Source organism: Columba livia, chromosome 1 (assembly GCF_036013475.1).
Source record: "Columba livia isolate bColLiv1 breed racing homer chromosome 1, bColLiv1.pat.W.v2, whole genome shotgun sequence".
NCBI classification, from domain to species: domain Eukaryota; kingdom Metazoa; phylum Chordata; class Aves; order Columbiformes; family Columbidae; genus Columba; species Columba livia.
Genome location: NC_088602.1, coordinates 100347907 through 100407342, shown reverse-complemented (window position 1 = coordinate 100407342; position 59436 = coordinate 100347907). Strand labels below are relative to the sequence as shown.

The window sequence follows — 59436 nt, the reverse complement described above, 5'->3', positions numbered from 1 at the left end:
TTAGCAAAAACCATGAAATGTCTGTATTCAACTCTTCACATAAAAAAATATATTTTGTTTTACAACACTAACAGTTAAGGCCACAGAACTCCAGCAAGATGCTGATATGCGTATCAATTGAAACTATTAAAATTACCAATAAATATCAAGAAAATGGCCTGCATGTTTAAAATCACAGCAGTTGAATCAACAAAAAAGCAACCATCAACATCTCTAGTGAGTTGTAACTGTTTTCAAGTAAAGATTGCACTATGTGCTTTAAGACTGTCACATTCTTACAAACCATAACAGTGTTACAGTAATATACAAGTAGAAGATTTCACCCTTCTGTCCTGTTTAGTCACAGTTTCCCTGGGATTTTCCAATGTCTGATTCTGGTTTTCGTCTTTGCTGTCTTCACCAGATAAGTCTTCCTGTTCTTTTTCTTGTTCATGCTGTAATGGCTTTCCAGATATATCTTCCTTTCCACTACATACATTCTTTTGGCCTGTCAGTGACTTTCGCTTAAACAGGGAAAACTGAAGTAAAAAAACAGGTAGATAATAGGCACAAAACAGTTAGCTGTGAAATTCACTTTAAAAAAAAAAAAAAAGAAGCAAACCTCAAAGCCTTTTGTATATAACAAGGTCAATTTAGGTCACAAATTTCTTCTTAGTAACATAAATAATTTTTCAAAGCAAAATGGCTATTTAAAAAATGTTAATGAAAAACATTCTGCTGCAATATTGGTGTCAAAATAGCACAAATGAATCAGAGAAGTTAAAATGATTGCATTTTGTCAAATTACAGACTGTACAGTTTATACAAAATACTGCAAATGGTGAAAAATTATCTGCATTTCTTTCAAACAAGAGCCTGAGGCAAGATCCAAAAATAGAGGCTCAGATCTGCAAAGCCCCAGAGCAGTAAGCACTTAATACACTCCATTATAAACATGCGTGTAGTCCCATTAAAGTTAATGACAATGTGGTTCTATGTCAATGAGACTATACACATGCTTGAAGTTAACTGGTGCTTAAGGTCTTCATTCAACAGCAGCCATGCTCTGTAGAAGCCTTTGGATCCTAAACCTGCAAGAAATTCCATATACAGCACTCCTCAACATGCATACATATATATGTGTATATATACATGTATACGTATACATATATATATACATATAAACACACTCTTTAAATCAGTGCAGGCTGGAAACAGATACAAGGTCAACTAGCTCAACTGCTGCTTTCAGAAAGAAACGTAGTGGAAAATATTTTTAGATAATGTCCCATAGGAACCAGGTCCTAAGTTTTCACCTCACCAAAATCTGATGCCATTAACAACCTGTCTTTTAAGAGCACGCTGTAAATGAACAAATGATGACAGGCTTTACCTCATTTCTACTGACGGAAGTATGTAGAAACATACTTCCTGATGTATGCAGAAACATGTATACCTTATTTATACTATGATTTATTTTAATAGAACAATTATTTGGACAATTTTAAGTTATTTTACCACAAAATAAAATCAGACCTTCAAGAGAAGGGACAGATTATTCAACAGTCGAATTTTTTATGCAGCTCAGGTAAATTGGGGTATTTGCTTCAGCTTGGTAACTGCCCACTGCCTTCTTGGTCACTGGTAAAACTAGAAGGAAAAATCAAGCCACGCACCTTTTTCTTCCTGACGATTCCTCCAATTATTTGGTCCTCAGTGTTCTCTGAAGAATTGTTCACAGTGTGATTGTCAGTGCTTTCTTTCTCTATAATAATACACCTTTATGTTAACTTCCTTCTGATTCTTTCTTGTAAATTAAGAGCAGAAAAAACTGTTCTTCAAATTATTTTTAAGTAAAAGTCACTAAATAAAATGTGGATCTTAAAAAAAAGCAATCAGAATATTCAGTTCAACTTCATGCCCAGCCTGACAAGAAAGTTTCTATTTTTAAATCTTTCTATATAATGCCCTTGTATTATCCTCCAGATGCTTGATTTTCAAGAACAGAGCACTCATGACAGTGACATTACAGAAAATGTTTTAACTTGACATTCATAGTTTCCTCTTGCTGACAGAAGATAATGTCTTGATTTTGAAAGTATATTCTATTTTGGAAAAGCTGACTTTTAGGGCAGGAGTTACGGTTCAACATGAATTTTATTCCATAGAAACAATTCTGGGAAAGGAAGAACTTTCCATCTGAGTTGATGTTCCTGTGTTTAAATTTTCCTATACTCCCTGCAGGAATGATATAAATTTAGAACTTAATATCAAAACTTCCAGATCACTGGATGATGGAAAAGTATTTAAGCATCTATTCTGGACAAGCTAATTTCATTACAATTTGCAAATAAATGGCAAAGCTTCTTCAAGTATTAAGGCAGTGGTCTTTTTAATACCACATTTGTTCTTTTCTTTCAAAAGAACAATTATAGATTATTCCAGAATTCCTAAAATAAAATAAGTCATTTTGACTTGTCCTGCATATAGGGCACCCAAATTCACACCCCCCAGCTTTCCTAAAGGAATATACAGTTCACTTAAACTGTCATCAAAACTACAAGCAACATCTGGACTTGCATCTTCAGCATCTCTGAACAGTGTTCAGCAAGTACCACATTTCACCTAAAATAATCTGTTTGTGAATGTAATGAGGAAATGGCAGTTGACAGAGATGAGAAAGACTTTCGACAAGAAACAGGGCACCTAAAGAAGTTGCTTGAGAGATAATACAATTGCCATTACTTTGTTACTGCACAACTAGAACTGCTTTTAGCAAGTAAGATATAGTCCTGCTGAGGGAAAATCGTGGACTTCCTTCAGTATATAACTGGGAAAAGTATTTTTTTCTTTCAAATCTTTAGCAATTAGTAATGGTATTTTGCCTTTCGAATTTCATCACCTCTCAAGAACTGCTTTATCAACTACTGACAATAACTGCATTGTTCAGTATTTTTATAATAGAGATTGTTCAGAAAAGTTTTATCTTTTGAAATGTTTTATTTTTTTTTAGAATGTTTGTAATGGTCCAGTTCTTAGGAATTGCATCCTTACCCTGCTGAATGATGGTCTCTTTCTGAGTAGTCTCTTCTGTCTATCGAAACAAAACAATGAAATCTCTGTGTTCAAACTTGTTAAAAAATACAATTTTTAACTATTAACACCTACTTATTTGTTCTTCCCTCTACCAAAACCACCCCAAACAACAACTTTGCATTTCCGAGATAGCTACACATACATTCAGACTAATATGTTATAGAACCAAATTATTTCAGAGAGCAATAGCTTAATAGGAGTAAATGCTTTTACCTCTACAGTTTCCACTGTGCTATTACTGTTTTTCTCTCCTTCAGGTGTTTTACTATGTTTCTCTTTTTCATATTTTTCCTCTATTTCCTCTTCTTTCTCTGTTTCTTCTTCTCCTTCTGCTGCTTCTTCTCCTTTTGCTTCTTCTTTTTGTTCTGCCTCTTCTGTTTCTTCTTCATCATAATTTGTCTCTTCATCTCCATCATCATCATCATCTGTCTCTTCCTCTCCACCATCATCATAATCTGTCTCTTCCTCTCCACCATCACCATCATCATCATCATCATCTGTCTCTTCATCTCCAAACAAGTTTTGTTCCTTTGACAAAATGGCCAAAACATAATTTTGAAACTCATGCTGCACAATATCAAGGTCCTCATCCTACACCAGTTCATCATAAATCATAACTAGATTTTAAAACACAGTGAACATTAGGAGTGCAGATGGCTTGTATGTCTTGCTAACACGTGTCTCCTTAATGGAAAAGCAATGAAAACAAATGTGAGGTTTTTAACAAAATGCTTATTTTAAAAGTTTGAAATATGCATAAGTAACGACAGCAATAGAAATTCAAAAATGAAAAAAACATGAAAATCTATTTCCCAAGAAAATCAATAAAACAATACCAGATACAATGTTCTGATTAATCTGATTCAATATATACACTACAATTTGAATTCAAGTTGGTTTTGGCCTAGGACAAGACTTCAATATAGTAAAACAAAAGAGCCAGGAGTATTATAAAATAAATTTTAAAACATGCAAATGCTATCTTGCTAAAAATGTGTAGAAAAAAGAACTAATTATAAAATTAATACTCCATTCAATCAGATTGCCATCACCGTGCCATTTATGCATTTATAACAGCATGAAATACAGTATTTTAAACAGAAACATTCTCCCTCCCATTGCAGAAATGTAAGGGCCTAAACCAAGTCCAAAATAAACTTCTGATGTCAAACCAAGTGAACCTTTATCATTGCATCAGAGTGCCCAGATGTACTATTATATGTTTGCATTCTGATGCTTTTCTTCTATGATTGACCAAAATATAAACATTGAAACAGTATTTTATGTTAAAGAAACCTGAACAACAATATACTTCAGTTCCACTGCAGCCTATGTCATGATGGGAATAGATGTGAACAATTTGTGCGCTTCTGAAAGTTAGAGGAATAGGCCTTATTCTGAACACCTTTGTATACTCAGGTACAAATGCTGTCTCCTATCTTTTGTCAATGTTTTCCTTAGTCCCTCTTACTTTTTTGAACTTTTGCTTGTTGTCTTCACAATGGCTGTTTTCATGCTCACGAGAAGGTCACTTGCCAGTCAGGAGGAGACTATTAGTTAATGTTTCTAGAGATTGGAACACAGAGCTGCTTAGCCAAGAACGTTAGAGGTACGCAAAATCTTACTAGGTTAGTTATTTCTTCTGGTTGAATTAACTGTGTATTTTTGCACCTTACTTAGACGCTTTCCCTGACTTTAAGCACAACTGCACACCTGTAATTCATAGCATCATAGAATAGTTTGGGCTGGAAGGGACCTTCAAAGCTCATCTAGTCCAACCCCCTGCCATGAGCAGGGACATCTTCAACCAGATCCGGTTGCCCAGAGTCCCGTCCAGCCTGGCCTGGAATGTCTCCAGGGATGGGGCATCTACCACCTCTCTGGGCAACCTGGGCCAGTGTTTCACCACTCTCAGTGTAAAAAATGTCTTCCTCATGCCTAGTCTGAATCCCCTCCTTTAGTTTAACACCATTACCCCTTGTCCTATCACAACAGGCCCTGCTAAAATGTCTGTCCCCATCCTGACCCTTCTAAGTACTGAAAGTCCACAAGAAGGTCTCCCGGAGCCTTCCTCTTCTCCAAGCTGAGAATTAAGAATTAATTAAGAATCACAATGATAGCACAGACATTCAGCTTGTACCACGTTCATTGTTCTCTTTTGCTCCTTTGTCCACAGGCTTGTCTGGTGCCCTTCCCCGTGTCAAGGACCAAATTTATAAACTCAGGATGAAAAGCCTCACTGTGCATACCAGCGTGTGCAGCAGAGTTAGTTGGCGTTCTCCACAGTGTCCAGTATCTGTGCAGCACACACCACGTTCTAAGAACTGCTGTGAAATGGGCTGGCAGCAAAGATCGAGCCAGCCTGGAGTACAGGCTACACATTCATCACACTGATGCTATCGAGAGCACCTGGGAAACTGTGGGTACCCTGGTAGTGTGTTATATTGACAGCTACATATTTCAGCTCTAGAAACTTTATTAATTAAGTAAAAGCAGAAATCACCATGTGCCATTGGCAGAAAGTCCCTTTTGTAGCATAGCACAATGTTGATCCAAACAACTGGCATATTGCAACAGGTGAACACTTTAGCTCTCACAACTGGGGAAAAGACCTTCTCCTAGCAGTTATCTTCCAGTGTTTCCCTAACTGAGGCTCCTTCTCAGTCTGGCTCTGTAACTGTGAATTTCACTGCAAACAGCAAAAAAAGAAACTCACTTTCAACTCTAACAAAAGAAAACTCAAGTGCAAAATGCTTCGGTGAGGTCATTCCTTCTCACGCAGCAAGCAGACTGAGCAGCAGTGTCAACACGCACAATACAGTTTCGGTTTTGGGTAGAGCAAGCACCCCGGTCCATATTGCCGCTTGGCTGTGTGCCCTGGCCACCGCTGTGCAGGCTCCGGGAAGCAGCGCTCCGAGATTCCCAATGGAGATCCCACTGTCACATCCTGGGGGCTCCACGCAGTGGAAAGTAATTTTGAGAACAAGCAGAACCACTGTCATAATCCCGTCTCCTGTTATTTCCAACAGGTAAACAGGTAGGAGGAAAACAACAGCAAGTTTCAGAAGGGTGTGATCTTTTTTCTGAAATGTTCTTGATTTTATTTATTTATTTATTTATTTATTTATTTATTTATTTATTAGTGAGAAGATTGATTATGAAGCTAAACATGACAACCTCTTTACAAACTTGACTCTTCTATAATACACTCCAGCACCTACTATGATGGAAAGCAAAAGGTAATAATTCTTCGAACTTTACAGAAGCCGAGAAAAAGGTTGTTTCTTACATGTCAGTACATCTGAGGAACAAGGAACAATAAAAACTGAAAATGTTTTCATCTAAACTCCTTTGGAAGTGGTGTTATTTATAATTGGTATAGTTTACCTGTGGACTTGAATGGTGCCACGGTGGAACGCTGCAATATTTAATAGAGAAGTGTTTAGAGATAACACATGCACAGGATATTGTCTTCGTAAAAAATGTAAAAAACCCCTCTCTTCTGGATAAAATACTGACATTCAGTCTTCCAGAGGAGTATCAGATTGACGTGGAATTACTGAGACATCTGAGAAAGCCAGAATTTTCTAATTTTGGTCCCTTCAAAATTAAAACAGTCTTTGCAGATGTTTAGCATAGTTATGGCCTATGGAAGGGATTTAACCCAGCCATTTCACACTGGAAGAAGTTTAAGATTAGGATGGCATGTATGCACTATGCAACGTGCATCTACAAAACACAGCAAAATGTGAAGACAGCTAAATGTAAAAGAAGAGTTTAGTCCAGCTTTGAACTACAGAAAATGTTTATCCCATTATAAGCACATGTAAGTATCTCTGGCTCTGCTGATATGGAGATGCTGGTCAAGCAGTTAACAGCAAAAATACTGATGTTCTGTATATAGTATGGGCAATCAATGTAGTTAGGATCTGAGTTCTGAGGGAGGAACTTCTCCTAATTACATAGCAGAGAGCCATGACATATTCAGATGAAAATCAGTCCCAAAGTCAAACTGATATAAAAAAAGCTCTTCTGCCAATCCTCACCTTTTCAGAAACATAATCCAATCTCAGAAATGACCTATACACTGACAACTGTTTTCCCATTTTCTAAATACACAAAACATAATTTAAGAAATGCAAAGCTCATTGTCTTTCAAAACCATTTCTCCTGCACAGATAATAAGGTGTCTAATGAGGAACGGCACTCTTTAATTCTCATTAAACTGGCAGCAGAATCTACTAAAAGTAACCAATAAAACCAGAACTTGCTGTTTACATACAGCTCCTAGAAGCAGAGTCTAGAGCTAAATTAAAGAGAGACAGAAGAACACTTTTTTATTTTTGTAAATTTGGTGAAAATCTCATTAGAACTAAATGCTCCAAATGGCTAGGAAAGTTGTCATAGAATAACATTAAAAAAGACATTTTTTCTGCTTCTTTATAGAGCCAGTATTGATCAGTGGGACTTAGAACAGCATTATTCTAATAATAAACAAACATTTTAACAAAGTACAAAATTACTGCCACCATTCTAGAATTTGTCTATCATATGGTTAGCAGAATCAAGTAGACACATATTTAGCATATTTGAGTGGAAAAGCAGAGCACAATTGGTGTAATTTATCCATATCTATATATTAATAGTTATAGCATTTCAGAAACTGTAAATCAAGATCCTACAGTAGCCTTATAGAACTTACAAGACTTATCTACAACCCCTATGCCTACAAAAATCACTGCTCTTTTACATGTGCATAATGGATGAACTTCTGCCGGACTGCTCCGCAGGTTCTGCTTAGTGAACTTTAGTATCAGGTTTGGATTCTATCATAAAGGCAATGTTTCCTATTAGCCTAAGCAAAAATCACTAAATGCAGGAGACTACAAAGGAGATAGATCTAAGTTATGATTTTAGTTAACTGAGATCTTTGATGGAACTCCTTTGATAAGCACCACTCGGACCTCCTAAGAATGACACTACATGCTCCTTGCCAAAAAAAAACAGTGGAGCTGAGAGACACTCATTTCACCCCAAGGAAGACACTTACTGTTGTTAAACTGAAAAGCTTCTCAGACTGATCACATTTCCATTTACATTTGCAGCTTGCTACAGGTGTTTCTGGCTGTCACGTTATCAGTTCAACTTTTAAAATAACCTGTTTTGAATAATACCTCTGATAGCACAGTTTTATTGCTGTCACTTCCACTTGCCCATTTGTAGGCATATTTTGGAGTTTTCACCAATGGCAGTGAAGGAGAAATGAGAATGTCATAATACAGGTTCTTTTTTACTGTAAAAGATGAATCATCTGGCCATTAAAAATAATCTCTGAAGAATTTCATGCTACTAATTAAAGCAATAGATATAGATGTATTATACGTATATTACATGTATATGTTATATGCATATATTATACATTATATATGTGTATAATCTCTGCATTATTCTCTTTCATTATCTTTTAGGAGGTTTATTTTCTTATTCCACTTTAAATCCCCTTTTTGTAGAAAGATAATGTTGTAAGAATAACTTCAATAGTTTCACCTCTAAAGTTGAGACAGAGAAGCTGACTTGGCCAAGGTCACACAGAGAAAGTCAGAAGTAGTAAAGAACATACAACTAAAATATTTGAAACAGTTTTAATTTAAACCTGTGCTTACAGTTTCTTCAAGGACAAAAAAGTGGCTGGTACTATGAAACAACCTTAAACATTTTGTACCTCTAGTGTAATAAAGCAGTACAGCAGAATATCAGTCTTGAAAAGACGACCTTGCAGACTCAACGGACTATACAGATTTTGTGTAACTCGTTTTGTTTTCTTCATTTTTTGCATGCATTTACACTGGTTTTCCTGTAAACCTAGACCTTCATAACAAGCCATTCTGAAGGCTAAATCTGCTGTATCCAAGCTTTAGGGGATGACTTTACTCACGGTTTTGGCAAAAGAACTGCCTCAGTGGGTATAACCATCTTCTGCTAAAATGGCTGCAGCTGGCTTTTCTGTGCCCACATTAATACAGAATAAAGAGACTTCTTTTCTGAATGCTCTATAAAAATGTGGTCTCATGTCTACAGGAGAGAGGGGGGAAAAATTCTCTCTGTCCCATACCATTGTCTCACCTGATGTCATGCTCTGGCTGAAAGAGTGTCTCACTGAAGACTGGAGACATGTCTCATAGCAGACCTTGCTCCAAGGACACCTGCAAATTTCGTTTCTCTATATTGCCTCAGCTATTTCATTGAGGATCCCTCCTGCGTACTTTATGGAAACTGAGTTCTGGCACACAGGCTGTTCACAATTAGCGTTTCAGAGGGGAAGGCTTATGGCATCTTTCCAAGCCTTCTCAAGAAGTCAAAAGATTTTATGTTTGCTACCATTGTTTCATGTTTCTAGGGAAGGAAATCTCAAAACCACTGATGACACAAATTTAGTTGCAGATCTTTTAAGAATCTGGTGAAAACTCAGAGATTAAGAGAAATCTGTAATTACTATGTGTACCACTCAGAAATGGAGAGTTCTGGGAAGCCCTGGTTTACAGAAAAGTTATTTCTGTTTCCAGTTGCCCTGGAAACTGTTAAAAATCCATAGAGAAGATTATTAAAGAGAGCTGAGAATGAGGTAGTTAGCTACATGCTTCTTTCTTGGCGTTGCTGTGCCAAGCAGCCATAAAACAGTAATTGCTTAGCAGAGTTTTTAGTCATTTAAAGAACAGATTTCTCCCATTACCCATCAATCCCATTACCTTCAGATGCTTCAAAGCATCCCATGACTCTATCTCACACCTATACAATGATTTAACAGAATACACACCTAGTTGGAGTTTCACTATGAAGATTCTTAGTAGCTCTAAAGAGGTTGGTCAATGGGCATAATGCTGTCATACAGAACTGAGCAATTCTCCCTTTGTAGAATATTGGTAAAGACAACTACAAAATGTATTTCTACAGACCATCCTTCTTTCCTTCTTTTTTAATGCAGGACTGAAGAGTAGTAGGTAGAAGAATCAGATCCTTCACTAGCTATCATTTTGCTCTCCAAAATAATAGTGCACATCAATCTCACTCCTGACTTGTCCATGCTGAGAAAATGCACTGTATTAACATTTTTCTAAAATAGCATTTGAAGTAACAATATTAACCATGATTTTACATGCAGATGAGAGAAAACAAATAAAAATAGCTTGGTTTACCCTTTGTGGGTTAGAGATATATGGATAGGTAGGCATATAATATTTTGTTGATACTGATTTTGTCATGATGTCAAGTTATTTGATGTGAAGCAACTGGAACTACTGCCTGACAAAACTCTTAGTAAAGCTAAGATACATACCTTGTGGTTTCTTACTTAACAGTGAAAGCTTAACATCTTAATATCCACATAGTGCTAGCCATTTGCCATCGGGAATTTGAACTGGGCTTTCATTTTGTAGCTACTAATACAGAAAAGTTATTAGCTCAGCTACTCTAAACCATAGAGAATTATCTTTCACTTTAATGATTACTAAAGAAAGCTGTCCAGTTTGATGACTGACAAAATTCAGACATAAGTACTCATTTGAGAGTACTCAAATGAGAGATTTTAAAGCTTATTGTTTCAATTACAAAGCAGGTAAGAAGCCAAACTGGGCTCTTCCTATATATTATCATGGAGACAAACAGAAGAGTCCAGCTGAATACACTTAAAAGAATTTTCAATAAAAAGCTGAGCCTGTCACCATACCTTGTCTAAAAGTTAACACCTAGACTTCCACTAGGTTATCTTGGTTTCCTAACTGTACAATTTTATGTCAAGAGCACCTGACATGGATCACCTGATACTTAGAACAGTCCCTTAATGTTTCTGTCATGTAAGTATCCTGGAATATAATAAATAACTAATGCAACGCTGAACTCATAATTTTAGGCACACTGTGCAGACAGTGAAACAACTGAAAGTCATTTTTATGCCAGGCATGAGTTTCCACTGCTACATGTCAAACAAAAATTGAACTATAAAGATATTTATGCCTTATTGTAAATATTATGGGAGAAAATGTCTCAAAGTAGTAGATGGCCACATGGTGATTCACTGATTATCCTGAATATGTGAGGACTAATCACCACAATAGTACTTGTGATACTACAGTTGCGTCCTCCAACAGCATGGTGTCACTCTGAGGAAAGTGGAATAGTGAATACACAGCTGTAAATAATGTCATTAGAAACTGATTGTGCAGACTCATCTTTCATTATTGTGCTTCGAAGTCTTTTTTTTACCAGTACTTTACTACGCAGTATATGCTGTTTACTAAAAGCCAGACACAAAGACCTACAAGTTTAGATCTGTGCACTTTTCTCAAAGCTTGGCAGTGCACATGATTTGCATTAAGAGAATTAATCTGATTAAATTTATTAATCAAGACTTCAGGTGTCATTGAGATTTATTACACTGACATTTATTACACAGTAGTAGGCAGTTGCTTTTTGATTAAGGATTTTTTGTTTTGATTTTCAAAGATTATTTCAATTGGTTTTGGTGTAAGCAATCTGTGCCTTGTCAGTTTGCTGCTGGAGGTGTACATGGGGAAATATGTATTTCTGCATTCTTGTTTGCGTATAAATAACTACTTAACAATGTACAAAATTTTAATTAAAAACTACATTCTAAAAATGACAGTATTTGTACTTTCAGATTTTTCAGATTTTGAGTGTTCACTACAAAAACAATTTAAATAGAGTTATCTGAAAGATTCTCTTTCTTCAGCAATCCAGGACATTTTATTTTTTAATTTATTCCCCAAGATAAATCAGCACCTGAAGTAGCTGAGATATACTACATCTTTCACATACAAAACTTTTACTTCCTCAAAGATTTTGCTTTGGAGAACAAATAATTAATATCAATTTCCAAGGTGAAAAGGGGAATAAAACCTCTACAGAACTACAAAGAATTTTTTAAGGTGTTTTGTGAAGAATCACAAAACAAGTTGGAGGCTATTTACATCAAGTATAATCTCTCATGAGCTATTTTACAGAGTAACATAAATATCCTTTAATATTCAGTCACTTGGAAATAGCATAACAAAATAACTCCTGGGCACTTAAGCAAAAGAGATGAAATATAATGAGCGACTCCAAATCAAAATATGTTGATGTTCTCTCAAAAACTCAGTGTGCCTCTGGAAGATATTATGCTGCATACAAAATGAATTCTTAATGCTAACAGATTCAGAGAAAAACTAACTTGGGAATATTAGCCCACACTTGGATGCGGTATGTGCATTTTTTCCCAATTCTTATAGCAAAAAGTTTGAGCATCTGGAGTTTGTCATGCAGCTCCCACGTATTTGCAAGTGAACGAGGACAGTCACTACTTTCTGCTTTTATTATGCCACATAGCTTAGAGTATTGCATGTCTCTCCAAAGTCCTGTGCTTTTGTTGAAATCCTGCCTTCATCAAGCTGGCTGTTACTCAGTGCTTAGATATAAAGATAGATAAAAGCAAATTTTCACCAATTACACCACCACATGCAGGAAAGTTCTTCAAGATCCTCTGTTCTCCGTACATTCCTGAAAAGGAAGCCCCATGGGTCACTGCTAAAATCTCCCCAGCCTGCAAGAGTGGGTCTCTCAGGGGAGACCCACCATCTGATGTAAAAGCAGCGGTTTCTGTACAACCATCCATAAACATTAAACCCATTATCATCTTGTATGGGTGGATTTTTCAAGGCACACTCAACTTAGTAACACAAGTCTCACCAGCTTCCCCGTGCAATTGTTCTCCACATCATGCTGGTACTTGCGAAAGTTCTAACCCAGCTACTCTTGATGCAGGACACATGCAGGTTTGCTTTGTTGCTTTACTCCTCAGAGGTGAAAATGAAGCGCATAGTAAAACAGATAAAATATTGCAGCTCTTCTGCTGCTGTGTTTTTAATAATGAGAGTTTTGTGCCTTGGTGAGATGCTGGACAGAATGACAGTAAGTATTTTACACTCCTGTAAGCAGGCCAGCCTCTGCCAGGGCAGCTCGCAATCCCCAAATCACAGTTGATTGGTGATTATTGTTGAGTTTCCAGTTGAACAGCACAGCACAGTCTCTTGCATTATCATAGGTACACAGGGAATGGGAAATATTATGCTTCAATGCTACTGTGATCTATATCCTTAAAAGTATAGGTGCAGATAAAGGCTTTGTTTAATATAAAATTCTGCTTAGAGCTACTTTTCTTTAGCTCTCTCTCACATTCTCAAGATGAAACCACAAATACTTTACATTTCACACAAACCAGAAATGCAACTCGATGTGAAAGGTGACGTACACATGAGAGATTACAAAGCTCTAAACCCACAACACCGAACCTGGGACATTCCAGCAGCTTGCCCTGCAGTCTATGTCAGACAGAAAGCAAAGAGTCATGTCTGATTTTTCAATGCTGGGACATTTATGAAAGACAGAATGGTAAATATCCTTACACTTGACATTTCAGGGCCCTGATAATAAATATTTTCATAACTATCACAGAATCACAGAACGTGAGGGATTGGAAGGGACCTCAAAAGATCACCCAGTCCAATCCCCCTGCCGGAGCAGGAACACCTAGATGAGGTCACACAGGAATGTGTCCAGGTGGGTTTTGAATGTCTCCAGAGAAGGAGACTCCACAACCCCCCTGGGCAGCCTGTTCCAGTGCTCTGTCACCCTCAATGAGAAGAAGTTTCTTCTCAAATTTAAGTGGAACCTCTTGTGTTCCAATTTGAACCCATTACCCCTTGTCCTATCATTGGTTGTCACCAAGAAGAACCTGGCTCCATCCTCATGACACTCACCCTTTATATATCTGTAAACATGAATGAGGTCACCCCTCAATCTCCTTCAAGCTAAAGAGACCCAACTCCCTCAGCCTTTCTTCATAAGGGAGATTCTCCACTCCCTTCATCATCTTCGTTGCCCTGCGCTGGACCCTCTCCAGCAGTTCCCTGTCCTTCTGGAACTGAGGGGCCCAGAACTGGACACAATATTCCAGATGTGGTCTCACCAGGGCAGAGTGGAGGGGAAGGAGAACGTTTCTGGACCTACTAACCAACCCCTTCTAATACACCCCAGGATGCCATTGGCCTTCCTGGCCACAAGGGCACCGTGCTGGCTCATGGTCATCCTGTTGTCCACCAGGACCCCCAGGTCCCTTTCCCCTACACTGCTCTCTAACAGGTCACTCCCCAAGTTATACTGGAACCAAGATAACAGTATTAATACTTGTTTAAATTATTATAGCATGACATTGCCAAGCAAAGAAGCAATGGGAACTATCACAAATCATTAAAAAAGACAGCAATTAAGTGTACTTGGTTTTGGTTTTGTTTTTAATAGAAAAATAAAGCTTCTGTAGCTCTCAGCAATGCATTTTTCTGACACCAAAGCCTCCTCTTAAAAATCCTTTCACTATGCAAAAGCAAACCTCTCTTCTCTCCATTAAAATATGAATAAGTGTACAAAAATGTTACAACTCAGTGAGTGACTTCAGATCACGAACATACTCAGAACTTAACTGAGGACAAAACTATAGGTTTGCCATTTGTGCAAGCAAAATATTTGCTCAGTTGCTCATTAAATGCCACAGTACTAAACACTGTCCATTACTGGAATTTAATGTTTAGAAATGAGTTGAGAATTATTTGCCCTTTTACATTTATGTTGCCCTTTTTTACAGATCTGACAACATTCTTTTGTCTGAAGATGCTGTTATTGCTAAGCATGATTCTGCTTTCCATAATATTCATTATAAAATTAAAGACAATACACAGAAGTTCAGATGAGTACACAGTTCATAAATCCAGCCTATATGCACTAAGAAACAATTCAGTTTGCATTAACAAAGATGCTCTTCCTCTTATCACTATGATATGTTTTAGAGTATTTAACAACACTGTATTTAACAACGCTGTATCGCAGTTTTTGATCTTGAATGTGTAGTTGGTTGATTGCTAGTTAACTGTTACTAATAAATCAGCAAAGCAGCTCGATCTTTATTTGATTTAAACCACATAGCTGAACAGCTTTTTGGTGTGACAATCATGAGGGAATAAATAATGAAGAGGGAATAAATGCCCTTTTTTCTAATACAAGAACGTTCAGATGTGAAATGAAGGTACCAAAAGACAGATTCAAGACAAAAAAAAGGAGTTACTTCTTCAAATAACTTGTAATCTAAGAATTGTTTGCCAAAAAACATACTGAATCATAAAACGGGTTAAAAACTGACTGAAAGCAATTCATGGAAAAAAAGTGGCCATTAAATACAATAAATACATCTTCTGAACCACGGGTTGTTGAATATACTGAATATCACAGTATCACAGTATCACAGTATGTTTGGGATTGGAAGGGACCTCAAAAGATCATCTAGTCCAATCCCCCTGCTGGAGCAGGAACACCTAGGTGAGGTCGCACAGGAACATGTCCAGGCAGGTTTTGAATGTCTCCAGAGTAGGAGACTCCACAACCCCCCTGGGCAGCCTGTTCTAGTGTTCTGGCACCCTCACTGAGAAGAAGTTTTTTCTCAAATTTAAGTGGAATCTCTTGTGTTCCAGCTTGATCCCATTACCCCTTGTCCTATCATTGTTTGCCACCGAGAAGAGCCTGACTCCGTCCTCATGGCACTCACCCTTTATATATTTATAAACATTAATGAGGTCCCCCCTTAGTCTCCTCTTCTCCAAACTAAAGAGACCCAGCTCCCTCAGCCTTTCTTCACAAGGGAGGTGCTCCACTCCCTTAATCATCTTCGTTGCCCTACGTTGGACCCTCTCCTGTTCCCTGTCCTTCTGGAACTGAGGGGCCCAGAACTGGACACAATATTCCAGATGTGATCTCACCAGGGCGGAGTAGAGGGGAAGGAGGACCTCTCTCGATCTACTAGCCAACCCCCTTCTAATACACCCCAGGATGCCATTGGCCTTCCTGGCCACAAGGGCACAGTGCTGGCTCATGGTCATCCTGTTGTCCACCAGGACCCCCAGGTCCCTTTCCCCTACACTGCTCTCTAATATGTAATTTCCCAACCTCTACTGGAACCTGGGGTTGTTCCTGCCCAGATGCAGGACTCTACACTTTCCCTTGTTAAATTTCATCAGGTTATTCCCCACCCAACTCTCCAGCCTGTCCGGGTCCCGCTGGATGGCAGCACAGCCTTCTGGCGTGTCAGCCACTCCTCCCAGCTTAGTGTCATCAGCAAACTTGCTGATAGTACACTCTATTCCCTTGTCTAAATCGTTAATGAATATATTGAATAATATTGAATATATTGAATAATATATTGGTATACTGAATATTTACACAGGAGAAGTAATGCTACATGTTTGCTCTACTCTTGGGTGTTTTGTTTGCTGGTTGTTTTGTTTGTTAGTGTTTTTATTTGTTTGGTTGGTTTTGGTTTTTTGCCACACGTTCATCAGTAGCCACAGGTAGAAAAAAAATACTGAACTAGACAGACCTTTGGTATGAGCAGTTGCCTGTTGTTTCTCCCTGTATTGAAGGATTTTTTTTCTCTACTAAAAACTAGTCCAGTACTTCTGCCATATTGCACATAAATCTTTTTGTATCCCAGAATAAATACTGAGGACATACTGAATTTCCACAAAACCACAAGTACCAAACTTTATAAACCAGTATGAGTCAAGCTAAATAAAATTCCACTCGTTACACTAAGGGAGTTCCAAAAGTCCCCCCAAAGCCCAGAAACATTGGCACAGTGTACAATTTATGTAACGATTCTGTGGAAAACCCTAGAAGCGCTGGAGTAATGCTCTGCCTCTCCCCTACCACAGGAATGATCCACAAAACAATATAAAATCAGTTCTCAATTCAACGAATTTTCGTCCAGACAAAACAAAGCAGAGGAGATGCCCATAACTTGGCTTCCGTTACTCTCCTGGGAAGCCTTATGCTATCAGCGCATGTTAAGAGAGGAACAACAAATGGTCCCCGTTTGCCTAAGGATTTACATTAAAAGCATCAGCCAAACAGTAAATGAAGAGCCATTCCTATGGGGAACTGGAAATCACTTGCTTCAAAGTGCTCTCACTTTTTCCTGCCTCTCTCTAAGAAATACTTTTATAAAAAATGACAGACTTTTTTTTTAAAGCGCAGTTTTCTTCCAGAGCTGAATTTCAGAATCACAAATAAGTGGATGTCATATCCAAGGAACATGGTTTTAGGCCTATAAAAATACTTTTCAATATTACTCTAAATTTAATCACAGTAACATCCTAATCTTTCCTAAGAAAGACAAAACAACACAGCTTAGCTCCACTTAGTTTCAAAAGCAAATATTTTCACAGCAGGTCTGTGATAATGCAGCACTTCTAGTACATAACGGAGGACTTCGTTGTTAGAGAGAGCTGTTTTCTTGGGAAGTCCATTTAACTGTTAAAAGATTCCACTCTACCAGAATATGAAGATACTTACCCTTCCTCAAAGACTTACACATGCTGATGTCAAGACAATATATTCCAGAAAATCCCAAGGCTTGAAACAAATTTCACAGGGCCGAAATACAGTCACCGGACTAACTTTTTGTTATGGTTAGGGCATACGGCACATTCAAATGCAGTGTATGGGAAGGGGTGACTGAGGTAAGAAGGATTGAGCTGAACTAGAATCTACTGGCAAACTATTAATCTACTACAGTCTTCTTAGAAAAGAAATTCTGGAGACATTGTGTCAAAGACAGTTTAATGCCAGTATCTTACAAAACAACATTAAAAATGTTTCATAATCTCAACATAAGTATTGATTCTATTAACATTATTTATTCTATTAACACCTTTATTGAATTACATTTATTCATTCTGACTCCTTTCTTCTCCTGCCTTCATTTTCAAATAGGACTTAAATAGCTATTTTTCCAGAGAACGGCAATACTGAGATCTGTTTACAAAAATGTCTCTGACCACCCTCAGTATTTAAGAAATAACACTGTATGACAAGTCCCTGTCCCTTCTTTTGCCAGTTCAACCACTAACGGTTGAAACAGTAATGCAATATCTTAGGAAGTCACAAAAATAATTTGCAACATTTGTTTGCATACTTTAAGGAAACTCCAGAAGTACTAACATAGTTTGTCTTTCTCAAAAAGAATTCAGACTTTCATGCCATCTTCTCTACTATTCCATCTGACTTCTTGGTTTATTACAACATCCTCTTTTGGAGATCACAGATATAATTTTTGGAGGGAAATATACAAATCTCTTCCAATGAGAAGAAGCATAGGCTTAGATCCTGAAAACATATATACACTTCATGTTGCAACAAGCATATTCCCCTCCTGGAGAACCTTAGAGTTAGAGAAGTAATTTAGTTTAGTCTTTTGTAGGCAGATATTGAATCTTTTGTTTATTGCACAGTATACACAAGCAAATAATGTTTTACAGGTGTGTATTTTCAAATTCTTGATTTTTTTCTAATTGCCAAATGTGATAGCCAAAAATTATCCCTCAACAGATGCATTCTGACTCTAATGTAATCTTGGCCAGATTCTGAGGCTTGTATTTGTCTTTTTACACACAATTGCGTGCTGACACCAAAATAAGAAGTCAATGTTAAGGCCTTCAAAACAGCCGAGGCCACCATTTACTGAGGCTTGTATTGCCATTTACCTCATATCTACTGACTCATGTAAATTTGGCAACTGACCATTTTTTTAATTTATGCTGAGTGCTCAAACGTTTTACCAAGATATGAACAGAAGAAAAGTAGGGGGAATTAATTTAAAAATATCTAACTTTGATAACTTACTGACACTCCTTTCATAGAAGGCACATTAACAAGTAAGCTATCCTGCAATGAAAATTGATATATTACCTTGAGAAATCTGATCCAAAGGCAAAGCAGATCACACTGTTACAATGTATAATTCATGTCGTCATCATGACACTATAGTTTAATTAAGAGGCAAACACATTTTGCCTCCTCAGCAATTATTTTTAAAAATCTGTGTCATATGTGATAAACATGATTGTGCAAATGACTGTATCAATGATTTATATGATTTCTCTCATAGAAGCTTCCCAAATCTAAACATTTTCTAGAGTGTTTTTCAATAAATTGGCACTTTCAGCATATGCATAATAATATATTTTGACTACATTAAAAAAAAAAAATTAAGTGATAAAAATCAATCTGCCATAGCATCAAAGTTTCCTGAATAGGCTTAAAATGCATCTCCAGCAGTCTATGCTACTTGAGTGTTAAATAATGAGGTAGCACATTGTTCCAAAATTGTTCTGAATTATGTAAACCATTTGCTACATGCTGTTTAGACTTTATTCTTCGTTTAGAGCTGTTTGGGAAAGCAGCACTTTTTGTCTTCTCTGGCTCCCTGGTTTTGCTTTTCTTCTGAGGAAGCTTATTACTAAAATTTTTTTTTTTACCTTTTGATTTTTCTTCTTCCACTACTTCTTCCTCCTCTCCCTCATCCTCTTCTTCCTCCTCTCCCACATCCTCTTCCTCCTCTTCTCCTTCTTCCCCCTCTTCCTCTTTTCCTTCTTGTTCCTCCTCTCCCTTTTCCCCTTCTTGTTCCTCCTCTCCCTCTTCCCCTTCTTCTTCCTCTCCTCCCTCTTCCTCTTCTCCTTCTTCCCCTTCTTGTTCCTCCTCTCCCTCTTCCCCTTCTTCTTCCTCTCCTCCCTCTTCCTCTTCTCCTTCTTCCCCTTCTTGTTCCTCCTCTCGCTCTTCCCCTTCTTGTTCCTCCCCTCCCTCTTCCTCTTTTTCTCCCTCTTCTTCCTCCCCTCCCTCTTCTTCTCCCTCTTCTTCTTCTAGTCCCTCTTTTCCCTCATCTTCTTCAACTCCCTCTTCTTCTTCCTCCCCTGCTCCCTCATCTTCTTCTGCCTCTGGTCCCTCTTCTTCGTCTTCTTCTTCCCCTTGCTCTTCTTCATTTTCCCACTCCTCTTCTTCCTTGTTTTTATCTTCTTCCCCCTCCTCCTCATCTGCTTCTCCCACTGCTCCTTCTTCTTCCTCCTCCTCTTCCTCTTCTCTTTTCTCTTCCACTTCATCCTCCTCCTCTTCTCCTTCTTCTTCCACCTCCGTAGTCTTCCTATTTGCATCTTCCTCTTCCTGTTCTTCTTTGGATACCTCTTCTTCTTCTCTCCCTGCCAATGACTCTTCTAACTCCTCCTCTTCACCCTCTTTGTCTTTTTCATTCTCCTTTTCTTTGTTTTCTCCTTCATTTTCCTTCTCATAATTTCCTTCCTCTTCTGCCTCTACCTCTTTTTCTTCCTCCTTCTCTCTATCTTCACCTCCTTCCTCACACTCATCTCTTCCCTCACTTTTAACATGCTCCTCCTTGTCTTTTTCAGTGTTTTCCTCTTTTGCATACTCCTCTTCCTCCTCCGTATCCTCCTTTTCTCCCTCACTCAGCTTTTCTTCTTCCTCCATCACCCTGCCTTCCTCATCTCCTTGCTCTTTGCCTTCTTCCTGATTAATCTCTTCAACCTCTTCTGCACCCTCATTCTCAGTGTCTCTTTCAGCCTGTGATTCCTCTCTTGCACTTTCTTCCTCATTATCTTTTTCCTCTTTGTCTTCATCTCTTTCTACTGAAACTTCTTCTCTGTCTTTTTTAACCTCACTCCCTTCTTCTTCCTCCCCTAGTTCACCTTCACTCTCAACTGTTTCATGCAGTTTTTCTTTTCCACTTTCACCCTTTTCACTGGCTTCACTCTCCTGCTCTTGATTAGATTCCTCCTCATTCTTAATTTCTAACTCTCTGTCTTCATCAGATTTAGCTTCAGTGTTTGTTTCTTCTTCATCTGGGCTTTTTATATCAGTCTCTTCAACACAGTCTTTCTCATTTTGTGGAGCTTGCATCTCCTCAGTTTCACTGTCTTCTTTTTCTAAGTCCATTTCTTTTACTTTTTCTACTGTTTTCATTGCCTTCTGGACCCCTCTGCCTTCATAGTAGTTCTCTTCTTTTCCCCTACTCTTAAATCTGTATTTTGCAAGATCATTACTACTTTCCTCAGTTGAAGATGACGACATAGTTACAGCTATTTGTTTCAAAAACGGATCCTTTCTTTTAAACCCTTTCTGCTCTTTACTACCTTCGTCTCCTCTGACGCATATTCTTTCACATTTATCAGATTTTTCAACAACATCCTTTATTTTGTTTTGACTTTCTATTGCATCTTGACTACCTTGCTTTTTAACAGGACTGTATTTTTGTACTATGAACGAATCAGTCTGGGGCTGATCCCTAGACGCAGAAGGAAGTATATCTATTTTAAGAGATTGCTTAGATTTAACAGCTTTTGACTTTTTATTGGAAGAATTTGTATTTTCATTCAGAATTTGTTTTTCAGTTACACTCTCTTTGACAAATTCTGGATTTTCCACATGTTCTTTTTCCCTTTTCACAAATCTGCATTTGTCCCTAGTAATTCGTTGAACACCACTTTTCAAAGTACTAGCACTTTGTGAATGCTCAGATTTACCTTTCATTGTATTTTTTTTGGCCACAGGCTTCCCTACAAAGGCACTACGTTTTTCTAAATCTTGTTCTGGTAGCTCTGAAAGTGAAGACTGCTTTTGTAAAGAGCCAAAGTCTGATTTTGAGCCCTCCTTCATGAGATCAGAATCCTTGTTTTTCAGCCCACCCTTACCATCTCTTTTCAGTTTCACATTTTTATTGTTCTTCTATTCCACATGAGAAGCAGAAAATTAAAAAAGAAAGAAGGAGAGCATTAAGGACAAATGACAGAAAAAGAAAAAAGGTTACAAAAACATCTGAACAAGAAAAGAAACAATTTGTGTGAGGCAACTAAAAGATAGCATCAAAGGTAGGGTATTTAACATGCAATGGATTTACAAGTGCACATATTAGAAGAATGTAATGTTCTGCTGATGGCAAATGTACTACTACACCTTTTTCACTATCCAAGCACTCAAAGTAAACACAATAAAACTGTGCAGTCAGCATCATGTCCCATAAGCTAGAGCATATGCAATGTGTGCGCCTGTGCAAACAGAAGAAAAGAACTACAGTTCTCTTACACCTTCTTCCACCTTTCCCCTTGGGAAATCTTCTGATGCACTCACCGTTATGTTATTTCTATTAAGTTCAAATATCTGTTGTCTTCTGCTTTAAATTTTACACTTGTTTAACAAACTCTACAGATTAATTTTTAAAATATAAAATTAAATTCTATATACCACATGCTGAAATGGTGGGATCACTTTAGGAGTGCAATAGAAAGATAATACATAAGTATTTTAATCTCCTAGTTAAAGCCAGTGTTATTACTCCTCTAGATATACTCCATGGTGAATATCTGTAAATAAAATCCTTACTTACATTGTGTCCTAGAAGTCAATTAAAATATTTTAATATCAACAAACCAGTACAAATGTATAGTATCAGATTAAGTTACAAAGTGTATATGATAGTCCGTTGCTCCTGAAACTGCTGAAATATTATATACTCTCATCTCAAACTATGCTGGATATGAGGAGTTCTATGTGTCTGCACAAATTCTCCCTGACTTCAGTCAGCTGCTTAGAATTTTACCTCATGTATATTCAGAAAATTAGCAAGAGGAGGCCTACAAAATTTGCCTAGCTTTTTAAAAACTCCAAACAAAACAATAAAGTACAAGGATAAGACAAGAATTCTAGATCTTTTCAACATCAGTATAAGTATAAATATATATATAAAAAATTAGCTACAGTACCTTTTGTTTTTGGAGTGGTGATAATTTCAAGGACTGGTCACTGGGATTCAATCTCATTGCATGTGTCTGCAAAAAATGAGATCTCTGTTAAAAATATATATATATAACTAATAGGGAAAGCAGCATCAAAGCCCAGTTCTACTAAACACAGCTATTATAGGAACATTTTAGTCTTATGGCACAGTTTGGGTTGAGACAAATATGTATGATCGCTCACCTCACGTATTTCACTTCCACTCCCTCATTTACTGCTTATAGAGTGGTAATCAGCTCAGATGTCAACATCTAAACTGTCTGTAGAGACTGAAAGCTACATGCCCTCTCTTACAACCCACAAGCACATTTTAGATCCACCTTCCACTGCGAAATTGTGGCTACAAATGTAAGACCTTACTCCCTTGTCATCACAACATTCAACTTAACAACCAGTTTGATACCACACCCTTGAAATAACTCATTCAAAGAAACATTACATAGCAGAAATTTTCCTTGGAATTTTTCTTTGTATTTTTGTCAAGTTTTCCTGACAGACTTTTTTCAAATTTACTGTTTCATTCTGATAAATGTTTTACAATTAATTCAGAATGGGTACAAAGCCAAAAAGGAGAATGAAATCTAGCACAAAAAGTGTGCAATAATGTCTCAGTAAATTAATGAAGGCCATGTTGTGCATCATATCTGAAAATAATTTTCTTATTGTAAATTAATATAAAGTTTTATAACTGTTAAATAAATGGTATGGACCAACAGATTGCTAAATTATTAAGTACCGTAAGTACCAACAAGTCCTAATTTTGTAAAATGTGCAATTTCTCCAGCATAACTGACAACATATCCTGAGCTGAGTACAGAGTCTCGTTTGTCTCCATTCCATTGAAGTTTAAAAAGGACAAAAACCACCACTTTTTCCAGTGCACTCCATTAAGGCCAGGACATGCCCTATCTGCTGAGAGAACAAAATGTTTTGGAAAGGTGCACAAGTGATAAGGTGAACGTATTTTTAAAATAAAAGAAATATGTAGGAACATGCTTGGGGATCACTAAATAATCAAAATGTCTGCACTTTGGTCTTCCCTTTAATATGATCCATCTGTACTAAAAAAGCTCTTCCAGGAACAGGAAAAGACAGCTCTCTGCTTCATTTCCTGCAGTTTTCTTTTGGAAATCATCAAGATGAGGAAAGTCAGAGATCAAGATCACCGTGTGGTATCCGGCATCCTTTCTGATATCCAGAGCTGAAGTGTAGGGAAGGGCTGCACAACTTGGGGCTGCTTCAGTCTTATATTACAACATTACTTGGAAAATGAAATTAAACGTAAGCATTGGACATTGGTGATATTATTAAATGCACACTTATGTAACAGTATGTCGGTACTTGATGCCACATATTACATTTCGGGCAAGCCAGGAGTTCTGTACTGGAACCTGAATTATTATTTAGCTGCTTTATTCTTCCCTGCATAAAAAAGGACTGAATGATGGATTCATTAGTGGAAAATATTACCATATTTAGGATGTCAGTTGTATCTCCAAGATTTCTGTCATTATTTTCATTATCTGAATCTTCTTCAGCAGAGCCTTCACCAGGTTTATCTTTTTGAGGATTCTTTTCTTTAAGGTAAAATAAGGGCAAGTAAACAAATACCATAGGAACAAGTAATATATAGCAAACAGAACATCCCACTCTTGTAAAACAGAGATTATCTCTATTTTACTGATACAGGACTGAAGTCCTGAGATTCCTCACTCCCTCAGCCTAAAGCACAGCAGAAATGCTTCCACCCCCGTTTCGTCAGTATTAACATTAGAGGTAACTTAGCAATCTGGCCTCTGTGGGCTGTAGGTCTCTGACTAGTTTTGCAGGCTTTCAAAGCATAAATATTACTATGGGACAAAGCTGCTTTTGCATAATCTTTTTAATAACAGTGTACCAATTAGACTAAATTAGCTGCAGTCATATTATCTATAATCTATTGCACATTATATTGTCATGGATAAAGAGACAGTGAGTTTAACTCCAATGTAGCATCATAAAAATGTACTTACATAATTTTCAGGTTCACATCAAATTAATCAGGTGTATGATCAGCTTATTATGGCATAAAACCTGAGGGTTTAGGCCTCAGAAGTGTCTCAAGGCATTTCAAATCTCACTGCATTGCTTTCCTGGAACCAAAAATGCTAATGGACATGCTGGTAGCTTAATTCTAACTGAATTAATTACTTTCAAATTGGATTTAACTGTCCAATAAATCTGAGCTAATTTTTACATAGCAGCTCTGCATTCTGCACTCTTCAGCATTGCTCTTCCCAGGAAATCACACATACTCAGGAACCAGTGTGGAGTCCAAAACTGCTCTAGAGAATCTGTGCAAAAATCCAGCACTACCAGTGCCACTGTTATCCACGCTTTCGCATTAGCCAGAATGTTGCAAGTCCTTATTATCCTACATAACAGAGAGTGAAAAGTACTTTTGCATTTCCAAATGAAGAAGAAAGCTCCTATAAGAATTAGTAGACATCTTTTCTTATCCAAGGTCTCCTGTAGGCCTTCCAGTGTCTTTATGGCTGTTCCTAATAATTTTTTGCCTGTACTCTTTTTTTTTTTTTTTTTTGTGAAAATGGGGCAAGTGGTTACTAATCTTACAGTATTTTTGTGAAGTCATATATCTACAGGCTTGAGGAACGTCAGGTACAATTCAGAAGTTGTTCTTCTTTCACTCAACCCTCCTCTAAACCACTAAGCACATTTTCCAAACATGAACCAAGTGTGAGGCAATTTCTTGCAGGCATTTCTCAACTTTCATGTCTGTATTCTGCCAGAAGCTCTTGAGATAAGACTGAACTTAAACCTTCTTTGATGTTCAAACTGAGCATTTTTTTATGTATGATGAGAGCCAAACTAGGTAATTCTCAGAAAACAGCAACAAGATGGGGAGACACTTCACCTTTTCCATGGTCTCTGTCTTTCATAGGTTCAGCTTTAGGAAGACTCGTTGCAGAAAAACAGAGTGGGCTAGTGTTGCTAGTCACAGGCAATGAAGAATTTAAGCAGCTTTCTCCCAGTGGAGGCAGACTTCGTGCCATTCGAATAAACTGTTCTGGTGACCTTTCCTTCAGAAGGTTAAAAGAAAAATAATAGAGAATAACAGTGGAATAATAAAATATAAGCAACTTCTCACACTTAACACTTGTATTTTCCTTCAGTTAATGATCCAGTGTTGTAACTTTGTATGCAAAGCTTAACAAAATTTCTTGACCATTTTAATTATTTATAAAAAGTGGAGAGATATAGGGGGATATTTTAGGTTGTTTCTACACAATAATCTCAAGCAGGCCCAAAATATAGAAAAAGGATACAAATAATTTTTATTTTTATTTAAAATGAAAATAATAGTTTCCCAAATAACACTGAGTTACTCCATCCACAGCTTCAATATATTTTTACAAGATAAATGTGTTTTTATGGTAGAGTTAGTTTTCAAACAGGTAAGTGAAATGATCCAACTCATTGTGCTGCTAAAGAAATCACATGGAAAGTTTAGTGGAGATAGAGAAGAAACTTCTATTTTAAGTAGCCACAGGCTCTTAGGATCATTTTAAGCTGACTGTGAAACTTTCTCCTTTGATATTATATAAACTATGAACTTGTTTATTCTATTCAAGGACTCAGAGGGAACACCGAAAAGAGTCAGGTTCTTGTTATTCTTTTAATACTTCTAAAATATTTATTAAAAGGAAGAGGGTCTACATTTTAGAGTAAAAAACATTACAAAAGTAATTTGAGTCTTCTTCGTGGAAATAAAAAAGTAAAATCTGACCAATATTTATCTATTACCTGCACCTGTTTTGGGACCAGGGCAGCTATCATTCTTCTTTTTATACATTCAAATTAAACACATATTTTAGGGAGCATGCTGGGTTTGTGCTGTGATTTTAGTTTAAAAAGTGTTTTTTTGTTTCCTGAAACAAGTACAGCAACTCTAAACAGCTCTGAATTTACCCTCTCTCGACGCCGCATTCGTGCTGATGTTAGTTGTAAGGTGTTTGTGAGTAGTGAGTCCCCACTCATTTCAGTGATAGTAGCAGTCAAACGGCTCTCATTTAAATCTTCTAAGAGTAATTCTTCAGATCCTTCAGGTCTTGGAGCAGCAAAAACTAGCATGTGACAACCACCACAAGCAACCTACAGCACCAAAAAAGGTCTGCTTATTTCATCTGCAAGTATCAGTACAAGGATCTCATTTCCTTAAAATCATCTTTAGGGATTTAGATTATTAGAAAAACGTCATAAAATTAGGAGATGTTAAATTGCTTCCAATTTAGGCCCTACTGAAGTTAGGAAGATAAAAGTACATGATTACAATTATTAATGACTAGTGGTCTACATTTTCTTCTTACTTAAATACAACATATTTGCATTGAACAGAACACAAGATAGGTCTGTCAAATTATTGATACAGAAGAAAGCAAAGGTATTTCCACTAATATTGAAGAGATTTGAGCTAATTATTTTGAAGCAAGTCAAATGTGAGCAACACCGGTAACCTGAGCGATCCAAATCTAGATATTTTATCACAAAATCCACAAAATATAATGCAAAGTTCTATTCCCTTCAATAGGCAAAGTATAATTGCATGAAGATCAGAGGTTGAAATTCCTAAAAAAGTTAAGTCCCTTACCACTTCTGACAAAACTTCCTTAAACTCTAAGTCCAGCAAACAAACAGAAGTGGGGCACAGACCTTTGCCCCAAATTTTGGTCAATCCTGAGTTATGCTTGCGTTTTTGAATGCCAGCAATTCGGTAATATTTATTTCTTAAACACCTCAGGAAGTAGATGAAAACAATGCCCTTAAAGGAAAAGAGTATTTCTCCTTTCTCATCCCATTTGGATTCAAGAAAGCAACTCCTCAAATTTTCTTAAGATTTAATAAATGAGCCATTGTACAAACAGTCATTAAAATTAAAAAGATGTCGCTCTGGTGCTTTCAGAACAGATATTAGTTTCCCTCCTACTGCAAACAATCTAAGAGCAACAAATATTTATTTTTATAGGCTATTACCAACTCTATACACCGAAACACTATAGCATAACACTACTGAATAAAACCCTAAAAAGCAGTCTGTGTGTGTAATCCAAGCCAAGAACATTCTAAACTAAATTAGCAGTGTGAGATATAATTCCCTTTTTCTTTCAATATGTGTTGTCTACCAATTAAATATTGTAGAAGAAAATAATTGTATAATGAGATTTCAACTCTCATTAATGATGTGCTTCATAAAAATATACACATTTTGATATCTGAGAAGCGTGAACAAAAGTTTTACCAAAAGGACTGTGAACCTCAGGAAATTATAACATAAAGTGGGATCAAACTGATTTGTATAATTCTCTTCTCCAAGTCCTAACTTGCCGTGTCGTCCATCTCCAAAAGTAAACATGAGGCCATTCTCTGTATACAGAAAAAAAAAAAGGATGTTGTTAATAACAAAGATTCAGTACAAAACCAGGGCAAAATCATTACCAAAAAAGTAACAGGCCATGCAAGTACGGAATATTTCTCCTGCAAAAGCAAAACCTGAACAATTCTTTTCAGATTTTCAACAGATGAATACAACCCAAATATATATATATTTTCAGACAAAATACTGTTGGAGATTAGTTAGTCTAGACAATTCCGGAAAAAAAACAAACAAAAATGCCAACAAAACACTAAGATTTAAATTGTATAGCAATGCAAAGGCTTCTAAACAAGAATACTTGTTAGCAAGGCATGATTATGAGGTAACAATTCCCCAGGAGACACCATGTACAGAAGTATGCATGGCATGGCTGGGAATCAAACTTTCCTAATATGAAATCTGTCTTTCTCACTAGCTCACTTCACCTTTAGAACTAGTAAGTCTGCATATGACTTCTTCTGCTGCTCATTTTATAAAGAAAGCTTTTACAGGATAATAGAGAGTCACTAGAAATGGATTTCAGAATTTTTCGCTTACATACCTGCAACTACAGCAGTATGATTTTCCCCACATGTAATGTTACATATTTTATGCCTCCTCAAGTGTTTCACAGACTTTGGTACTGAAGTTTCAAAAATGAAAGTACCATGTCCCAGCTGCCCATATTGTCCAAGTCCAAAAGTATACACATCTGTCTCTGAAAATGTACAAAGTAATTAATTAAATTTATCAGTCACAAACAAAATTAAAAAAAACAAAAAACAAAAACCAAAAAACAAAAAACAGGCAACGAAGCACCAAAATAGATACAGAAAATAATTTTGAATGGTTCAATATGCAATATATTTTCTAACATAACTGCAAAATAATCTGCTGATCACATGTACACAAAAAATCAGCTAACAAAAAATTTATGGGAGTTTACATACTGCAATTAATTTGAGACCACAGTGTATTACCTGCATGTACACCATATGACCCTAATTTTAATAGACTAGACCTCTTTAAACCAATACTAATTTGTGTCTAAGAAGAGACTGGAACAATATGAGAACAGGTTTCAGTATCCTGTTCAACTACCAAATCAGCCCTGCACTACATACAGAGAACACTATAATTGTGTTATCTTGTGACAGAATAAACATCCTTCCACATTTATATTTTGTCCATTTAATGGATTGTCTGTGTCAGGAAAAAGAACGAGAGCTTCTCCAAAGTGATAAAGATTCTTGTTGCGTCCATCCCTGGCACTCCATCACAATAGAGGAAGACTGTGAAGCTTGGAAAGCTTGATGAGATCATGCTTGAAAAGTTTTTTTTGGGAAAAGGTGAAGTTTTCCTGGAATTTTATTCCCTACTCATTTTTCTTCTGCATGTGGGCAACAAAGGAAAAGCTAGAGAAGGACTAACTAAAACTCCTAAAATTGTTATGAAAACCTGTGAAAGATTTGAGAAGGACAAAGAATATTCTGTGTCAAGAAAAAGAACTGAGACTTTGGAGCAATATATCCTTACATCATTGCCATGAACGTGTCATCAGGTCAAAAATTTCACCACCTTCCAGAGCAAGAGAGGAATGGGTATCCACAGTTGAATGTGTGGAACAACACTGGATGGAGAATCTTTGCTTTTTGTGTGCTTCTTTGTGTCAAGGGAACAAGGTCACTGGAATAACAAAGTAAGTTTCAGTGCCACAAAAGCAGCCACAAACTGGAGAATTATTAAAAACAAATTATGCTATCATTCCTCCAAACTAACCCTTCACTACTATCAGGGAAAGAGAAAGCAGAGAAGAGATCAGATTCTGTATTACTAGACCAGTGCAGGGGAAAGGGACCTGGGGGTCCTGGTGGACAACAGGATGACCATGAGCCAGCACGGTGCCCTTGTGGCCAGGAAGGCCAATGGCATCCTGGGGTGTATTAAAAGGGGGTGGTTAGTAGGTCCAGAGAGGTTCTTCTTTCCCTCTACTCTGCCCTGGTGAGACGGCATCTGTAATACTGTGTCCAGTTCTGGGCCCCTCAGTTCAAGAAGGACAGGGAACTGCTGGAGAGGGTCCAGCGCAGGGCAACAAAGTGGAGGGGAGCATCTCCCTTATGAAGAAAGGCTGAAGCTCTTTAGCTTGGAGGAGACTGAGGGGTGATCTCGTTAATGCTTATCAATATGTAAAGGGTGAGTGTCACAAGGATGGAGCCAGGCTCTTCTCAGTGACAACCAATGATAGGACAAGGGGTAATGGGTTCAAATTGGAACACAAGAGGTTCCATTAAAATTTGAGAAGAAACTTCTTCTCAGTGAGGGTGACAGAGCACTGGAACAGGCTGCCCAGGGGGGTTGTGGAGTCTCCTTCTCTGGAGACATTCAAAACCTGCCTGGACAAATTCCTGTGTAACCTCATCTAGGTGTTCCTGCTCCGGCAGGGGGATTGGACTGGGTGATCTTTTGAGGTCCCTTCCAATCTCTAACATTCTGTGATTCTGTGATACTATCACAGTACGTTTACCAACTCAAATTGAACCTTCTAATTTCAAAGGGACCATGATCAAATACTGTAACACCAAAAAAAAAACAACCAAACAAACAATGGTCTCACAATTTTTCAGATTGTAGATGAAAAATATTCAGTAAAGCTTGGGCTTTTTACTAAAGGTAACAGCAAAGCTCCCTCTGCTGGAAATTTCAGTGCAAGAAATCAACACGTTCTCAGGATCTTTTAAAAAGTAAAACATGAAATAAGAAATTTTCTGCAACATTTAGACTTTCTGCATAAGAATGAAAGAACTACTCCTGAAAGACAGGAGCTTTCTCTAAGCAAAGCCAAGTCTCATCTTCATTTTAGTAAATGGCTTATTGCATAAATCCCATGTAAAAGTACTGTATCTGTCTTAACTTTTCTTTGGAGACTGGCAAATTTAGTAATTTTCAAACTTTATGGCTTTACTCGATTAACGTAATTATTCTGAGTGAAGTTGGACTTTTTTAATATTATCTTTAATTCTAGCTTAAAACATACAATGCCTTTTTCATAAAACAAGTTAGACCTCTAAAGGCATTTGTGTTTAGAGGGAGATGTTCTCAAATGAAAATTTTAAATGTACAGGAAATTATTTTCTTTTCCCAGTTTCTAATGACAACGAGGAGAACGGGCCAATCCAAAACCAGCTTAGAGTGCTGCTGTAAGAATGTTTTTTTCTACTACCCCTATAGACCAGGTTCGTCTCAATTTTGCTCCTTCTAAAATGCACTTATTGGTCAATTATCAATGCATAAGAAGAGAAAAACCTTATCTAGTGCAGAAGTGAGGCCAAACCTTAGTAATAATCTCATTGATCAGAAATGAGGTATTTCCTCCAATTTATCTTTATAAATACATGGAAAGAGAAGTCTCTGGCACAGCAACCTCATAGACTTAGTGATAAAATGACAGAGGTGAATTTCGTCATTCTGAGCTTGAATTTGCAAATGAATTTGCTGACAGCACAAATCCAAAGGTGGATACAGCCCCACTTTTACTGTCTTCAGTCCCCGTAAGGATATGAATGGATGAGACAAATGAAACACGCTGCCAGCAAAAGGACAGACCTTGATCCCCCTTTCTCTCTTCAGTTCCCACTTGCACTGGCCCTGCTGTCCACCCGGCTTTGCGGTGAGCCAGCTCAGCTCAGCTAAGCCACATTTTGGGGGGTTTGCTGATGTAGTCTCCTGTGGAACAGCCAAGGCACCACCAGAGTGGTACAAGGGGAGAGGAAGGACGTATGGCCACAGCCGCATGGGGGATGTGGAGCTGCCTGCAGGGTGCCAGCGAGTCACAGGGAAGGCTCAGCCATAGGAACAGCACCCAGAAGAAACTGAACACAGGTCCTGGCCCAGCCTGGGAGAAGGACCTGCTGCCACTACAGCAGCAGCCGTGAGAAGGGCCCTTGAAGGATTAAATGGTTTCAGAGCTTGCACAGAAGCCAATATCTCCACTGCTCCAAGTGACCGCCAGCACTTGAGTGCTGGAACTGCTTCTCCTTGACTTCCTACATTTTCTTTCTTGGAAGAACAGGGATAATTCCCTGTAACTGTGCATCTTCCACCTTTGCAGGCATCTCCTGGAGTACATAATAGTTCTTTAATCTCTATGGCCGCTGTTAGTTTAAACAAAATAGTTCTAGGCAAAACTCTATGCAGCTTTCCCACATGCTTTCTGCTGAAAGAACTCAGTGAGCTCCAAGAGCGTTTTCAAGATTCACATATTCCTTGCTATGTATTTAAGGCTACAAAGTTAAAAATCTATGGATAAAAAAAAAAAAAAAAAAAAAAGAAACAGACAGGCATGCTTGTCCCTCTCCACATAGATTCATTTCCATTAAATTATTATTACTACTATTACTATTATTCCAATTGGCTGTTCACTCTCCATAAAAACCAGCTGTTGACACAATACTCAGTTTCATGAGAGCTAGTAACTGGATTTGGGAATTTCAGTATAAATAGTATACAGACTTAAGAATGGTTTGAAAATGAAGATAATCCTATATGGTTTGAACAGTCAGTTCTGTCATGAAAAGGTAGAGCTTCTTCATCCTTTTCATTCTCCGTCAAAATGGAATCTTGACTTTCTTTTCTTTTTAAAAGACCTTGAGACAGAAGATGAAGAATCCAACATTTTACATGCTAACACGCTAATGTGCTGCATTGCTATGTCAAATGATCTGTTCTCAAAAGGACTGCTTCACTTGTTCCTTTGAAGAGGTACCTTCAAAAAGAGGTAATACATCGTTTTATAGAGAGGATCATTCCCAGAGGATCTGTCATCATCTGAAAAAATTGAAGATATTAAGGCCACTCCCAATCATCTGTTTCTTCTTCAATTTCTAGATTAATAAATTATTACTATTCTACTTTTACGAACTTTATTGAAAAGGTACGCAAATTGGGATTGCTGCTCTCTCATATTTCTTTTGAAAATGACAATGCCAACAGCTTCCATTCTAGGAAGGAAGCATTTGCAAGTATTGTCAGTAGTGGATGCATGTTTTTTCGTCCCTGAGAGAAGTCACCTGGGATGAGGATATGATCTTCTGATGGGCTGTCATGAAATGAACAGGTTTGTGCTGCTATAGTGAGAGAAAGATTTTGCTTGTTCTGGAGAACAACTGCAAATATTGAAGGCAGAAGTGACAATAAGATTTATTAAGAAGATGGTTTCCAATACCATATTCATCATTTCTAAAATCTTGTATCTTTTTTTTTTTTTCCTAATCATTGCTCTCAAAAGTTTAATTTTTTGTTCTCTGAGGGGAAAAGGAAAAAAAAAAAAAAAATGAGTTTCCCTTTTGGAGTTTCAGAGAAGAAAAAAGGAAAAAAGGGATTCTTTCTTTTTTTACTATATACTTCCTACCATTTACTCTGATACTTGCTGGAGAGATTCCAAAGTCCAGTTGGATTTAATAACCCAGATAAGAGTGGTTCTTCCCATACAAAATTGCCAACAGAATAGATAAGGCAGTCATAAAAAAGAAATCAAACGAAGTCCTTAGGAATAGACTAATTGTGTATGAGAGTCAGGAAGAAACTTGCCTTGTACTCAGTAAAATAACTGGATTATGCTTTCTTCTAACTTGATAAACCCTAAGCAGAACTGATGACAAGAAATGAGCCAAGATGTACAACAGTTTCTCCACATTACATTTTCTCCAATCCTATTCCTATGTTAAATGAAATGGATGAAATAAGAATATACAATAGTCAGACACTCACTTCTTATTTTTTGAGACTGAAATGACACACCCTGAAAAGCTGGAAAGACCCTGAAAAGATGAAAACTGCATCAGTATCTATTGTGTTACTAAAGCCAAGCAGGACCCTTTCTCACACAAGATGATACATGAAATTCAGAATTTCCTCAAAATTATATTGCTTTCTTAATTCAGGAAAATGAGCTAAAAAGAGGTACAAATGTTTCACTTTAAAGATATATCTCTCATCAGAATTCTCAATTTGTGGTCATATCACTTGATCTCAAGATGAAATACACACTTCAGTAGTTATTTCAGGCTGTCTCTGGTGCAAAGCCTATAATGTATATACGCTACACTCACTTTTTAAATTATTACAGCATGCAAATATATATATTTTCCCTTTTTTCCCCAAATTTTGTTTTCACTCAGAAAAAAAAATCTTTCTATCAACACTCCTGACAAAGTACCTTTCACCTGAGACAGTATTTCCATTATCCTTTACTCTTTTGTTCAAAGTGTCTTAAGCAGAAGTTCATAGCTGTATCTTATTTAATAATAGCAGAATCACATTAAAAAACATCTATCTGACATTTCACTCTTACCACAACAACTAATAATCTGTAGGAAAAATGTATTTTGTTGGAGGATATTGTTTTCCTCTTCTCTTAACCCAACTAGATCTTCTGGCACTCAGCATTTCGATCATCGACTGCCAACTAAGCCTACTATGTTGTTTTCTTCATTGTATTTGTTTGTTGGCATTTATATTTTGCCTCTTTGTTCTAGCTCTTGTACAAATTTCACTATAATGATGCTCTCATCCAGGTCTACATCTTCCTACCAAGTCTCTGTAACAGTCATTTGTTATAATGAAATTTTATCACATGAAATAATGAAAAACAAAACATCTATTGGCTGGTTTGAGATTTATGGTTAAAAAACTAATCAATAAAGGTAATCAAATTCTTTCTGCAGAACTCCACTTTATCAACTTTAAAATAATGCTATGATTTATACATTTGCTGGCCCAAAATTTATGGTAATTTTTTCCTAATAATGATAATCTGATTTCATGTAAATAAATTTATTTTATTATATAGAATACTGTCAGGGTAAGACTGCATGTTGGTGGAAGAAGACAGACAAAGGCACTGAAATTTAGACGAATGTTTGCATTATTTCCTGGATTGGCTACTATTATTTCCTCTTCATAGTTTTCTCAAAGAAGTTTTAACCTACCCAGAACCTTGCAGCTTGACTCATCATTACACATAATCTTTCCTAGCACATCACTTCCACCTTTAATCTCTCCAGTGGCTTTCAGAACAATATCACATCATATTACAATCTCCCTCTGTTATATTTTCAGTTTATATTTTAGAAATTTTGGTTACATAACATTGAAGGCACTCCACCAGACTGACAAGAGATAACTTTAGCCTTTTCAAAATACAGAGTTAAAGACTGATATCTGTACATCCTACTGACTTTCATAGCTTTTGCATTTTGATAGGAGATTAATTATAGGCATATTATACAGCTGTGGAATTCATTACAAGCCAAAGCTGGTATTTTTCAAATTGTCTGGGGACAAATTCAAACTTCCCTTTCCTGCTTCTACACAGTTATACCTCAGGATACAACTTGTGGAAGTAAATAGCCAGCAATGCTTTGCACACATCTCTTTGAAAAATTAACTTACCATTGGCACAGAATTATTTAATAGTAGAGTAATATACACCATTTTTTGCTTTCCAAGTACGATACTTACAACCCTGTGAACTAATATACAACAGTTTTATTTGCCGATTTTACAACTTGAACAATATGTTGAATGTCTGTATCTTTACTAGTTTTATACCTATGTTAAAAATTCTGCTTAAAGTCACTGGCAAATTCTGTATCAGAAAAGAGACATTTAATCCATTTAGGTATCTAGTAGACTGCAGATCTCCATCACTATTAACAGACAGTTACTTCAGAAGTGACTTCCTAAATATTCAGGGCCATTTACATTTACTACAGATTGGGACCTTTCCTCTAAAATTCCCTCCACACACCAATAGCACTTTCAAGCTCCTCAGAGAAAACAAACATCTGTCATCTGTGTTGCACTAGGAGGCGCTGCCTTGTTACAATCCCAGTAATAAAGGTGCTCACTCTGTAAAGTACCTCTTAAAATGCTACTTATTGGAGCTGACACTATAAAGAAAAAGAAGATAGTATCAGTAATCTTTCATCCCTTCAGATGCTGGGAATCCTGAGCTGTGTGGAATTAAACAGGCCTCCAGCCACCACAGAAAGCTACACAGATCACATCCATGAAAGGTTATCCCATTTTGGACATTTGAGCTCTTATAGGATTTTCTTACAAGCAAAACAACCCTATTTGTTATTTATACCATCAAATAAAAAGGACATTCACATGGGAACTTGCTGCTGAAGTTTTATATAAAGGCAAGGACGTGCAGGTGGTGTAACCACTGGGACCAAGCAGGAGCTTCCTGCAAGCTTCTCGGTTATAACCAGCTGGTGAAGATCATCCTGTAGCAAAGGCACGTGTGCAGCCCAGACATGAACATCAAGCTACAAAGCCATATGGTCTTCCAGTTAGAATCACTACAGCATCTTTCATTTCAGTGGGGTATCAATTCTTCAAAGTAAATTGAGTTTACAGATTAAGTTATAGGGCTGTAAAAAAAGCCAGTTAAACTGCATACCTGTTAGCACCACTGTGTGTTCTCCACCACAAGCAACCTTATTAACCTTTTCCATAATTCCAGGTACAGGCTGTGGGACTCTATTGTTCTTCAGCTGTTCAGGCAATAATCCCAGTTTCCCATTCTCAGGTTCTCCAAAAGTATAGAGCTCACCATCTCCTGTCAAAATACAGAACAGAGCAGGATTTCCAGCATGTACTCAGAAGCAAGGCCGGCTTGCCAAGACTGCTGCAGGCACACATCAGTAAGACAGGAAAGTGTACGAACACTATGGGATAATTGAACATATCTGTATAATGTCCAAACAGCTACAAAAGCAGCCTGCTTTGATGGGACAAGAAGCAGCTAAATTTTAGCCCCCTCTTCAAGATAAGAACTGCAAAATTTAGCCTGCAAGAAATCTAGTCAAGGGAAAAACAAAACCATATACACCATGCTTCTGAGAGACTATAATTCCCTCTCTAATCAGTTTTTATGTCAACTGAAGTTGCTTGTAAGAATCTCAATTAAAACAGAAAATCATTTTGCATGGAATTTCGAAGGAAAACCCACACTTTTTTCTTGTAAGATATAGAGAAAAAAATAAAAGAGTAAGTGACATGAAACTGTATGTGGACTGGACAGCAAGAAGAGAGCTATATATCCAACAACAGGAATACTGCAGTAGTTCCACAGCAAGAACTCCACCAAAATGAAGTTAAAAAAATACTGACAGGTCTTTACAGATCTCTTCCTGTAACTTCTTTCTGATCTGCTACATAATCATACAAGAGTCTTCTCATTCACACAGACTTTTAAAGAATCCAATTCAAAAACTGTTCAATCCCAAATTCAGGTAACTAATTTTCTTTCAAGTTTCCTTTATTTTTTTATTTTCCAATCACTTTCTTTGCTTTTCAACTGCTATGCAAGTCCCAGTTACCCTTCAAGGCAGCACTCTATATATCCTTCTACCATAGTCAAAAACAGAATACATAAAATGTAGCTTCCGTTGCTATACTTACAATTTATCTATGTTTATCTACTTCTTTTACATTTATCTACATTTTACATTTATCCACATCCTTGTTTTACAATTTAACTACATCCACACTTCTGATTTTCTGTCCTAAAGGGCCCCTAACTATTATAATAGGTCAGAGTGAGGTTGAGGTAGAAAACTGTCAGGAAAGCTTCAAGTTAATAGCTGAGTGTTCTCCACTCCTGGAAAGATTCCCTGTGGAGCAGCGTCCTCACAGCAAATTGTGACCTAAAATCTGAATTTGAAATTACTTTAAAAAAGAAAAAAATCATACACTGTTATGTAAGAAAAAGTTTGGCTGTATCAAAGCACAAGGATAAACAAAACTCTCTCATGGAGCTAGTCCAAGATAAAGAAATGTTTAAGCTAGTATAGGAGCTGTCTGCTACAGGGAATTCAAAGAGAGAGCTACAGTTACATAATCAACATAATCACAAACCCCAGCTGCATTCTCTGTTATTGAAGCTCAGTCATCAGAAGCACCCATCCACAATATTTCTGGAAACATGCAGATGTGTACAAAAATGTACAAAAAAGTACAAAATGTACTTTTACTTTCAGAAGGCTACATTTTGTGTTCACAAACTTACTTTTACAGCATTTAGAGGCATTATTATTGCATGATGCACAAGTACCTGAGAGATTCTTCTTCAAAAACGATTAATTCCTTGCCAACATGAAAGTCGGGTCAACCTTAGAAATGCCCATAGACAATGAAAACAGGTGACCTCAAAGGAAGTTTGAAAGCTGAAGCCTTATTTGGGTGTTCAAGATGGACTATTAGAGAAGTCCATTCCTCCTCTGAACATAGGCAGACCATAAGAAAACAAGCTTATTACTAGTTTTCTGTTAACCTTTGTGAATATTCTCCCATTTGCATAGCTGCTATATTTGTTGCTTTCTCCTTGCTCTTTATCAGCCACAACTTAAATTTGGGAATTTAAGGACAATGGCAACAACCAAAAAAATAAGCCTCCACAGAAACAGGAAATCCAGAAGAGCTAGAAGTAAACCTATGAATAAAAATCTAAAGTAGAAAACAATGAAGCTACATATGCCTTCTAAAAAGCAAATGACATTGGCGAAATTATTAAAACTAACTTAAGAAAACTTGAAGGACATGATTCAAAACTGAAGTTTACTAAAACTTGGGCATACCAAGTCAAGAAGGGAAAGGAATTTTATTTTTTTGAATTTTTAATTCTGATAATGAAAAAGTCAATACTGGTGTCAGTAAGAAGTGTGCCATTTTAACTGAATCTTCCTGAGCTTTGTTCTGGCAATATACTAATATAAAATTCTCTTCTGCATGAATAAAACCTGAACAAGAATTTCAGGCTGCAAAACCGCACCTTCTTTTTGTATAACTACGAGACATCTCGTTAGTTATACATTTTCATTTAAGGTATCTGCTAAATCCAATACATAAACTAGATTCAAGATGTTTTTCCTGGAAAACTCTTTTGCCAGCAATATGTATATATATTACGTGTGTATATATATACACACATTTTCTTTGTGGCACTTGGCTCTTGCTTACTTGCTGCTAAAGAGTAAGTACAGCAGTGGGTGCACAGAACAGAGCAGCACTGACTGCTGTTGCCAGGATCCTCCATCAGAAGGGCTTTGACTCATCCTGAAAACCCTTAAACTACTATCTCTTTTGATAAAGCAGTGCTTCTCCTCCCGTCCTCTCAGAGGAAGCAATTCCGGAGCAGTCATGCTCATCTGTGATGTATGTTACCTTTGGTATTAAAAGTCCACAATAAGCAAAAAAGAAAAGGTCTACTTATTATCTGCTTTCTTCAAAGGAAGCATGAGGACAGGTTTTCAATTAATTTTAACTATAGGCAGAATCTGAAGTACGTATCTTATTTTATGGTAAAGTTCATTTTGAACAAAAACGCTGAAATTTATCAATGAACTTGAAAATTTTGAAAAAAGAAGTATGACATACTCAAAGAGCAAAAACTGTAAAAATCACCTTTTTCATAAAAGTTGAATTCCTGCTTTAGACGGAAAATAGGTCCTAAGCCTTAACATAAAGTTGCAACCCCGCATTTCCACCAAATATTTAGAACCTAACTATGATGGCACAATATTTAGCTATATATCTTAAAAGGCCTAAAAAATTTAACCTCTGCCTTAGTCAAAGAAACCCTGGACTCATTTATGTGGTTTCTGTATTTTCCAAGATCACTCCTGCCTCTCACAACAGCGCAGATTCTACAGGTACCATGCTCCTGGGCAACTAAGGCTAGCAAGTGCCCTTACTATCCTTACTGAATGCTCTAAATGTAATCAGGGAATGACAATGATACAGTCTAACTCAATGTCAAGCTTCCTGTGGGGTTTCACATGGTTCAGGCTATTAGGAGTAGCCACCCATGATCTACTCACAGAGCTACATTCTCTTCAGCAAGACAACCAACAGGACAGCAGCTGTAATTCCCCAACAGCAGTGTACAGAGGTGTAACTCCATCCTCACAGATGTCCTTATTTTTTCTGTCATTCTGACATTTTCTTCCCTGCACACACAAACTACACCAATAGTACTATAACACTTCATTTACCTGCATCTATCTGTGCAGAAATACCTTTGCTGCATACTTCTAAACTTCTTTTCTAAGATATGATTTGCGGTCATTTCAACCTGTGTTTTTTAAGAAACAGGAAATTATCTCAGCTGCAGAAAGGTACATATAATTTCATTTCATTTCTAAACTAGGGACTGTGTTTAGGCTTCTCTGTTGAGTTTCCTAAGTTTGTTCTTCAAATTTGTTCTTCAAACCAACTGCAAGCTGAGGCTTTTAGTAACCAAAACATGCCATTGTTAAAAACAAATTTTATTATAGATTGTAAGGGAAAAGAAATTAAAAAACCAACAACAGAAAGAAACTTGCATTTTTTGGAAAGTAAGTATTGTTTTAATACTCTTGGATCTGCCATATATTTCTAGAAACAAGCTGATAAACCCCCAAAAGCACTTGGGAGTTAACTACTTATGCAGTTTGCTTTGAGGTGACAAGTACTTCTTTTTAAACACTACTGCACTGCAAGTATTAATCCACTCACAACCTAATTAATAGGATTAGAGATTCAAATGGCCAAGCTTCCACTGACTTCCCAAACTAATCAAGTATATTACATTTTTTCAACTTAATAATCCAGCTAACAAAGATAAACCCATATATTAAAGCAATTTTTGAATATATTACACATCCCTTTAAAGCAAATAGTAGTCTAAAAACTATGAAGAATAGCTATCAAGCAGAAAAAGAATCCACTCAAACCTAGATACATTCTGAGTACAGTAGGTGTGCGGTACATCTGCATTTTAAGGACAAAAAAAGTTAGAGGTATGTCTCAAGCAAAGCAACCTAATCTAGTTGAAGATGTCCCTGTTTACTGCAGGAGGGTTGGACTAGATGACCTTTGAAGGTCCCTTCCAACCTAAACTATTCTATGATTCTATATTTAAGTCCTTTCTGGTTCCACGAATATAACTTTGCTGTAAACACCAGAGTGGTTTGATACATTGGCTTTTCCTGCTCTCCATCTCTTACAGTGGCCAAATGAGCTAAATATGCTTGCCAAGCTTAATGCTTTCGGAAAAGTTGTCCCCTCTTGAGGGAGCGTGGTGAATGGCTAGTCAAGTAAAGATCTGTATATGGACCCAAAATCACTGCTACACACTTTCAGCTCTTTCTCTGTTGCTTTGTTTAAGACATACCTCTAACATGGGGGTCTGATGTCCAAAGTCCACAAAAAGAAAGGAAACAGATACTGCGAAAAAGTCGTAAAGAGGGCTGGAAACCACAAACTAAAAACTTCTTTTCGGTGGAAGTCTTTGAAGGAATGCAAAGCAAGAGGAAAATGGAGCAAACAATCATCTTTCAAACACAGAGTAAGCAGACCAGCTTCCTAATTTGCTGCTGGAAATGAGCTAGTCATTGCCTGTACTTGGACATAGTCTAAATTTCAGAAGCATTTTTTTATTAAAAATAATTCCAGAAGCATTTTTTATTAAAAATAATTCCAGATATATTCTGTTCTTCTATTTTACAACTACTTTTGACATCAGTGGGGCCCACGCATACATGGCACAACGCAGGGAACTGACACGTCTAGTAGTTGAATTATTGTCTACAAAAGAAGACCTTCTAAAAAACAAAAGTATGCAAGGTATCAAATAATCTTTTTGGAACTACTATATTTGAGAAAAGAGGAGGCTTGTAAAACCGAAGTACAAATTTAGATAACTGACTTCCGCACAATTTCCATTATAAATGCTTTCATCTACTAGAGGTTTGTGTCAGGATTCCACTCTACTTTTCATTGACATTGCACTTGGCTTCACAGTAGTTAAACACCTCAAAGAAAAATGCCTATTAAAAATTCTGTGTCAAAGAAATAACAACTTTAGTTTAGTTTAGTTAAGGTTTTGGGTTTTTTTAAAAAAAAGGCTGGAATCCATACTTCACCACCTTTTTTCTCAATGGTCTCTTATTAATGACCATCCTGCCCTGGAGAGGGCACTCTGTGACCACACTATGTATTCGAGCATCCTCATTAACCTCCTTTTAGTTTTAATTCAGATATGCCTGTGATCCTCACAGTTTGCTCAGCTAGTATACAGCTATGTCAAACATAAATGTATTAAGAAAGGGAACCATATGGTGCCATGCTCATCAGTTCCAGACAGCCACATGTGTCAAGTTCTACATCCTGCAACTATGCCTTTGTATTAAAGATACGAGCCATGTTAAAAAAGTCAAAATGTAGTAATTCTATAGTATTCTAATAACTGATAGGTTACAGGTGTTGAAAGCTTTCTACTAACAGTGTTTCTCCCATTTTTTCTATAGTAACAGCAACCACAATCTATAAAAGTTCCTCTAGTATACTTTATTGATGTTGAGGGAATTAATACAGATTACACACTCACCTGAATAGTTCAAATTTCATTTCTGGAAATGAAACGGTGGTTCTGTAACAACTTTCCAGATATTTCCTCAAAAAAGTATGTATCAAAAATAACACTAATCACCCTAAATTCTAGTATACAAGATAAAACATACAATACATACATACAATAAAAATACACAGAAAATTCCCTCTGCTAGACAAACTTCCAAACATAATTCAGTGACTAACTGGTGATTTTAGGGAAATCACCTACCCCTGTAATATGAATATTCCAAATGCTATGTAATTATCTAGTTTGCTGTGTTCTACTGCCCCTCAGGGGCAGAATACTGAGGACGTGAACTCCTGTTCTGAGCCAGTCCAGCAAGTCCTACAGGCCAGTGTTTTCCATACGCGAAAAAAAGAATCTAAGTAACGCTAAAAGAATCACCTTTTTTAAGCAAAATCTTGTAACAGCATAGTGCCTTGACTTCCTACCTAACAAGGCTTTAAGAAAAATAAGGTAAGTACATTTGTACTCAAACAGACCTGGCTTGAAGAACTTCCAAATTGATAAATTAATGGCTAACTTCACAGCTAAAAATGTTACTATGGCACAGTTAGATTAAATTCATAAGCTTTGTTTTTAAACACTGTCTGAATATACATTGACACTAGTGCAACAGAAGATCAATTCAGTAAAAGTACTGGATGTTCAACACTAAATTTCTATGATAGTTAAAGTATCCGTCTAACAAAACTGTCACCAAGGACACAAAGGAAAATAATTTAAAAAAATTGCTCTTTCACCAAAGAAGGGGCCATCCGCATATCAGTAGTTTCAGCAAGACAAACTGAAGCCAAATTTGTGCAGGATTTGCAGATCCTAAGGCTGAAAATTAAGATTTTCCGTATCATGCCCAGGCCTGTTTAAATGGTAACAGGTTCAACAACTGCCCGTTTCCACAGATGACAACCAGTACATCTTATTAATATTTTAAGAGCCTCCATTTCTCTTACCCAGCTGCTACCCTAATCCTTTTTTTCTCATCCCCCTTTGTGAAAAGTTTCCACTTCCTTAGAGCACCTGGCATAGACTGTGCTCTCCTTGCTCTTAGATGCTTGTCCTCCATCCTACTTCTAACAAGAGCTTTTGTCACATCCCACTGCAGTTTTGTCAGAGTGTCGGCTCTTGGCTCTAAGGCAGAAATATACACCTTCTTACTATAGCCTTTATGTAAGGATATGTTTGGGGTTTTGTTGTTGTTGTTTTTGTTTGGTTTTGCTTTTTTTCCATTTATCTCAAGTTCAGGAAGCTGTAGATTTCCTAACAGGTGCTGAGCTCCTGATCAGTCAAGTGGTATTTAATTCATTAACTATAATGAAGCATCTGTAATAGAAGTTGCATACTACCAGCATAACACCTAATTAGTATTTGTCCACCATAGGAAGCTCTCATTCTGTTAACAGCATATGCTCAGAGGGCTATATAGATTTTGTATGTGAAAAAGTAATGTTTATCAAGTAACCTGAGAAAAGTAGCTGAATAGTTCCTAGGTACTCATAAAAGCTTTACAATCAAAAGTATTGATCCTTTGAAATCTTTAATTGCTCTGAAGAGAACTGTAAACCTTCATAAAGTAAATCTATATGGCTGAGAGGAATTTTGTGGCTGCTTACATAGAATGCCACCAGTACTGACTGATAAATTCACCCATATTGGCATTATTAAAGAATGAGCAGCAGCATCACTTTGGAAAAACACAGAGAAGTGGGAAGAGAGTGGCGGAAAGGAACAGAGAGTGGGTTGGTTTGGAAATCAGGTGCTGACTCACTGTAGCATATGATTCTCCTCATATTGTATACTGACTGTTTAACTGACTTCAAAATCTAAAATTTAAGAAACAACATCATACTTTGACAACAATCTTACACTGCTAGCAAATTAGATTAATTTTTCCTCAAAACATAATAAGTCTATTCAATATTTATCTTTCTAGAGAAGATGAAGATGATTATTTGATCATCACAAAAAAAAAGAATAATCTCAAGAGATGTTAGATTATTGAAAACAAAAAATCCACAACGTTTGTCATAACACATTTTCATTTGTCAGGAAAATAAAGTGCAGCAAGATAGTCATTCTTTCTAGTATACTTTTGCACAACAATGTGCAAATACAGAAAATCAACTGCATTTCTTTCTCACAGTATTATCTCACAAAAATATAGTAGATTTCCTACAAGTTTCCCAAAGAAATTAATTAGGACCACATTTTAGGGAACGTGTCTCTGGTAGAATCTCCCAATGGGACACAAAACTACGTAGACGACTTTCTGCCACATGTCTGTTTTTAACACCTATAGCATATCTAGTTTCAAAAGTAATGAAGGCCTGATTAGCCACCTTTACAAAGCCAACAATTTGAGAACCACTGACTTGTCTCCACTAACTGCTATTCCTGTTCTCTTACCTGTTATCAAGGCAGAGTGATAATATCCACAGGATATAGAGGAAACAGGTTTTCCAACATCCACTTGGCAAGGGACACTGACACAAGCTTCATCAGCCAAGCCAATCTGACCTTCCGAATTGTCACCCCACACAAAAAGCTGCCCATCCTCTAAAATGAAGACACCAACAGTTAACAGATGTAAAACCAAATCTAATAAAAAGTTAACCTAGCCATTTAAGAACACTTAATATACTCTGTGTATGATACTACTAAATGTCATGAACACAGGGACATAAAATGGCATTTGGCACAACACAACAAAACAGTCTGAAGTAAGAAGGTATCCCTTAAGCTTTTCACAAGTGACACAGAACATTTAGTCATCAGCTGATGATGGACCATAAACAGCAACAGGAAAAGTACTATGTAAAACCATTCCTTCAAAAAAAGGAAGACTGAGTGTATAAGACAATTCAGTTGCCAGGGGTCAGCATGATATTACAGAGAATTTAAGGCATCTTCTCATTTTTAGTAGTGAGTCACTACTTTCTCATTCTTCCAAATTTATTCTCTGTCCTGACCTTGGTACACATCCCACTTATTCTTGCATTATCTTTCAGTTATCTTCACAGGTGATCATATTGCCCAGCTTCATTTGTTTTCCTTAAACTATCACAATAGCTGTCCCAGGTTTATTAAGACCAGCCTCTGTTGACAAAAACATCAATGACAGCAGTAAAAAGCAAAAAAAGGCAGCCAACAACATGAAAAATCTCTAGGTTTTTTTAGAAGAGATGAGGTCTTCTCTTGGTGTATTTCTTATCAGGGGAAATAAGTTGCAAATGAAACAAACAAACAAACAAACAACATACCATCTACAGTGCTCCTAAGACGCTGTTGGGAATTAAAATAATTCAAAGTTGACTTACAAATCTCGAGAGAATGTTAGCAATTGCCACCAAAAAATACAAACTAAATGAGAAAGCTAGTATCTCTCTCATCCACACTTACGCTCTCTGTCACACTCTGAAATGACAGCCTCAATAACTTATCCTAAACATGTATAAAACCAGCTGCTTTATAGCAAAACATCAGAAATCACATTATATGTTAATAAAGGATCACTGATCCAATGGCTGAAAACATTGTAACTGTGGACTTCAATATGTCGCAACTGTCGCCTGTACCAGCAGACCAAAATAGCTGGTCTAAGAAGTGGAATCAGACAAACTTAGTTTTCGCAAGATTCATGTTTTGTAGCTGGCTTCCCTGGAAATGAACTGAAGATGTCTCCCATTTTGAGGCTATCCATAAAATCTCTCCTTAGTAAGGATTCCTACTAAACCAGTACAGGTTGAGCTCCCGTTGCAGGCCATCACTCACGGCAAAGGTCTACTCCCACAAAAATTGTAGGCCATTAATGAGACTGCCACACCTTACCAGACTGTGTTGAAAAAGGCAATTTGCTATCAAAAAATGACTATGGTTACCAATGAAAGAAGACACAGAGGCATAGAAAATACACCCACATACGCAGACAGAATGCTGAAATAAATGTTTTCCTGGGACACCAGGCTGGACATGCATAAATAGATTTTAATAGTGGTTGTTCTTACCAGTTACTGCTGCTGACGTGTATGATCCAGCTGCCAGCTGTTTGATCTTGTGCTGGTTGGTAAAAAAACTAATTAAATGAAATGTGCTCCTTTCCTCTGTGTCACCTAATCCCAACTGACCTTCACTGTTACCTCCAGCAGCATACACATTTCCTTTTTCTGCATACAGAAAAGCACATGTAATACACAGAATGAACACATTCTCATCAGTGGTAAAAAGTCAGAGAAATGGGAGCAAGTAATTTAATTTTCAATAGCAAAACATTACTGAAAAGTCAGGAATTACTGCCCTGCAATATCCTTGAGTTGTCGAGCAGTTTCTGTTGTGGGTAGCGAGGAGATTTTCCTGCACATGCATGGATCAGAACTCTCTAAAGGCCTTACATGTACTTAAACTGAATAAGCTTCCCACCATTCTGGAGACTCTTCTAAGAAGTAAATATAATTTGAAGTTCTGCCAGAGTTCTGAGAAAATTACCACTAGTAGCTGTAGAAGCAAGAAGCAGCTCCTTCCCCAAATAATGTACATTTTAAGATAAAGCAGGAGAAAAATGGTGAATGATGTCACAGGCAAGAAAACTAAAGTTGTATTAGCAAATTAAAGAGATGCATAACTTGATAGTTTTGAGCACTGTGAATGAAATATATTTTGCTTATGTTTTTATTAGAAATATTATACTCATTTTCATATTTAAATCACTTTTTATTTAATTACCTAGGTCTTTATTTTGTTTTAGAATCTTAAAATTGAAGTTAAAGCTGATGATTGATATCTTCAACTTAAGAGAATTTTAAGATTTATATTTTTAATTTTAGTACGTTTCCCATCTAAAGTGCTCATCTATGATGAAAAAGATAAGGCCCATTAATAACCCAAATCCAAGCACAAATCTGATAAGCAACTGACATACAATTTATAAATGGTCCTTGCCATATAAATGGCCACAAGTTATCTAGCCAGCATGTACATTAAAAGTGACTAATATCTACCCTGTGTAGTCTTGATTACTCAACTGTTATTAAAATATTCTGTTTTATTCTAATAGTCTTATTTACAGTGCTTAGGGTATCCACAAATATAAACCTCCTAATAATCAAACAATCCTCTTTAGAACATTACTGCAAGCTGAAGGATTGCAATCACAAAGATGGCTATTCCATTACATAAATTTCAGAAGCATGACAAGAATTTGCATCAATTCTCTGTATACTGTCTCTCTAAAAATTTATTTTTAGTTTAAATTTACAGTTTATTTATTTATAGTTTAATAAAGCAACTTGTCATTGAAATAGCAGACTACCTTGTCTAAAGAAAATGCAACAAAATTTGAAGACCTGAAAACATTCAGTTCTACTATATCTACTCAAACATCTAACTTCACATTAATAAAGATCAACTACTTATTGAAGGTAAATTTGAGTACAGATATATCAAAAATATTAATATACCTTTACAGGGCTTAAATGAAATATTGATAATTGTTAACCACACCTCAAATGCCAGCAAGATTTTTTTTCATCTGTCTATTGCAAGCAAACTCTTATGTAAGATTATTTTGTAAATGCGTTGGCTCAGAATAAATCAGGCATTCAAATAACCAGATATCAAAACCCCAGGTTTTAACAGTCCCATTTTCATTTGTTTTTCCTTCCTCAGCACTCCTGGGGTTCCTAATGTTATTTTGCATGAAACCAAAACAAAAAAAATCTATCTTTAATACATATATAATATAGGTTACATACCTGTGTAAACTAAAGTGTGGTTTCTTCCACAAACAGCAAGTTTTGTTTTTTCTGGTTTTAAAGCTATGAATTAAAGCCAAAGAGGGGGGTAAAAGTTATAAACAAGCTGATAGCTGGTTCAACAACAAAATGTTCTATGCTCTAGAGGGAGCTCTGATTGTTTTTTGTTTTAGCAAAAGAATGACAAGATTCGTTGCCCATTTGAACCTAGCACATGACTTAATAAATCAGAATTTCCCAAGACAAAAAAACAGATACACACTTTACAAACTAACAGCTGACACTCAGGTTAACTTGATGATGGCTACTTCATCCCAATGCCACACTGCCCAGAATTTACCATTTATGGGATGTGCCTCAAAGAATATATCAAGTTGTAGGACAATATGCATGCCTAAAGCTGCCTTCAGTTTTCTTTAGAAATACTATTCTTAACTTCCTCTTATACTTTTCCCCCTATCTTAAATCTTCAAAATCATACCATTCTTCTGTCTTACCATCCCTACCTTCCTTTGCTAGGCACAGCTACCTTTTTTTCTTTTTCTTGCTAGACAGCCTCACCTAGGCGTTCCTGCTCCAGCAGAGGGATTGGACTAGATGATCTTTTGAGGTCCCTTCCAATCCCTAACATTCCGTGATTCTGCTCTGCACCACCCTCTTATTGATCACTAAACTAAAATTCCTAAGGACAGTCCTATCTGGACTAGTGCCTAAAATTTTTTGCATATACCATCCTGTCTCAATTTCAGCTCACTTACCACCCACCCATTGCATGTACTTCTCTGTAGTCTGGTCACTGCGAAAGGCTGAGAACGTGTGCGAGAGGCGTCAAGGGCTATTTTGGTGGGAAAGAGAGAATACAGAGGTGCCTTTTCTCCCATGGCCTGTGCACTCCATTTCAGAAACAGACGAAAAATATCTCAATGACTTTTCCATCCTCTCTCCAATTACTGATCGTTGCCAACAATTTATCTTCTCTCAGCCATGTCCTTGGGCCCTATACAATGCTCTTAAAACAGCATTATTTTTACATAATATATCTTTAATTGCTTTTCCACTGCGCTAGTCCCCGACAAAGCCAACAACCACCATCCCTTTCATAAACCCTTTTTCGGTCCTTCCAAATCAACTTTAATCAGCTCCATAACATTCAGATTAAAGTCCCTTCTACCAAGTCACCAAATAAATGTATCTAGTTAAGCATGAACTGTGTCTGGTCTCTCACACAGACACAAACAAAAATTGTCCAAATTCAGGTTCCTGCCTCTCCTATCCAACACCTACCACCACCACCAGGGTGGAATCGTAACCGTTTGAACACTGGCTTCTTCCTGCGATGTTAATTTGCTGCTTTATATCCCAAAACTTCATCTCCAACTCCAGAGATGATCTTAATCAGCTCTTCAGAAGCCTGTGCTCTCTAATCTTCCTCCAACTTAGGCTAATCGATTATAGTTGATAAGCCAAGCTATACTGAAATGTTGACAACAATTTTTCATAACCAATGTCATTAGTCTCTACTCAAGTCCCAGAAGCTATTTTTTCATAGAACATGCAGCCACATCCATTTGGCCCTAAGCAGAAACCGAAATGTGTCCTTGCAACCCCATTCCCAAAGCCAAATGATGACTGAAAGCTAGTGAGAAAAGCTTCACAACTTTCTCCTGCCTACTGCCAAGAGAAGAAAGATACCCCCCCTTGTGATTTTTTTCAGTGAATGCCAGGTCTTGTTTGAATTGCTGTCATCTTCTCTTCATCTATTACTCTCCATTGCAATTTGACAGTAAAACCAAAACTTGACACCAAATCCATTTAGGCCAAGGTAAGAATCAATCTCCCACATGGCTGACAGAAGATGTGAACCTGAGAGTAGCTGCATTCACCCTCTGAAGTGAAAGAGAGGAGCAGATAAAGGACAGGAGAATAAACTAAATCAGGAAGAAAAGAGTTTGAACAAGCAGAATAATTTGCTTTTAACAGTAAGCTAAGAGATTGATCTGCTGGCAGAAAGGATGAAGATAAACATTTAATGGTGAAAAGAAATGTGTTAATGGGATAGATTTGATTTGACTTGACATAAATAAGGAGATAGGGAAAAAGGTATTGACTTAGTTTTGTTTGACAAGATAAAATCAGCTAGGAAAGATCAAGAAGATAACAGTACCATGAAAACGTATTTTGCAACACATTAAAGAATATGGGCATTTATATAACTGCTTCATACAAATACATTAACATTCATGCCCCCTTGGGCACATCTTATACTTGTTAAAAATGTAGCAGTATTCCTAGAAAGTTCCTCATAGATTTGTTCTTTTATAAAGGTGCTAAGACAAAGGCGATACAAAGGTTACAAAATGCTGTTGGAACTCTGATTTCGAATGCATGAACAACACTGCAAAGACCAAGCATCTGACTAATGTCTTTGCAGTCATAATGATGATGTGGTTTGTCAGAAAAGGCAAATATTACACAAAATTAGAGCCCTCAAAAAAGACAGGACTCTCTGTATCTGAAGTAATCTTTAGATGCAAAAGGACCCAGAATCTGGAACTAACGGGAAATCTATCAGGGATCCTTTAAAGACACCTTTATGAGCTTGTGCAGTAATATGCTAAGTGTGATGAGTAAGGATGGCGGAATCAGTTATTTTGGAACTGCATCTTATAAAGTACCTTTTCACAAGCGTGTCCTTTCAAAAAGACAAAAAAAAAAGAAAAATTAAACAAACCTTTAACACATGTTGGTTTGCTGACAGTGTTCTTTGATCCTAGTCCTAATTGGCCCCAGTTGTTACTGCCGAACATGTATAGTTTACCATTCCCTGAAAAAAAATGCATAGTCAGAATCAGAACAGTTTGAATACCTCATACAAGACAAGAGTGATCATTCACACACTATGTTATTCATTACATCTGTTTTAATGTAAGGTTTAAGATTAGGCAATTCAACACTAAAGTGTAAACAATAATTAATGTCCTCATGATTTTTCAGTATAAAAGTAGCAATTGCATTGTTTAAGCAAGAAACCTCCAGCCAGAAGGGACAAAAAGCAGAACATCCTCTCCTTTAATTACAGCACAGATAAAGTGCTCTTCAGAAAATGTGCTCTTGGACAGACTCTGCAGTTCAGAAACCACAACATCTATAGGCCCACTTATAAAATAACAACACATTTACCTGAGTACCCACATCTTTTACCTCAAAGACAGGAATGAATAATGCAGGTACATAATAATACAAACACAAATTTGTAATATCCAGATTATTTTACTGTTTGGGTGGGGCTATTTCTTTTACTGCTAAATGTCTTAAAATGATTTACAAATTTGCACTTCTACAGAACATAGTTTCTGATAAATTTTCAAATGTATTCACAAATTGTATTAATTTATTATTCTGCGTATAAGGAAGGCGTCTTTATGCAAAAACGCCATGCAGGCAGGGAGTTTTGTAAACCTAAATGCAACCGTTAGATTGTAAAACTTCAACAGGAGCAATGCTAGAACTGTATGTCAGAAACTGGTATAATGGGTCATTAAACATGCAGGTTTGACCACTACAATCAATGAAATGTTTTAATTCCAAATAAACAGTGGGTTTTTTTAAGAGGATGGTATATGAACAGATGAAACTTCTGTCATCATGCATGCAAATCAGCCAGCCAAACCTGAATACCAACAATACCTTAAAATGAACTCAATTAATTTCATTTTTTTATATTTAATTTCATTTTTCATTTCACACCCAAAGATAAAACCCATGTTCCAACAGAAATCTTTGCAAGACAACAGAAACTGATTTGTCAAAAGAAAACCCTTTTACGACTGCTAAAATGAGTTTGTTTACTTTTGATGAAGGTCTACAGAGCTTTTTGAGTTAGACTCCATCACAAGGCTGTCACATAAATAAACTTTGTCACCCAAGCCATCAGCAATTATCACATGATCGCAACACATAACAGCAATTCCACATAATACCAAAATATTACACCTATTTGTACTTCAGCAGCGTACATTCCCAGTGAAGGTTCTGAATGTGATTTACAGAGACTCTGAAATATGACACTGAAATGTTTAAAATATAGCCAAAAAAACCCCAACTCTGTTAAGAAAAAAAACCCACAAAACCAAACAGTTTATTTTCTTAAATATAACCACATACTTTAAAAACAAAAAAACAAACAAAACTACCACCACCAACTAAAAATAATTAGTATCTAAAGTCCCAATCAAATAGTTAGATTTGACAATTTTTGTAGCATGGGGCTAAATTTCAATATTATGTCTTTCCAATATTATGTCTTTCAATATTATTTCTTTCCAAGAAAGCTGGAAGGGAAGAAAGTCTGTGGTCAAGTCTATGCCCGTGGTATTTTACTAATAGCATTTATATCACCCTCCCAATTTTGATAATGAAATCACGTCAAAACCCATGTAGAACTGTTTGTCACTGAGAGGAAAACATACCGTAACAGAAAGAATTTTTACTAGCAAATAGCATCCTGTATCAGTATATGCTTCCTTGTATCCTTGGTTTATACTTTCTAACTACCTTTATAAGACAGTAGTACTCCTGTGGGAATATGATGGCAAGCTTCTGTAATTCAATTTAAGCACATCCTCTTTTATCTGTTCAAAATTCTAACAGGTCATGCTTTTCATCCGATAACCTGCTTCTTCTTACACCAGTCTTCAAATTCCCAGGCATTGCTTTGTAAAACGGGGAGTTTAATAGATGATTTTTTTTTACATTTTTACAACTGAGTAACAGCCTTTTATAATTACAGGCTTTCAACACTTAGTGGCATAACAGAAAATAAAAAAACTGGGAAGCAGGTAACTCAGCAAATAAAAACTAATAGGCATTGCAGAGGAATCTAAACAAATGCCTTTTCTGGGTCTGTACAGCAAATCAGGTTTTGGAACAGACATGATGCAATCTAAGCTGGCTGGGAAACATGACAGAATTTTGCATGCAAGAGGCCCTATTTTCATAATTGCATACTGAGATATCTTCAGTCATCACCACAGGTGCGCTGAAGTGAGAACTAATTCAACAGCAGACAAACAGGCAAGGATCATATTTCAAAACTTTGCAAACTCAGACTGCTCTTGGTTTTTTGCTTCCACTTTGGTGCTGACAGAGAGAAGACTGGGGCCATCTGGACTGGCTTGTAGATGACAGGTCCAGGACAGTAAGATTATGACTCTGGGAAGGAGAATGGAGACAACAGGATGTAAAGAAAGGGACTATTCAGACTGTTGCAGTGATGAAAACATACTTCCACCACCAGTCTCCACCTTCATCCTGACGCAAGATTGGAGTATTTCTCCAAAGTATGTATGGATTGGCTGATCACTAGCAGATGTTTCACCAACATTGACGGCCATTAGGGAAGCCACAAGATGCTTACGTCTCCAGGAATAGAAGTTTTGTGAAAGACTTCAGGAATAGAGTGTTTTCTAACCAGTACATCTCTCATCTGAGTAGCTGCTATTACAACTGTGGTTCCCAGGAACCCCATCTGTCATGTGCTCCCCTGGATCATGAAGCACCACTAAAGGTATTCATTCAGCAGCTGGGAAATACCAGCTGAAATCCTCAACATGCTTCATGATAATAGAGGGAAGGCAAGTATTCCTATCACCTGTGTTTAAAAGTATGTTTTATGTATTCTCCCCCTTGCTTTCTAAGTTATATTAGCATGGGAGGGGAAAAAATGGGGAGACAATGTACAGACTTTGAGTATTTATTACAAGATTCTTTTGAGAGGATGTGTCTGAAGAAAACACAAAAAGTAATATATTGGGCAGAGTATCATTTGGCAGGCACCATGTTTGTTTGTTTGTTTTTATTTGTGCTATTTTGTAAATAAACTGTTAGCAGTTCATTTAACATTCATATACAATTCAAATACATCTCACAAAAATGGGAATGACATCAGTTTTGTTAGGCCAGTCACGATATTCTCAAAATAAAACATTTATTGGGCAATAAGAATAGTCACACTTCAGACATTAAGCATCACACAAAACCAGTGCAGTATGTTGCTTGCTCCCACCTATATCACAGATCAACACAAACATGTTCTAATCTTTCTCATTTTCCCCCTGCAGCTGATGCAAAAGATGCTGTGCCATGTTCCAATGGGCTGCTGGTAGGCAGAAAGAATATAAGGAATCTGGTATTCAAAGACCTAGAGAGATTCCAAGGTCTCTTTGGTGTAAACTGGTTAATGCCTTACAAAACTCAAAATTATGAGTATACTATCTTGTTGTGGTTCCATATTCACCTCTTTTCACTCTCACTTTTACACTTCATACTTCCTTCTGCCCTCTTGCACTGGAGGCTTCAATTCTCTCCAGAGCTGAGTTCACAAAATGCATCTTCCATCATCACCATTTCCTCCCTTGTGAACATGATCAGTCTCTGATCAAATGTGGGCAAGCTGCCTAGGATATTCCAGTCAAGGCAAACAAGCATTAACACTGCTGTTAACTCTAAGAGTTTTGAAGAAAAGAAAATTAATAGAAAGATATTGGGAGGAGATTCTTAAAAATATGTGTAACATCACTTAGTTCACACCTGCTCCCAAAAGGATTAATAAATTGCTTTCCTAAGTCTGCAGTTATAGAAGATGCAGGGAGTGAATTGTCAGTATTCTTGGGCCAAAAAATACAGAAATGGCGCAAGAAACATTATTAATCATATTACAAGTGAAGCTGGAAGATATACGGCTCATGACTGCATTGAGGAACTAAAGACAACTGCTTAAAAATTCCTGCCGAAACATTTAAATTCAGATTGTACCAAAGGCAGAGAGAAAATTAATAAAGAAATATGAATTTCAATCCCAGACTCTAAAACTGGAGACAGAAATGTTTCTCCAATTAGCTCAGCAAGCCAACTCAAAGTCAGCAAGTAACACTTTGCCTTTCTATTCCAACATATGGCTACAGTATGTAAATAAAATTTTGGACTCTGTCTCCTGAACTAGAAATTTAAACAATAGTGTTTTATGTTTGCTTTACACTTTTCTTTCAAAAAGTCATACAGGAATATTGATGCTGGATTAGAGGAAAGAAGTATTTGAAAATTTCTGAATATTTTGTTTGAATGCTAAATACTAGTTTCTGTACATTTCCTTCATTTACACTCAGTCAAGATGCAGTCTTAGACGAAGCTGTCTCTCCTGGCTAAAACCAGCTTTAAGGAACGTATGTATTAGTCTGGGTGACTGCTTTACTTATGACTGTTGAGATATGTCACTGTAAAACGGATATATTTCTATTAGATTTTAATCTACCTCATATTCCCACTGTCTCCTACATAGGTCCTACAACCTCTTCCAGGGGGTGTGGAAAAAGAAAAAAAAAGGAGAGGGGAGTTTTGTGATCTGTAAATGAAGACCGAAAGTAAAATGAAGCATGCATGAACACACACCTGCTTGAGATACGTTTTCTTCCTTAGCGATGCTTGTCTTTTATCTCTTCCAGGTCAGGCTGAGATGGATTTCAAGAAACTCTTGGTTTCCCACAAAGCCTGTACCCTTCTCAGTAAACTCATTACTGGCACCCACTTCTGGAGTTTTTATTCCAGGTGTTACTGCAGTTCAATGTCATTCAACAAGGGCTGTAATTCCACTGAATCATCCAGCTCCATTTAACAGCAGAAATGCGAGGTGTGCAAGGATATGCACAGGTGCGAAGAACAAATAAGGGACAAAGGCTTTCTGTTTCTTCACTTTTTTTGTAAGACTCTTGTAGTTTCTCTACCTTTACTTGTCATTGGTCAGCATTTTACCCTCACTTTTGCCTTTTCTTCACAATGTCCCAAAAAAACCTTTGGTACCACAGAAATTTTGTAATCGTGCTTCTACAGTTCCTTCTCCTCAAAAGCTCTGAGCAAATAAAGATCTGATTGTCTAGAAGTTTCCCTAGTGACATATCTGCATATTACAAAGGCCAGCTAGAGACATTTTTGAAACATGCTGAGTACATCAAAATAACACGGAGCAGGGGAGACAGTAGGGAAATGCTGTTGCAGGCAAACCTATGCCAGTTGACTTCTTCAAAAGCTTTGTCTAAGTGGCCACAGTGACGCAGGAATTAGGGGACGGTTGCTGATTAGGGTAACAGTGCTGGCACAGGCTGGGAGAACTCAAGGAGGCAATTTAAACTGATTAGTCTAAACTGAGATTTATATTAGTGTTATTTTAAACTGGGTGTGGGCATACGAAAGGATATATGAAAAAAAAAAAAAACCAAAAGGAAATTCACAGTGCCCCAGGTTACATTCTGATTAATTTTATGCAACAGGCAATTTCTTAGAACTGGTTCAATCCAAGAAAAACTGTCAAGTTTTGTTCAAAACAAAATATTCATCTTCTATGAAGTTAGGCTTGAAAAACTAATTGTATAATTCCATCTCAAGATGTTCTGCAGTCTGTGAAATCTGTACTCTTTTTCTTATCATGCCTGGGAGAGTTCATTCAAAAAATCCAGCATCTTAACTCTGCCTGGGGCTATAGCAAGAGACCCTCAAGAAATTATTTAATGAATAATGACCAGCTGGCCACTGAAAAAGAATAAATCTATTCCAATTTAAAAAGTCCTGGAATTATGCATATAAATTTAATAACAAAATCTTATTACCTATCAGGAGTTGAATGTCAATACAATTGACACACTTGCTCGTCAACAAAAGAGTAGTCCCTTCCACATAAAAAAACCCGAACAAATTCTTCAATGGTATTGTTTTCAGCATTTCAAATAAATGAAAATAAACATTAATACCACTCATTGTATTGCATATGAGCTTTGAATGTTTTTGCAATTTATTTCTGATTTTAGCAGGATTTTCTTAAGTTTTTTGAGTTGCTCTTTCAAGGGTTATTTTCAGTTGATAGATAAGAGTCATTCAAATCTTCATTTCAGAGATTCCTTATGACAGTTATTGGGTGCATCTTCTGAAAACCTTCAACTAACTTCAAAGGCATCTGATAGTTCCACAGAACAGTTCTCTCTCCTCTCCACAACCTCATTTGATAGATTACCTCAGGACTCAAATACAAATCGTAACTTTCCAAACTGTCCAAAAGATGACCTTTATCAGACACTCAATTTCTGATACTAACCTGTAACAATAGCAGTATGTTCATCTCCACACGATATCAGTACAGGCTTGTCATTTTTGAACCAGAACTTGCTAGGAATATCTTCTGCAAATCTGCTTTTTCCGAATGTGAAAACAGCACCTGATTCTAAAACACACAAAAAGTCCTTTTTAGTGAAAACAAACTTTGCCTCACACATTTTGAAATAGTAATGCCCTATTAATTCAATTGAACACTTCAGTTTCCTATCTTTTTGTTTAAAAAAAATGGCTGAAGCGTTTTCTTCTCTTTTTCCAAGACTACTTCATTTTAGGCTCACATCTTTTTAGCACTCATGCCAAAGCAGAGCTCTCTGGTTCATTTTTCTTTTGGAAGCGTTAGTATGAAAATATAGATATAATATTAAGCCAATGTATACAAAAAGCGGATAATCTGATTCACAAATGTCATTTGTATCTCATTCACTTCACAACTGAAACTGAAGACATCAGTTTGAGAAGTAAATCCTGCCAATTCACAAGTGACAGGACAAGAAGAAATGGCCTCAACTTGTGCCAGAGGTTTAAACTGGATATTAGGAAAAATTTCTTCATGGAAAGGGTTGTCAGGCATTGGAACAGGCTGCCCAGGGAAGTGGTGGAGTCACCATCCCTGGAGGTATTTAAAGGGCGTTTAGGCGAGGTTCTTATGGACATGGTTTAGTATTAGAGTTAAGTTATGGTGGGACCCGATGATCCTCAGGGTCTCTTCCAGCCGAAATGATTCTATGATTCTGTTCCATGATCCTATAAAATTAAATCTCACAGAACATAAATGAGGCTTTTGCTGTCTCAGCACCGAGCAGATGTTTAAAAATTACTGTAGGTCAAAGCACGGACCAAAACTCATGTATTAACTGAGAAAAACCGCCTGTTTACACCGCGGCACTACACCACCCCGCTGACGACAGCGCGGTTCCCCCCGTCCAACATCTGACGTCAGCGGACGTGTCCCTCCGCAGACGCCGGAAGACACGGGCCGAGCGGGCGGCCCGCAGCCCGGCGCCGCGGGGCAGCCGTACCAGCAGCCCGGGGAGAGCCGGGGGCGGCCGCCAAGCGCAGAGCGGGGCGACCAGAGGCCGGGGCAGGGAGGCGGCCGTTGGGGCGCCGGTGATGGCGCCCAGCGCCGCCGCGGTGGGAGAAGCGGGCGGGGACCGCCACAGGCGGCCGAGGTTCCCACCACCCGGACGCGCAAACCCGTCCTCTGTGAGGAGCCGGCACCACTCACCGGGCACCGGCAGCTCGTCCTCCTCTGGGGGCTCGGCCATGGCAGCTGGCGGCGGGCGGCCGCCCCCGCGCCCCATGCACGGCGGCGCCGGGCGGCCGGAAGTAAACACAGGCCCTGCCACGGGCAACGGCCATAGAGAGCAGCGCAGCGCGGCCCCGCTCCCGCCGGCTGCGCCGCCGCCGGCAGCGGGCCCGGCCGGGGAGCTGGCCGGTGGCGCGGGAGGGAGCGCCCCCTGCCGGCCGGCGGTGGGACGGGCGGCGGGAGCTTCCTTTTCCCGCCCCGCCATGTTGGCATTACCTCGCGGCGGCGGCCGTTTGTGCGAGCACAGGGCAGCTGCGTGACGCCGGGAGGGCTCACGGGCGCGGGGAGGGGGGGAAGAATCACCTCCTTTGGAAACACCGTGCAAGTTTCGGGTGCTGCAGAGGTTCGCGTTCCTTGCACTGTCCCCATATGCCTGTGTGTCCTCCCTGTCCCGTCCTCTGTAGCCTGTCCCTGCCTCCAACTCGCGAAGCAGCCGTCTCACACCGGGGTTCTGCCTGGAGCTCCCTGCTTAGCCGGGCCAGGCTCCTGATCTGTCTGCTTGCCTTGCTGAGTGATCAGAGGGGCTGCCCTGCCTCAGACA

At 37.5% G+C, this 59436-nt stretch overlaps 1 protein-coding gene across 3 annotated transcripts; it reads right to left on the bottom strand.

The window, feature by feature from the left end:
* Positions 1-19140: 19140 nt before the first annotated feature.
* Positions 19141-59057, bottom strand: RPGR (retinitis pigmentosa GTPase regulator). 3 transcript variants are annotated; one of them, XM_065070284.1, is made up of 14 exons: positions 58815-59057; positions 57570-57695; positions 51162-51254; positions 48431-48493; positions 46688-46846; positions 45090-45239; positions 36687-36845; positions 28782-28937; positions 28106-28230; positions 26779-26961; positions 25724-25889; positions 24280-24386; positions 22776-22841; positions 19142-21741 (listed from the first exon to the last, which is right to left on the bottom strand). In XM_065070284.1, the coding sequence occupies exons 1-14, from the start codon at positions 58888-58890 to the stop codon at positions 19294-19296; spliced, it is 4077 nt and encodes a 1358-aa protein (XP_064926356.1). In that variant the 5' UTR covers positions 58891-59057; the 3' UTR covers positions 19142-19293. The 3 variants fall into 3 exon arrangements, with proteins under 3 accessions (XP_064926367.1, XP_064926356.1, XP_064926377.1); XM_065070305.1 differs by lacking the exon at positions 58815-59057 and adding an exon at positions 58427-58509; XM_065070295.1 differs by lacking the exon at positions 48431-48493 and having other exon boundaries at positions 19141-21741.
* Between the last annotated feature and the right edge of the window lie 379 nt (positions 59058-59436).

Coding starts and splice junctions, on each gene's coding strand:
- RPGR (XM_065070284.1), bottom strand. CDS start 58,890: ATGGGGCGCGGGGGCGGCCGCCCGCCGCCAGCTGCCATGGCCGAGCCC. Junction 51,255..57,569: donor ACATACTGCTATTGTTACAG/GTTAGTATCAGA, acceptor ATTTTTTTTCAG/GGAATGGTAAACTATACATG. Junction 22,842..24,279: donor CAACTGACATCCTAAATATG/GTAATATTTTCC, acceptor CATTTTTTGCAG/ACACATGCAATGAGATTGAA.